Here is a 72,089-nt window from a genome sequence, read left to right as displayed (position 1 = left end):
TGGAGAAGGAAATGGCAACCCACTCCAGTGTTCTTGCCTGGAGAATCCCAGGGACGGGAGAGCCTGGTGGGCTGCCGTCTATGGGGTCGCATAGAGTCGGACACAACTGAAGCAACTTAGCAGCAGCAGCAGCAGATGATATGAAGGGAAGCTTTACTGCAGAAGCTGTGTTTAGTTGGGTCAGCAAACATGCAGATAGATGTGTGAAACTGGAGAAATAAAACTGCTTTTTACTAAATCTGGCCACTCTTCACGCCAGTTGAATTCTGGAAAAAGGTACCTACCAGGAATGAAGGGATATGAAAATGGAGGAATGTGAAGATGGAGGAATGTGAAGATGGGGAGATATGAAGAAGTTCTGCTGGTGCCAGTTCAAGGAGGGCTGTCACCTTTAGGCTAAGGAGAATGGGTTTATGCTATGTATAATGAGAAGGGAAGTGAAAGGAATTAATCTATACTTTTAACAAGATTAGTCTGGCAATAGAGTATAAATTAAATCATCTATAATCTCCCTTCTGGTCTCACATCTATGATGTTGATGAATTGGTTTCTTTATGGAACTTTATCTCTCCTAAACTTTGAGACTTACAGGGATTTCTTGGGCAGTGTTACTTTTCAAATAAATAGAGGGTTCTAGGATCCATGTCTGCCTTAGTGAAAAGACTTGTCTGGAGAGTTACAGAGCAGATTAAATAGGCAAACTTCCTGAAAGAAAGCCTATGACTCAGCTACATTTATATGTATACTTCATGACTCAACAGGTATATCATGCCTTCCAAAAAATTTTGAGACAAAAGGCAAGAGTGTCAGTACTCTGCAGAAACATGTTTTCAATAGCAGAGGTGATTTTCAGTAGCCTACTTGCTTCAGATTGCAGTCTAGACTGCCTGAGAGTGGAAGAAATTAAGTATGCTCTATGTAAATATTGACATCCTGCAGATAACCTTCGACTCTCCTATAGTGAAAGAGTCCAGCAAATAAATATTTTAGATATCTTATATCGTGAAGTTATTGGGTAAGATCAGGAGAGTTGCTGTTTTAGCTTTATATTAATGAATTTTGAAGGGTCAGGCTATGCATTCAAAGTGAGAGAAAAATATCTACTCCAAGAAAACATGATTTTTCTTTCACATTATTTTGTACCTAAACTAAGGTGAGAAATTAATTACAAAACCAGTACAGCTTCCATCGATGTATTGCCAGGTTGAGAAACTAAAAGTCAGCCTTATAGGATTATTTTGTTTTTAAAATTAATGTACATTTGTGGAAATTAGTTATTAAAAATTGTGTTGTTGTTTAGTCACTAAGTCATGTCCAACTCTTTTTGCAACCCAGTGGATTGTAGCCCACCAGGCTCCTCTCAGGAGAAGGCAATGGCACCCCACTCCAGTACTCTCGCCTGGAAAATCCCATGGACGGAGGAGCCTGGTAGGCTACAGTCCATCGGTCGCTAAGAGTCAGACACGACTGAGCGACTTCACTTTCACTTTTCACTTTCATGCTTTGGAGAAGGAAATGGCAACCCACTCCAGTGTTCTTGCCTGGAGAATCCCAGGGACAGGGGAGCCTGGTGGGCTGCCGTCTGTGGGGTCGCATAGAGTCGGACACGACTGAAGCGACTTAGCAGCAGCAGCAGGCACCTCCCTGCGTGGGATTTCCCAGGCAGGAATACTGGAGTGGGCTGCCATTTCCTTCTCCAGGGGATCTTTCCCACCCAGAGATCGAACCCACACCTCCTGCATTGGCAAGCTGATTCTTTACCACTGAACCACCAGGGAAACCTTTATTAAAATTTGCAGAAATAAATTTTTATTGACCCTACTCATACACACTGACGAAATTGAAAATTCACCTTGTTTGTTCTGTAAATCTTACACTTCAGAAGTTTTTGAGTTTTATATGTGAAGGTGTCATTTTCCCCCAATACTTCTAAAAGCTGTTTGGGGGCTGCTCTGTGTTACAGCTTTTAGATTTGTCAGGACCACTCTCTCCTCCTCCAGGTCCCCTCTTGCTCTGTGTGTTTCTTCTCTGCAGATGGCTTGATGGCTCTTTTCTCCGAAGGCATCATTAGGTGGGATATATTCGCAAAAGCAGAGCAATTGCGCCCTCAGCTGGTCAGAGAAATGGATACATTTTGAGATTCCCTGAGTTTAGGGGAGCAACCCAGGGAGTTTACATGAATCTATTTTGAGACAGGAAGCTGTGCTTTCTTGTGAATTCTAAAGTTTAGCGATTTCCCAAGGCACACTCATTATTGTCGGTATTATTACCCCTTCCATGGTATTTGTGGAATTACCAAGGAAGGGAGAAGAATGTACGCCGAGCTCCTCAAGGAGCACTACTTATCACTGGCATTTTCCAGACTGCCAGCTAAATGGAGTCAACAAAAGTTTAAGTTCGACGAGGCATGTCGCAGGCCTGTGATAAAAATCTCTAGAAAGGATAAGTGTGTGACTCATAACTATGTTTCATTTGTCTCTCTAATCCACCTGTCTGCTTTTTAGGAGGAAATCAGCATTAAACTGATTTAGTACTTTCTAAATCTAAAGATGGAAATAAGCATCTGATGTTCCCTCCTGAACTCCTCAGACTGAATGTGAAGCAAGGACATCCTTTTCCAGGGCCCGGGCGGGATGCTGAGCACACTGACGGTGGAGACGGAAACCCTGGGTCTGCAGCTCTGCCCACTGCTGGTGGCCTCGGAGGGTGCTTCAGCCACCCTGAGCCTGGGGCAGGCCTCTGACCCTAACCCTCATTCTTCAGCTCCCCTCGGCTGCAACCGTTTATCCCAGGCCTTTCTACTCAGTTTCTCTGCTGTGTGTCCCTGATGTCCCTGATGTTAGGAGAGGACAGGACCTCAACACCTTCTCAGACTTCTGAGGAGCAGCTCGAGGTCCCACCAGCATATACACGAGGGTTGTAGCAAGCCCCAGATTAAGATATCCCGCATCCTGACCCTCGGTTGGCAGAGGGTGACCAGGAGACAAGGGTGGTGGGAATGGCAAGACCACCAGTTGCTCTTGGTTGTGGATGGGTGAGGATGGCATCCATAGATGTCAGCTCAAAGACCACTGGAGCTACCCCTCAGGGACTCATAGGGAAACTGAGGCCTGGGGTGGACAGAGCATTTTCCAATGTGGGTTCCTCTCCCCACCCCCATACCCTTAGCAGATCTCAACTCCTCTCTGCCCTCTCTCAAAGGAATGGAGCCTAGCTATTGTCACAGGAAAAAAAAGCTGAGGGACCATAAGCTACCAAGTGGTTCCCTTCCAAAGAGGAAAAGAGCCACATTTTTCCAGGGGATTTGGAGTTACAACATCAGGGGCAGAAACCAGCTCTCTGCCTATGACATCAGGCTACTTTGGAATGGGCATCACGCACACTCTTCCTGAGCTAACTGGGTGTAACTGGGTTGTCATTAACAGCAGCCAGGCATTCAGAGTCTCAGTTATTTACACCAAAGTCACTTGTCAATTGCTGATTGTTTTTCTAAAAGCCATTCACAATGTTAACTTTCAGATGTTGCACTTATACCTTAACTCAAGCTGCTGAATCTCAATGCATTGATTTGGACGCACAGCGTTTCCAACTAACTGAGGCAAATTTCTGGTGACCAAGGGGAGAAATGTGGTAGTAGATGTATGGAGGGATAGGTCCCCAATTAGAGCTGATTTCCTAGCAAGACAGATTGATCCTAAGGCTGTGATAATAAGTACACTGTCAGGAATCTCTGAAGAAGCAGTATACCCAGCTCTGAACTCCCCTTTTCTGACCGAGACACAAATTCACAACCTCTAACGGGCTTTTTTTTTTTTTCTTCACCCTCTGTTACCCGAAAGTCAGGACTTTGTACTTTGAAAATGAACACTTAAAAATGAATGAAACAGCTTTATCAGCGTCCCAGTAAATCCGCTCTCCCTCCCAACTTGTCTTTTCTCTCTGTGACAGCATCGTTGTCTCAGTAATGGATTCATTTCTCACTACTCTTTCTTTCATGCATCTATTTTCCAGAGAAATCTCTGTGCTACCTTGATCCTTCTTAAATTTTCTCCCTTTTCTTGTTCTTCCATTCACATGCCACCCCTGTAGTTCCGTCCGGATATGTGGGTAGGTTATGCGACAGAGGTGTGAGATAGGGTCTCCGTCTGTGGTCCATTCTCACCAGATGTTCATCAAGCACTGAAGGAAAGTCCATATGCCTACCGTGGTTTCAGTGTGTTCTAGAGCCTGCCTCTGGTCTTTGCCGCAGAAGCTCCTACTCTCTGCTCTCACTTGTCATGAGCAGGTCCCTTGCATATGCTTCTTGTTAGCTGGATTCTAGACTTTTGCATGTAGTTCTCTCTGCCTTCCCCTCACCTTTCACATTTTCAACTATATCCACCTTGCAAGGCCACATTTATGTCCTACCTCTTTTATGATAGCTTCTCTGAATGCCCAGCCACGAAAGAGATCCTATAGTCCCCCCACGCAGCTCTGTATACAAAAAAAGGCAGTGTTTGCCATGCTGTGCATATGGTATATTTTCTATTTTGAGTATATTTCTCTTTTATTTTCCTAGATTATGTGGTGTTTGGAGCCTCAGTCACCATTACAACTCATTCATCCTGTGTTCTATCAAGCATCTAAACACTTAGCACTCTGTACATCCGAAATAGGGGATTCCCAGGTGGCTCAGTGGTAAATAATCTGCCTGCCAAGGCACGAGACATGGGTTTGATCTTTAGGTGGGGAAGATCCCCTGGAGAAGGAAATGACAACCTGTTCCAATATTGTTGCCTAGAAAATTCCATGGACAGATGAGCCTGGTGGCTGCAGTTCATGGGATTGCAAAGAGTCGGACACAACTGAGCGTGCCTGTATGCATGCACATCTGAAATAGCTATTTCTTTTGGTAATTGGAACATATGTCTATTTTGAACATTTATTTTTAGAGAAAATTGCACTTTTAAACAAAATACCTATACTTAAAATTTTGCTTTGTATAAATCAAGAGTTTCAATTAAACACCTTGCTAAAAGAAGAGTATACTAGCATCTTACACAGCCTAAGGAAATACTTTAGGGCGATTGCTCCAGTGAACAGGTTAGAATCAAAGTTAATATAGTGACCATTTGTAAGTAAATATGTACTTTAAAAAATAACACTTGGAATTTTTTTCCTTGATTGTTTTTAAACCTGCATTCTGAAACTTAAGAACAGCCAGGTAAGCTTAAGATTCTTTCTTTATAAACACTGCATTCAGCCTATATTCAGACACACATTTTACAATATTAGATATCAAATTAGTAAAATTCTTCTGTATTTCTTGCCTGAACTGTGGTCTTCTTGATACATTTTAATAGAAATGTGGTGAGACGCTTATCATTCAAGAAATATTTACTGAGTGATCAATCTGCATCTGGCACACGGGAAATGAAGGTTAGCAGATCAGACAAGATCTTTGTCTTCATTTCTAAGTTTTGTGCTGGGAATATGCCTTTTCTATTTTAAATACCACTTTAGGAATGTAAATAACTCTTTAAAAAAGAATTATGGAATGTAAACTGGTTATCTACATTTCTATCATCCGGTCATCTCCTTCTAACTTAAAATTGACAAAGAGTGCCATGAAAAAATATTTTTATCTTTGCTTTACAGTAGAAAAACATATCTGAAGAGAAAGCTTATCTCCAGTGTTACCAGAGGCCGTGGCTGGTGTCTTCTGGTTGAGTGCATGTGATTCAAACTTTTCTTCCTCCACCTCTCTTCAAATCATAAAATGTACCAATACGGTACATTTTGGGGTAGATGGAGAAACTAAACAGAAAGCTTTATAAAAATCGAAATTTGCATTTGAAAGGGACCTTTGAAAACAGCTATTCCAACCACCTCATTTTTCCATAAAGGAATAGAAAACTGAAAACTACTTTATCAAGGGTTTTCACTGAATTAGTGGTAGATCCCAGACTAGAAAATCTTCAGGCATCCCTTTCAGTTTTTCTTCCTTTAAACTACTTTGTTCCTGACAGCCACTGTTTTAACTTATCCATTCCACACAAACATTGTTTTTTATATATATATTTATATATATATATATATATATATACACACACACACACACACACATACATTTTTTTTTCTACTATGCCCAGCATTCCTTTGCAGTTACTGTGGGTAAAGTTAACAAAAACCCAGTCCATGCTGTTAAGAACCTCACAGCCTAGACAAGGAGACTGCCTGCTCTAGGGCAATTTGTTAAATGTTAAAATAGGAGATTGCATAAGTTATTATAAGAGCAAAATAGAAGAGCATCTGGCACTCAGTAGGAGGGCTAGAGGAGACTTCCTGAAAGAGGGGAAATCCACTCTGGATCTTCGAAAATTAAATAATAATTCTGTACATGAGAATAAAGCCATGGGTTATTATTTAAGCCATGAACAGCTGTGCAGAGGCTCAGTATGAGATTGCATGGTGAAGTGCATAGGACGTAGGGTCTGATGGGCATACTGAAAGATGAATCTCAAAATGTAGATTGGAACTAGATCAAGGGTCTTGGATGCTTTGCAAAGCCATGTTGTGGGTTTTTTGTTTTTTGTGGGTTTTTTTTTTCCTAATAGTGATAAAGACCTTTTTATTTTTTTCCCAGTGGGAAATGGTGGGTGTATGTGTATGTTAAATGATTAACTCTTCACTTTCAAGAACCTTACTGTAGCAATGTAGAGGACAGAGGTTGATGGAGCTGCCAGTAGAGAAACCAGATAGGAAATTGTGATAGTAATTCAAGCAAGTGATGACAAGCTATCTAAATCTCATCCTTATTAATCTTGTTGACTCAAGGAAATTGCAGGCATAAAACATATAATCCACAACAACATAAGCCCACAGAGTGGGCTTCAGGAGTATATAAGCCCTTGAAAGTGAAAACAAATTTGGTGCATGTGGGTATGTACACTTCACTGAAAAGATAGGGATAAAATATTCTCAAAAATGTAAGACATCCCTCTGCCCACCAAATACTTCACATCTACATTTCACATTTACTGCCCTAGAAGCCTGATTTGAGGCAGTTTCTCTAGTGTCTAACACCACACCTCAGGAAACCCAGTCTTCCTACATAATTAGATCGGGGCTTCACATAGAAGAGAAACGATTTTTTGAGATGTGTATCTTTTGACTAAAATCAATGTAGCAGATTTGTAACTCTGCAGAAGCAATTATAATTTTCATGACTCTCTCAGTAGAATTTAAGCAACAATCCATAAAATTTGAGAGATAGACTTTTGGTGGTAGAGGTGAAAAAACATTGAAAATAAAGATAACCACTAAGCTTACCCATTTTACCTATTATAAAAATACAATAAATTTGTATTTGTTATTGGTTTGCTTTTTGATAAAATAGCTATGTTTATATATACATATATATTTGAATACATGGGACTTCCCCGGTGGCTCAGTGGTAAAGAATCTGCCTGCAATGCAGGAGATCCCGGTTTGGTCCCTGGGTCAGGAAGATCCTCTAGAGGAGAGCGTGGCAACCCACTCTGGTATTCTTGCCTGGAGAATCCCCATGGACAGAGCAGTCTGGCAAGCTGCAGTCCATGGGGCTGCAAAGAGTTGTACATGACTGAAGCAAATGAGCAGGTAGGCATTTGAATATATATAAAAATACATTGAATATATACTGAATATATATATAATATACACATATGCTGAAATAATAAATTACTTTGTTTTACTTACTTTTAAGATTTATAAAATAATATTAAATGTAAATATAGTTTTCAGGGACCTTCTCTTTACTTAGCATTTTACTTATTTCTCATCAGTGTGTAATATTCCATTGTGCAAATATTCCACAATCTATTTACCTATTCTTTTATCAGTGGACACTAAAATTATAACGTTCCAGTATGAATGTTGTGAAAATGACTTAATTGCATTTTTATAGATAATTTATTATTCTCATTTTCATCATCTAAAGTGACAGAGTCTAGATTGAATCTATTTCTCTGTAGGTATAGACAGTGACGCTCTTTACTTCAGAACTGACTCTAACTTTTGACCTATTATCTTTCCTTCCTGGAAGTATTTCTCCTATCAGCTGACCTTCTGTCCAGTCATCACTTATTCCCATATTTGTGGACTAAAGAAAGACACTGTAGAACACCTTTCATGGTATATAGGGCAGCCTTCCTAGAGAATGATGCATTAAATCAAAGACCAAAGCATCTTTCTTTTAAGAGATGTTTTTTGATCTAGGGGAAAAAATACCTTTCTTCTTTATTGGTTGGGCCAGCAATAGTCCTTTTTCACCAGCATGAAAATATTTTTATTATCTATAAATCTACAGAGCACAGGGAGGGCCATCAGCTCCTTCCTCCATCTCCTTTGCTTGGGAATTATAGATAGTATGTGAAAGAAGAGTGTCTTCAGTCCATTGGGGCATTTTTATGAGAGTGTTTGGGGAAAATGTTTACCCTGGCTTGTACCATAGATCTAAGCATCTCTAGCTATACAAATCCAGCACCATCACCACCTTCATCAGAATAACCTGTAAACATGAGACCTAGTAGTTTTCCTGTCATTTAATGTTCAATTTTAAATAGAATTCTGGACATTAACCAACACTTGAAGATGAATCTTCAAAGATACTACAATGTTAGCATTATTAAATAGTACGTATAAAAATACTGGATATTTTGAATAATGCCTTAGTCCTCTGAAAAAGAGATGATATCATCAAACATGAAAATGTAAAAACATTAACAATGAAATAGCAGCTTCCTTATTGTATATAAGCAGTAATGTGACTTTGTTCTTTTTTAATAAATTACAAGTTTTTAAAAATTGAGCAAATCTGAAAAAATAGGCATTTGTTCATCTATGAATATACACTATAATCAGGAATTATTACATTATGATTATATTTTTCCAGGTACTGAAATTTTATTTGCTGAAACATCAGCACATGGTTAAAAAAAGGCATACACCCACATACTCACTGGGGGTTGTTATTTGCTTAAACCAAAAGGCAGTGTGGTTAAATGGCAATTACTAGCACAGCATTTGACAATACCTCCAAAAGAAACCCTGACATAGTGCTGGGAAACTGCACTGGGATAGATTGGACTCAAAAATAAATACTCTGAAAAACTCCAAACACTGTACTGCAGTGTAGCTGCTAAATATCTCTTAGTAGTGCTATACTTCCCCTTTTAGTGCTATGTCTTTTGATAACATACTCAAACTAAAATTCTGAAATTACTCATATTCCAACCACCAAAACTTTCTGGTACACTTATTTTGCTTATTTATGTGGCATTGTTACCTATATTGAAGGTGCTGGCATGTGCTTTTATGGGCAAATACATTGATATTCCAACAACTTTCTCAGTAGGGAAAATATTAGCTAGCAAATGGCACAGCTCTCCTTGTCTGCTTCCCATTACCTAATCTACAAATCTGCCTTTACTTACAATCTTGTTTCTCTTTCGTTACTATGGAGAAAGCTTCCTGCCTCATTCCAAAGGTGAGAGTGAAAAGTGAAGTCGCTCCGTTGTGTCCGACTCTTTGCGACCCCATGGACTGTAGCCTATCAGGCTCCTCAGTCCATGGAGTTTTCCAGACAAGAGTACTGGAGTGGGTTGCCATTTCCTTCTCCACAGGAGCTTCCTGACCCAGGGATCAAACCCCGGTCTCCCGCATTGAGGGCAGACGCTTTACCATTTGAGCCACCAGGGAAGCGCTTCCAAAGGTACAGCTCTTCAAATTTTCTGAATCTTAACTCCTTCCTCTTTCTGAGAGTACTATTCCATCTGTTATCACACACATGCACACATACACTCAGGCTTCCTTGGTGGCTCAGACGGTAGAAGAATCCACCTACAATGCAGGAGACCTGGATTTGATTCCTGAGTTAGGAAGGTCCCCTGGAAGAGGGCATGGCAATCCACTCCAGTATTCTTGCCTGGAGAATCCCCATGGACAAAGGAGCCTGGCAGGCTATAGTTCATGGGGTCACAAAGACTCAGACACAACTGAGCGACTAAGCACAGCACAGCACACAGCTTACATGCTGATCTGGGCAGATAAACACATAAACACACAGAATCTCTCAAATCTTCACTTATTCTCTTTTTACTATACCCTCATCATCAGCATTTAAATAAACTCTAACACACACAGCAAGCAAACACAATGAGACTTGAGACTACGATGCCCTGTCTTCAAGCTACAGTCTTACCTCTTTCTTGTCTTTGACAGAAAGTCCATGCTGTCCCCTGCTCTGTCATTCCCCATTCACTATCATCAATTTTCTTTCTTTATTTTAAAATTGAATTGTGAATGATTTTCTCCCTTTTTCCATTATTTGTCCCTCTCCAATTTGGCCAATATCCACCACAGTTCCATAGACGTTCAGTTCAGTTAAGTCTCTCAGTCATGTGCGACTCTTCATGACCCCATGGACCACAGCATGCCAGGCCTCCCTGTTCATCACCAACTCCCAGAGTTTACTCGAACACATCTCCACTGAGTTGATGATGCCATCCAACCATCTCATCTTCTGTCGTCCTCTTCTCCTCCTGCCATCAATCTTTCCCAGCATCAAGGTCTTTACAAATGAGCCAGCTCTTTGCATCAGGTGGCCAAAGTATTGGAGTTTCACCTTTAACATCAGTCCTTTCAATGAACACTCAGGACTGATATCCTTTAGGATGGACTGGTTGGATCTCCTTGCAGTCCAAGGGACTCTCAAGAGTCTTCTCCAACACCACAATTCAAAAGCATCAATTCTTCAGCGCTCAGCTTTCTTTATAGTCCAACTCTCACATCCATACATGACCACTGGAAAAACCAAAGCCTTGATGAGACAGATCTTTTTTGGCAAAGTAATGTCTCTGATTTTTAATATGCTGTCTAGGTTGATCCTAACTTTCCTTCCAAGGAGCAAGCATCTTTTAATTTCATGGCTGCAGTGAAGATATGCAGTGATTCTGGACCCCCAAAAATAAAGTCAGCCACTGTTTCCCCATCAATTTGCCATGAAGTGATGGGGCCAGATGCCATGATCTTAGTTTTCTGAATGTTGAACTTTAAGCCAACTTTTTCACTCTCTTCTTTCACTTTTATCAAGAGGCTCTTTAGTTCTTGTTCACTTTCTGCCACAAGGGTGGTATCATCTGCATATCTGAGGTTACTGATATTTCTCCCGGAAATCTTCATTCCCGCTTGTGCTTCATCCAGACCAGAATTTTTCATGATGTATCCTGCATATATGTTAAATAAACAAGGTGACAATATACAGCCTTGACATACTCCTTTTCCTATTTGGAACCAGTCTGTTGTTCCATGTCCCGTTCTAACTGTCACTTCCTGACCTGCATACAGATTTCTCAAGAGGCAGGTCAGGTGGTCTGATATTCCCATCTCTTTCAGAATTTTCCACAGTTTACTGTGATCCACATAGTCAAAGGCTTTGGCATAGTTAATAAAGCAGAAATAGATGTTTTTCTGGAACACTCTTGCTTTTTCAATGATCTAGTAGACATTTGCAATTTGATCTCTGGTTCCTCTGCCTTTTCTAAAACCAGCTTGAACATCTGGAAGTTAATGGTTCACATATTGCTTAAGCCTGGCTTGGAGAATTTTGAGCATTACTTTAATAGAGTGTGAAAGTGAAGTAGCTCAGTCATGTCCGACTCTTTGTGACCACATGGACTGTAGCTACCAGGCTCCTCCATCCAGATTTTTTGGGCAAGGGTACTGGAGTGGGTGTGAGATGAGTGCAATTGTGGGGTAGTTTGAGCATTCTTCGGCATTGCCTTTCTTTGGGATTGGAATGAAAACTGACCTTTCCCAGTCCTGTGGCCACTGTTGAGTTTTCCAAATTTGCTGGCATATTGAGTGCAACACTTTCACAGCATCATCTTTTAGGATTTGAAAGAGCTCCACTGGAATTCCATCACCTACACTAGCTTTGTTTGTAGTGATGCTTCCCAAGGTCCCCTTGACTTCACATTCCAGGATGTCTGGCTCTAGGTGAGTGATCACACCATTGTGATTATCTGGGTCACGAAGATCTTTTTTGTACGGTTCTTCTGTGTATTCTTGATGCCTCTTCTTAATATGTTCTGCTTCTGTTAGGTCTATACCATTTCTGTACTTTATTGAGCCCATCTTTGCATGAAGTGTTCCCTTGGTATCTCTAATTTTCTCGAACAGATCTCTAGTCTTTCCCATTCTATTGTTTCCCTCTATTTCTTTGCACTGATCACTGAGGAAGGGTTTCTTATCTCTCTTTGCTATTCTTTGGAACTCTGCATTCAGATGGGTATATATTTCCTTTTCTCCTTTGCTTTTTGTTTCTCTTCTTTTCACAGCTATTTGGAAGGCTTCCTCAGACAGCCATTTTGCTTTTTTGCATTTCTTTTCCATGGGGATGGTATTGATTCCTATCTCCTGTACAATGTCACAAACCTCTGTCCATAGCTCATCAGGCACTCTGTCTATCAGATCTAGTCCCTTGAATCTATTTCTCACTTCCACTGTATAATCGTAAGGTATTTGATTTAGGCCATACCTGAATGGTCTAGTGGTTTTCCCTACTTTCTTCAACTTAAGTCTGAATTTGGCAATAAGGAGTTCATGATCTGAGCCACAGTCAGCTCCCAGTCTTGTTTATGCTGACTATATAGAGCTTCTCCATCTTTGGCTGCAAAGAACATGTCAGTCTAATTTCAGTGTTGGTCATCTGGTGATATTCATGTGTAGAGTCTTCTCTTGTGTTTTGGAAGAGGCTGTTTGCTATGATGAGTGTGTTCTATTGGCAAAACTGTATTAGCCTTTGCCCTGCTTCATTCTGTACTCCAAGGCCAAATTTGCCTGTTACTCCAGGTGTTTCTTGGCTTCCTACTTTTGCATTCAAGTCCCCTATAATGAAAAGGACATCTTTTTTGGGTGTTAGTTCTAAAAGGTCTTGTAGGTCTTCATAGAACCATTCAACTTCAGCTTCTTCAGCATTACTGGTCAGGGCATAGACTTGGATTACCGTGATATTGAATGATTTTCCTTGGAAACAGAGATCATTCTGTCCTTTTTAAGACTGCATCCAAGTACTGCATTTCAGACTCTTTTGTCACCTGTGATGACTACTCCATTCTTTCTAAGGGATTCTTTCCCACAGTAGTAGATATAAGGGTCATCTGAGTTAAATTTACCCATTCCAGTCCATTTTAGTTCACTGATTCCTAAAATGTCGATGTTCACTCTTGCTATCTACTGTCTGAGCACTTCCAATTTGCCTTGATTCGTGGACCTAACATTCCAGGTTCCTTTCCCGGGATGTGTTTCTTGTCCATGGATTCATTTCTTGCTTAATTCACCAGTGACCCCCATGTTGCCAAATTCAAGAAACACTTTGCAACCCTCATCTTACTTTACATCTAAGTAGCTTTCAGCACAGTTGCTTTCTTCTTGCAACACTCTGTCCACTTGGCTTTCATTTCCTGGGTTCTCAGGGTAGTATTCCCATCTTTCTGTCTCAGTTTCCCTTGTAGGTTGCTTTGTATCCTCCCAGACTTCTTCTTTTTAATTGTATGTATTTGTTTATGGCTGTGCCGGGTCTTCATTGCTGAGTCAGCTTTCTCTGGCTGTGGAGAGTGGGGGCCTCTCTCTAGTTGTGGCGCACAGGTTTCTCATCGCAGTTGCTATGATGCAGAGTGTGGGCGCTAGGGCAGACAGGTTTCAGTAGTTGTATCACGTGGGCTCACTGGTTGCAGCTCTCAGGTTCTAGAGCACAGGCTCAATAGTTGTGGTGAACAGGCTCAGTTGCTCTGAGGCATGTGGAATCTTCCTGGATCAGGGATCAAACTCATGTCTCCTGCATTGGCAGGCTGAGCCACCAGGGAAGCCCCCTCCCAACTTCTAAATGTTGGAGTGCCTCAAAACTGAATTCAGAATCCTCTTTCCTTTCCTTATCGTATAGTCTTATCAGGCCATCTCACCCACCTCTCCGATTTGAGAGACCATGTGTAAGCCAAGGCACTGGGTTTTCTTCAGCTCCATTCTAAGCTCCAGATTCACACTTTCAGATGTTATGTGACCTGGCCACTGAGATCCAGGGGCTGAGCTGTAGATTATAGGCAAAATCCCTGTAATATTGCTTCCGTCAGCAACCATGTGAACTGCATGAGTTTTGATGCTCAGAACTCTTTGGATAATTGAAGATTTCCACTGCAGGTGGCTAGCTAGAAGCACCGTGTTATTCTGGGAGTAAATAACAGTGACTTATGATAGAGAATAAATGGAGAATGGTTTTCTCCTTCATGCAACTCTACTTTTTTTCTTCTTCCTTTTCATAATATTCGGCTATGATACTAATGGATTTTTTTCATAGTTAATGGACCAACTAATAACAGTGTATCTCTTGTAGTTCATACTCTATTTTTCCTAATTATCAGAGGTTGTATTATTTTGATCATTTTTTAAACTCATGGCTATTTTATCCATTTGAATGTTTCTTAAGGAAATACTGGGATGTGCCTCTAAGGATCCATCACCCTGAGGATGGTATTGGCATGGTATTTTTGACAATGATTACTGCAGAAGAGAGAATATATTGGGGAAACTGAGAACAAAGGCCTCTCCCACAACAGGCACACACAGACATAATCACACAAGAGACTTAGATGTGAGGGGAGTGGAGGGAATATGAGAGGGAGAAGGGAAAGGAAACAGCGAGAAAAAGGTAGAGGAGGGGAGAGGAGGAGAGAAAAGCGTCACATGGACTATAGAAATTACAAAACCTGGGGAGGCCAAAGCCTCCCAGAGAAGAAGTAACATACCAGTGGAAAGACCAACAGAATGTCGGTGTGAGTCAAAATGGATTGGAGATGCCACCCTCTTAATTCTGTTCTTGGTGTCCCAGCTTAGAATAGGTCTTTTCAGATTCCTTGCTATTTGGAGGGTACTGCATCCTGCCTTATTAGCACTAAGCATCTGTCTTGGCAAGGCTCTTAGATTAGCTTTGGGCTCATGGCTTTGCTATGTTAGCAGGGTCCCTCATCCTACCTAGATCTTTAATTCACAATTTCTCATGGCAGATATTCTTGTGGGGTGACTGGCCCCCACCCTGCTTTTCCTAGTCCCAAATCTCATCCTTGCTAAGGTGAGGAGAAAGTGAGGAAGATGCTTTGTGACTTCAGTGCAGTGATAAAATATCAGAAAATATAATGGTCTCCAGCCAAGCAAGGTTACTAGGTGGATACATCAGAACCGACACATAGTCAATCTACGGAAGTATAGCTAGGTGAAGACTTAGATGGATATTAAGAGTGACTGTGGGTTTAAAGTGTTTTCCTCTTCACCAGGATTCATATATAAAGCATGTCTGTGCTGAAATTCTAACTGTGGCAGAGAATGTCTGACTCAATTGTTCTCTTTTAGTTATTACCTATGGCTAAGAAAAACAAATATAAAAACTCAAAGAGCTGTAAGGGGAGAAAAAGACAGTAGAGAGGGAATGGCAGAAAATCATTACGGTAGTGAATCCCACCCCTCTACCCCAGTCTCCTCTGCCACCATTTTTAAGCCAAACCTTAGTAACTTTTATAGATTTAAATATTCTTAAAGCCCTACTTCTACTGATTCATTTCAGAATCTCGCTTTTAATAACAATCTCTCAGAGGTACCTGGATTTAAAAAAATATTTTATGGAAAAATGCTCAGTTTAGTTGAATGCAGCACACATGGTTAATGCTCCTACTGTGTATTAAGCATTGCAATAAGTACAAGGGATGCCTCCGAGATCAAGGCTAAGACCAGCCTTGCTTTCATGGAGCTTATGGTCCAGTCTGCAAGACAACATTTAAGATGCAATTTTTAGAGAGATTTATGTTTTCAAAGAAGAAAATTCAACTCAAGGGAGTGTGTGTTAATCACTCAGATGTGTCCAACTCTTTGCAACACCATGGACTATAGCCTACCATGCTCCTCTGTCCATGTAATTCTCCAAACAAGAATACTTGAGTGGGCTGCCATTTCCTAGATGAACTGTAAAATAAAAATGTTTCCAGGATTTATTAAATTAATAACTGTTATATATTTTTCCTTCTCCCAGAGAGTCATAATTCACATTGTCATGCTTAAAGCTCTAGGAAAAGAAACTTAGTCCATTCAGGCTGCTATAACAGAATATAACAGAATATATATATAACAGAATATAACAGAATAAAGCTAGGTGGCTTTAACACCATGTACTTATTGATCATAGTTCTGGAGGCTGGGAAGTCCAAGATCAAGGCGTTGGAAAATTCATTATCTGGTGAGAGCTCAGCTCCTGGTTCATACAGCAGTCTTCTTGCAATGTCCTTACATGTTGAAAGAGAACTCTCCCGGTCTCTTTTGTAAGGGCACTGATTGCATTCATGAGACTGCCACTCTGACCTAGTCACCTCCTGAAGACCCCACCTCCTAAGGCCATCACGTTGGGGGTTAGGATTTCAATAAAGTTGAAACTTCAACAATGCAGGGAATAGGGGCACTGACCCTCTGGCCCAGTTGAAAATCTGCATGTAACTTATAGTTAACCTTCTGTATCCTTAATTCTGCAATCGTGGAGTCAACCAACTGCAAACTGTTTATTACTGTAAGTTTACTATCAAAAAAAAAATCCACATAAAATTGAACCCACACAATTCAAGAGTCAATGGTACATGAGTTTTTTTGTTGTTGTTCAAGAGTCAACATTTCATGAATCTTGGAGGGGTAAAAGCATTCAGTCCATAGCAGAAACCTATTTGTTTTGTTAAAGGCTGTTATGGATGAAGAGATGTTCTGATGTGTGACAGAGTCTGCATTTTATTTAATTTTCATTGAATTTTTCTCAGTTTGTTTTGTTTTTACAGCACCTTGTTACATGTGCTTTTCTAAAGTGCAGTTTATGGTATAACTTAAAGCTACTAGGAATGGAATGTGTGTCAGACTTGCATATCATGCTTTTGATTGCTCCAGATTTTACAAACTCCGGGATTCCAGTAGCAACAGACTAATCCAGAGATTTCTTCTTTATTTCCTACAGATATAGTGTATTTGGTGCTCATTGTTCAAGGCAGATTAAGAGCATGAGCTGTGTTCTCTAGGTTCAAGTGAATCTGAATCTCACATATTTATTTCTCTGTATTAGGAGGTAGTAGTCTTTGCTGAGGAATAAGGTGCTCCAGAAGGGAGAAACATTAACAATAGAATATATGGATTAACAATAGAGGAGCTATTGAACTCCCAACGTGAAAGGTAGAGAACGAGAGAGCAGCACCATCACAGCATCTTCAAAGCACTGAGAGAAGGGAGTGGGGAAAAAAAGAGATGTGGAGGAGAAAAATAAGTATGTGCTGAATGGGAGGCTGTCCTGGATGGGAAGTATATTTTATACTCCACAAAGGGGAATGTAGAGGCCAAGACAGACAGCTGAAGATTAGTGCAATCGGCATCCATTGAGCAGTTACAATGAGCAGCACCCAGCGATGCCTCAAAGCAGGAACCAAGAGAGAGACAGGAACTAGAGCTTTCTCTCCTCCATGTTATCTGGGATAGGGGTGGTAAGCGGGGATGAGAGAAGGACCCTGTATTATTATTTCAGTCCTTTTCATAGCCTTTGCCTCTAATATACTGCCTGATCAGAAAAGATAGCAGATAGATTGTTCATTTCAGCATAATTTTTCAAAATTAAGAGAAACTCAATGTGTTTTAGTTACTACAAGTCACACGTTTCTAGTTAAATCCATTGGCCTGCCCATATGAGGAGGTTAGGGAATGAAAATGAAATTAACATGTATCAACTGCTTAGAGAATACTTTTCTACCATGTCAGCAAAAGTTATGTATATATCGACATGTATTTTCTTTAATTCTTAAAAGCCTAGGAAAGCCTGTTACTTTATTTCCCACAGTCAAGAAACCAAGGTTCTGAGAAGTTAATAGACTTGCACAAGCTAATATTTATAGTAAATAGGAAAACCGTGCTTCCAATTACATAAATGGAAATTTCATTTGACCTGAGGTCAGTTTGACGTGAAAACCCAATTCTTAAATGTGAAGTCGTTATAGAAATAAGAAGGGAAAAATCCTAGATAGTGACAGTGAACAAGTACAAAGAAATTAGAGAATAAATGCTAAATTATTCATAATATATTGTTGCATTCTAGTCTTTCAGAGACGAATAGTGTGTGTGCATGTTAATTAGATATTATCCTTGGTGCTCAGTACATTAGCTGTAATCAAACACTAGTCACAAGGCATGAGCAACTCAAAGCACATTTAAAATTTATGCCTGCAACTAACACTATGTCCAGTAGAGGGAGCCTCCATCTCACAATTGAGTCTCCTACCACAGAAGATACAAAATCCTGTTTTCTGCAGGGGTTCTGAGAGGTCTGGGAAAACAAATTATCTTCAAGTGTATTTGAGGGAAAAATTACTCCTGTTTTAAAGCCGGTCACTGCCTAGATACAAAGAGGAATGCATAAAATTATTTGCTCATTACCTAAATTAAAGTTACTGAAATCCAATGGAGTGTTAGATGTTGCCTCTGATTCAGCGTATTTTTCAAAGCCTAGAAATGGCCACCCTTGTGGTGGAAATTATTGAGGCATTTTGTTCCTCAGGCTGTGCTGTGGCATCTCCTGGCCTCATTAATATAGTGGCTAAAGGTACCAACTAACCTTCCATGGGTCTCCTCCTGCCCTATTCTCATTTCATCTGATTCTTAAAGGAGGGAATAAGATAGATCAGGAAAAGAACTAAAATAAATAATAAATGCACACAGTTACCTATTGGGTGGAAACCTGGCTATAAAGGGATATCCTAAGGTCAGGTAGAAAAAATAAATGTTGCCTTATTTAACTTTTTAGTTGCAATTTAGCTAGAAAATTCTCTGATAAACGAAATGAGGAAGTAGAAGAAAGAAAGAGATATAACACAGTCTCTGTCGGCTGCATTTTAAAGGGATGTTACTGTTGTTGTTATCTAGCAGTTTTCATAGAATTTATTTCCTTGTGACACAGTCCTAGTCCTATCTTTTCCTCTGAATTTCTGTTGTTGTTCCCTCTCCATTTCCCTATTCCATTTTCTTCTCTAAGGCATCTGTTATTTCTTATTTTCCTTATCTAACAGGTTCATGTTCTACCATTTCACAGACAAATTAACTGAGCCAGCTCTTTTACGGAAGCTGCCAGTCTTCTGGAAGCACCCTCATTGTGCTTCATGGGTTCTGTATGATTTAAAATAGTGTGAGGAAGGTCATATCCCAATGCCCTCTCCTGTCCCAGAGAAGACATCTCTAAGAGGGCTTAGTAGTTTCTGAACTCAGGTACTCCTCCCAGGCGATGGCTGGGTCACTTGCGTTGCCTCCGACTGAGCAAAGCAGGAAATGGACACAGGGTGCTAGAACTTGAGGTACTTAAACCAAGACAGAAAGAGAGGCTGAAACAGTTAATAGAGAAAGATGCAAAGAATGTAGGTATCTGGTATCTAGTGGGGGAAAAAAAAAACAACCCTGGTAGTAAGGTTAAAGCTACTCTAAGAGTGCTAACTCTTCTTCACTAACTCTGTTATTTGGCTGTTACATTATCTCAGCCTCCGTTTCCTTATTTATATAATGGGAATAAAACTCTTCACCCCCACAGGTGTGCTGTGAGACTAAAATGAGCAATACATATAAGAATGCTTATTAAGGAACTTGGATATTATTAAAAGTGTGGTTTTTTGATTGTTTTAATTTTTATTAGGGTGTAATTGATTTACAATATCGTGTTAGTTTCAGGTGTACACCAAAGTGAATCAATTATACATATGCATGTATCCACTCTCTTTCAGATTCTTTTCCCATATAGGCCCTTACAGAGTATTGAGTAGAGTCCCCTGCACTATTAAGAATGTGGTTTTGAAAGGTGGCGTGATGTCAAAAGGGCATAGGCGTGGCCATCAGAGATTCCGGTTCCTGCTACACTACTTTCCAGACACTTAGCCTCCTGCAGTCTTAGGGGCAGATGCAAAGGCTGCAAACCCAAAGTTCTGTTTCTGATCTGCTCTGGGATCTTGATTAAACCATATCAACTTTTGAGTTTCTATTTTTGTATCTGGAAAATGAGCACAAATAGTACCTGCTTTAAAGTTGACAAGGTTGAATATGATGATCTATGTGGAAAAAGTGCTGCAGTTGGAAAGAAAGGCTGCTTGTCACTTCTTTTATTCTCCAGCACCACAAAGCCTTGTCACCCCTCCTGAAGGGATCTCAATTACTTCAACCTGGCACACAGCCTGCTCCTTGTTGTACTAAGAGCTCTCCAAAATCTATTCTCCCTACTGTTCTAGGTTGAATGTTCCTTCATTAATCTTCTGCTGTACAAAGTGTATCATTGCGCAAGTTAGGAACACAATCGTCTGTCACAGGTACTCTCCTGGTTCTAAATCACAGTGTACCCTGGAAGGAGATGCAAACACCATTATACTCCTGGCTCAAATCATTCTGGCCCTGCTGTCAATGAGGCAGCATTACATTATCTCTAATAGAGGTCCTAATAGATAGCTCTAATAGATGTTCCATTAGTCATGTATGGATGTGAGAGGTGGACCATAGAGAAAGCTGAGCACCAAAGAATTGATGCTTTTGAACTGTCGTGTTGGAGAAGACTCTTGAGAGTCCCTTGGACTGCAAGGAGAGCACACCAATCAATCCTAAAGGAAAGCAGTCCTGAATTTTCACTGGAAGGACTGATGCTGAAGCTCCAGTACTCTGGCCACCTGATGTGAAGAACCGACTGGTTTGAAAAGACCCTGAGGCTGGGAAAGATTGAAGGCAGGAAAAGAAGGGCACAACACAGGATGAGATGGTTGGATGGCCTCACCAACTCAATGGACATGATGTTGAACAAGCTGTGGGAGCTGGTGATGGACAGGGAAGCCTGGCATGCTACAGCCCATGGGGTTACAAAGGGTCAGACATGATTGAACTGAACTGAATAGATGTCCTAGAATCTTCTTGTAAAGACTGCTGTGGAACTTCCATGTCAATGTTCCAATAAGCACCACTTTCAACATATTCATTTCCTCCTTCCTGAATTGATGGGGGGCATCTGGTGTGACATAATTTCTTTCTAATAATTCACCATCTTTGTTTTGTGTTTATGTGTGTGTTTATATATAAATACACGTGTGTCTGTGTGTGTATACATGTGTGTATATATACATGAACTTTTATCAACTTAATATCTGACCATTTCTTCTCTGTCTCCTTAATTTTGTCTCCTTTATTTTCTCATCACTAAATTGTGGCCAATTCTAAAGACTTAGGCATAAATGCTTCTACTCTCCCAGCTTTACTCAGATGTTTTAATAAGTGCATCCATTTTGGTAGAGTCAACAATTGCATTTGTCTAGATGACTTATGGTAGTACCTCCAGCTTTGTTTTCTCTTATGAGCTCCAGTTTTTTACATCCAGTTACCCTCTGGACATTTTAGGATTACTCTGTGTTACAGTATGGTTTAGAAAAATAAGAAACGCATTACCCTGCTCTTAGTGCATTATTTTTCCATAGCTACTATAACAAACCTAGCAGCTTAAAACTATGCAAATTTACTATCTCACAGTCCTATAGGTAAGAAATTCAGCACAGCATGGCAACATTCTCTGCTTCGAGTCCTACTCAGCTAGAATCAAGGTATTTGCTGTGCTGTGGTTCTCATCCGGGGCTCATGGACTTCTTCCAGCTTCACTGGCTGTGGAAGGATCCATTTCCTACTACACTCTCCAGGTGGCCCTCTTCGTCTTCAAGCCAACAATGCTACTGATCTCTCTGACCTCATTTCCTGCTCTTAAGGGTTCATGTGACTACCTTGGACCCAACACAGTAATCTAGGATAATCACCCTATTTCAAGGCCTATTCATTTGTAATGTTAATTACAGTTTTCAAGTCCCCCTTGCCATGTAAGGTAATATATTCACAATCCCAGGGATGAGAGTGGGGATTCTATAGGGAGCCAAAAATTTTCCTGTAAAAAACCATCACTGAAAACACATCTGCCACCTTTAACACAGAAGAATAGAGTTGAAAAGAACACTAGGTTCTTTCCCATTATGTTACAAAATACTGAATATAGTTCCCTGTGCTATACAGCAGACCCTTGTTTATTTTATATAGAGTAGTATCTGGAAAAAAACATGTATATATGTGTGTGTCTATATATTTGTATATATAGAACTGAATCACTTTGCTGTATACCTGAAATATTGTAAGTTAACTATGCTACCATAAAAAAAAATGAAAGAAAGAAAGACCAGGGGACTGTGGGAAGACTGCTAGGGACCACATGGTGCAATCTGTTTTCCAAGTAGAAAAAGTCAAAGTTCAGTAGTGAATAAACATGCCAAGCTTGCACACTGTTAAATGACAACACTAGTGCTCTTCCCACCACTTCCCAAATGCAGTACTTCCATCTGTTTACATAATTTCATCTTTTGAAAACCTCACCATTGTCTAATCCTGTTGAAATGGTATTCAATCATGAGTCTGCCATCTATTATGATAACTGTCCATCTCGGCTTTGAAACTGTATCTAGTGAAACTGTTAATAAAAACATTAACCAAATATTTTGTGAAGATTTGAAGAGATCTGAGTGAATCAGCTAGAGGGAAATCATAATACAACATGTGAATAATAGTATATGTGTGCATCTGTGTGTTTACATACACACACACACACACAGATGTGGATTGTAAGAGCTGACACAAAAAGAAGCAGGAAAGTCTCCCTGGAGATGGGTTTTGAAGGAAGATAAAAACATATTGGCAGAAAGTAGAGAAGGTGCTGTTATGAAGGAAGAAGACACAGATGTGTGAGTTAACAAGTGAAGAGCACCAAGCAGATTGGATTTCGTTTCATGAAAGGAAACGACTCTTTTGAGGAATGAGACAGTGGTGATTTTGGATCGATAAAAAGGAGACATTTAACCAGAAAGCTTTGGATCTGAGTCCATAGATTGGTTTTTGGAAAAACAAATTGAGCAATGTAATCCGGTTGGCTGTCTGCCGGCATGGGTGGGATGGAGAGCGACCCCAGGGAGAACCAGCTGGGGACTGTGTGCAGGACTCTAAACGTGAAATAAGAAACGTGGAAATGAAGAGAATGGGCAAGTCACTGAAATGTGGGAAAGACCAAGAAGGGTTAGTTTGCTGATTTAATATGGTGCTCATAGGAAAGAAAAGAATTCAAGTATAGAATTTTGAACTGGGGGAATCTGGAGGATAGATATGCCATCGACAACGATGGGGGATTTTGAAACTGTCTTGTTTTCCTTCAGTATGGGATTTCATTCCAAGCCTGTTATATGTAAAGTTGAAAGACATTAATAATTGCAGACAGTTACACAAAGCATTGCTTTTATTCTTTTTTCAACTTTGTTTTTTGCTATAAGACCAACCACTTGTCAAAAAAAAAAAAAAAAAGGTAAAAGATAAAATGATTATTTGGATTTTGTAGTAGGTGGGGAGGTTTCTGATACATAAAAAATTAGCATTGGAAACACTTTACAGAAAAATGGAACAAAAATTTTAAGTCAGAGGTTAAAGTTTGATATTCGAGATGCATTGTGTATTTGTATGTTGGTCGCTCAGTTGTGTCCACCTCTTTGCGACTCCATAGGCTGTAGCCCACCAGGCTCCTCTGTCCATGGGATTCTCCAGGCAAGAATACTGGAGTGGGTAGCCATTCCCTTCTCCAGGGGATCTTCCTAACCCAGGGATCTAACCTGGGTCTCCTGCATTGCAGGTGGATTCTTTACCATTTGAGCCACTAGGGAAGCCCCTCTAGATGTATTGCTAAATTCTAATTTATATAAGCTCTTTTCAATTCTTTGCTCATTGCTACCCTGTAGCTCTCACATTCCCATCCCAAGCAATGCCTGTACCTTCCTCATCAGTATCACATAAACTGTATTTTCATAGAGTTGGCAAGTGTGTCCTATCAGGGTTCTGCAGAGAAAGTGAACCAATACTTGTTTGTCTACATATCTATTTACTTAACATTTATTATGAGGGATCAACTCATATAATCATGGAAGCTGAAAGGTCTCATGATCTGTGGCCTAAAAGATGGAGACCCAGGAAAGCCAGTTCTATAGTTTAGTCCTAAAACCTGGTATCCAAAGGAACCCATCAATAGTTCAGATCCCCGTCTGAGAGTAGAAGAAGATTGGATGAGATGACCCAGCTCAAATTGTAAGGCAAAAACAAACTTCTGCCTTTTGTTCTATTCAGGCACTCAATGAATTGGATAGTGCCAACCCAAGTAGGATAACGGTAATCTGCCCTGCTGAATTCACTGATTCAAATGCTAACTCATCTGGAATTACCCTCACAGTCAACAAGAGATAATGTCTAATCCAGGTACCTAAAGGCCAGTCATGTTGACATATAAAATTAACTATCCCAGGACTTCCTTGATGAGCCAGTAGTTAAGAATCCACCTGCCAATGCAGGGGACACAGGTTCAGCCCCTGGTCTGGGAAGATTCCACTTGCCATGAGGCAACTATGCCTGTGCATCACAATGACTAAAGCTCCACAAGAAGAGAAGCCACCCAATGAGAAGCCTGAGCGCCACCAGTGGAGAGTAGTTCTGCTCTTAGCAACTAGAGGAAGCTCGTGTGCAGCAATGAAAACCCAGCACAGCCAAAAATAAATGAATAAAATTTTAAAAATAAAATCAACCATTGCAGGGAATGAATTAGCATAAACTGACTGTATTGATTATTTTTAATAATCTGACAAAAGCTTGCAAAAGTGTGAACAACTAGAGACAAAAATGCCTAGAATGTAGGAAAAGATTGGAAAATGCTGATTTATATTCTACCTGTTTATCATAATACAGTTATCTCCTCACCTCTAGTTTCTACCTCCTCCATTCCTTTAAGTGAATTTTCTCCAAATTTCACTTCAACATTGTTACTTTGTTCAAAACAAAGCAAAATAGAAACTTTTTAATTGTTCCTCATTGCCTAAAGTACCTAACTTCATTTATTAATGTGGCCAATTTTCTGAGATTTTTGTTCTTTCTCCCAGTTTGTTCTTATTACCCCATTTCTTCTTTCAAGCAAGTAGCCAGACTCTGTATTCCCTTGTCTCAGGGGAGGTTTGTGGCAGTGATGAGGTCAGAAGGTACCCTCAAGGTGTGTCTTTTCCTGACTTTTGCTTTCTAGAATTGGGGAAGTTTAGGATAAATACCCTGGAGGGAGAAAAGTCTAGAAGCACCAGGTATGGGTAACATGTAGAGATTTTAACTGCTGTTGAAATCAGTATGAAATTGGGCATATGATGGAATAAATGCATTTGTTTCTATATAGTCAAAAATAACTTCTACCCAGAGGAATACAAAGCAGTATCTCCAGCTTTGTTCTCTCATAAGCTCCTGTTCTTCAGATGCAGCTGCCCACTGGGCATTTTGGGTGGGAGTGAGAATAAAGGGGGTCGATGCTTTTGAAAAAAAGTTAATTGCCTTCTATTCCTCACTTGCTAAAATTTTTTATTTTGGAATGCTTAATTTTATCATCTACCATATTTTTTGAGATAATTATGTATTTGTTATCCTTTATCTGTGAGTGGATTAAATTAAGTTTATAGGTTCTCTAATAATGTATTACTTTCTGACACCTGAGATGAAATCAACTAGGTTGTAGTTTATTATTTTTTTCACACACTTTGAATTTTTTAATTAGTATTGCATTTAGGAGTTTTGCATCTAAGGTTATGATTGGAATCGGTTTATATAATTTCCTTGCAAATAAAGTCCAGGTTTGAATGATCTCTTTCTTGAAAGTTTGATAGAAATTTCTGTGAAACTAAATCTTTCCTTTGTGGAAAGATTTTTAACTGATCACTCTATATTTTAGTGATTGCCTATAGGACTCTTGAAACTCTCTAATTCTTCTTGAATCAGCTTTGATATGTTGTATGTGTGTAGGATGTGTTCAGCTTTCTTAAATTTAAGAGCATAAAGGTTTTCACATACTTCTGTTACTATCATTTTAATTCTTGTATGTCTATTTTCTCTATTTTTCTAAAGCAGTTTCTGACAAAGTTTTATCTATTTTTTTGTCTTTTCTTAGTAGTATTTTGCCTTTATTGGATGTCTTTATTTTACCATTATTTCTTGTTTTATTAATTTTCTACTAAATTTATTTTTTTTCTATTTCTTTGGGTTTATTCTGATGCTCTTTTTCTATACGTCAACCAGGACATTTAGCTCACATCTACAAAGGTAACCTTGTCATTTATCTGGAATGTAGTTGTATTGTAGTGGGGGTGGGGCATTTCTCTCACAGTGTCTGGTTTGCCGTACTGCCACAAGTAGAATTTCTTGAAGTAAAATTTATTGAATTATAGAGGCAAAAGCATATCTCTATTCCAGTTACTCTGACCACAGCTTAAGTATTAGACTCAGTTTTATGTATATGTTTCTCTTTGCATAATTAAATGATGTATTAACAAATGTAGAATGCATGTTGATAAAAGTAAAAAGGGAGGGATGTCTGAAGTTCATGACATATGAGGAAATGTTGAAATAATCACTGATTATTTCACCTAGAAATTAGAGGGGGGGGGATGAGAAAGTTTTCAAAATCTTGAATTGCTACAATATGAAAGAGAGATTGGATTTTTTAAAAATTATAAATGACAAAAATTAGTTTACCAGATAAAATTTAGAAGCTAGCTGTATTCAAGAACTAAACAATGCTTAATAAGCCCCCTGATGGTAGCAAATCTATTATGATAGGCATGATTCAGAGGCTGGGCCACTACTTAACCGAATACTGTTGTGAAATTTCACACATGATTTAAAGAGTGAAATTTTACTTGCGATTTGATGATTTTAAGCTCTATGAGCTTTGAAAAGAGATCCTTGAGCACCTACTCCTTTTGTTTCCATCACAGTATCTAAACCTCCCTAAATGAACTCTGTGAATTCTGAACATGAATGTATAAATGAATGATTGAATCCATCATAACAGCAGCACGTACAATGAGAAGTCTGTTGCCTTTCCCATCTCGTCTAGGCTACCGGTCTCCTCTGTCTATGGAATTCTCCAGGACAAATACTAGAGCGGGTAGCCATTTCCTTCTCCAGGGGATCCTCCCAACCCAGGGATCGAACCCACATTTCCTGCATTGCAGGCAGGTTCTTTACCATCTGAGTCCCAAGGAAAGCCCTATAGTTAATACAACCATACACTTAAAAAGGGGTATATGTGTGTGTGTTAGACAAGCAGCAGAAAAAGATAATCTGTTAAAATTCAATCCCTGAAAGTGATTTCTTATTCAGGGTGAGTAAAACCCTCCAATGTTTCAATTCAATGACACCCTGGGAATGTTTTATGGATCAGGTTTCAGCACCTGTTAGCAGTGAAACTGAGCGGCTGAGCCACTTTTGATGGATGGCCCTACAGAGTCTGTCTTTAAAACAGTACCCTTGGCTCGCCCCTTCGTAACTGCTCCCTTCACGCAGGATTCTGATAGTCTTCCTTCTGCAGGCTCCTGAGTCAGGATAGGATATCTGCTTTCTTCAGTGAACTCTGTCTGCCTTTCTACCTTCCCCATTAATTACTTCTTGGTGTAATTCTGCCTATTTCTCCTCCTGGGGAGAGAAGTGTATCACGGCTCTCTGATTTCAGTCATCATCCTCATCATGCACAGTCTCCTTGCTTCCAGTTTTACCCCGCTCACCTCCGATCCAGCTCCTGCTCTGCAGCCAGGGGATCTTTCAACAACAAAAATGTTGAGAATGCAACTTCCTTGTTCACCCTTGTCTATTGGTTCTGCATTACCAGATCAAGTCCCAAATCAGAGTGTAGCCTAAGAGAAGCTGTCAAATCTGTAACCTACCTACCACTCTCGAGTCTTTTCTCACTAAAATCCATCTGCACAGGCAGTGAAATGTTTCATTCTTCGACAAGAACCATTCTCTCCATCTTTTGTCTAGGTCATTATGGAAGTTATTCCCTTTGCCTGGAGCCCTCACTGATAAAATGAGTTTCATTTGGCAAAAAATAATTTGAAATGATGGAGACATATGTGACCAAATGTTAGTCAACAAAGCATACAAAAAATGATTCTTTTATTTTTTCTTCCATTAAATGAACTTAATCTCACCTCTAAGTCACAAGCTTGCCATCTTGGTCATATTTCCATCAGCACGTTATTCATTCTGCTGGCTGGTTTATCTGATTCCATTTTATGATATAGTACATTCTCTATATTTCTATAATACTTTATTGGGGTTTCAAATATAGTTAAGAAATCTCCATGCTTAGATTCACCAATAACTCTCTAAAGTCAGGATAAATATGTTATAGGCTGCCAGTTATGCTCTTAATAGCCATCTTTCCCTTGATCATGGAATACTGACTATTTAACTGTACCATCTCCCAGCATCTCTTTAAGCTACAGATGGCACAGGACAGTGGGATAATGAATGGAAGTGATGTGTGCAAGTCAAGATCATCTCCAAGTGCAGAGCTTTTACTCAGTAATCTGGCCCTACTTACCTCTCTAGTCTTATGTATTGCACTTGTTGAAATGTTACACTAATCATATCAGTTGTGGCTGAAGTTGTGTTGTGTTACTGCATGCTATTGAGCTTTTACTCCTTCTGCTCCCCTGGTAGGAAATAGACTTCCTTTCATTATCTTCGGCTTCCCTGGTGGCTCAGAGTTTAAAGCGTCTGCCTGCAATGCAGGAGACCTGGGTTCAATCCCTGGGTCAGGAAGATCCCCTGGAGAAGAAAATGGCAACCCACTCCAGTATCTTCAGCTTTAAGATCTCCATCTCTTTGGTCTTCCTATCTGTTTTCTGGTCTGGTTTAGATGCCACCCCTGTGAGCTTCCACCCTACTGGTTTATTGAAATTTCTTATTTATATAACTAGTTTGTCAATTGAGTGAAAAGTTCCTGAAGAAAGCTATGGTGTTGTATCCATGTCTGTAGCCATGACACAGGCCAGGTGCTTCTTTAATGACTGATATAGCAAATATTCAGGTGGCAGAGGCCACTAAAACAGCATGATGAGTTGAATGCATGTGGTAAGAAGCTAGGAAGAATAGCAATCTCTAAGAGACACTGGATGTCTCCCTAACTTGGCCATCTAGAACTTCTATTCTGCCGTAAGGGGAAAGTATCCCTGATTATACACCTCCGCTTCCTTCTGCATCAGACCTCCCCAGTAACATTTGCCATTCACATGCCCTGTTTCTCTCTCATGCTTGGCCCACAGAATATGCTGCCCTCACACTTCAAACCTGGCTACTTGAGGAATACATTCTTATCACTATTTCACAGTGTCACAATTCCACTGAATCAGAGAAAGCAATATAATTTTAATTTTTTATTTGCTTCAAGTACAGAGGAGTGACGGCATTAGTGAGGTAAAGTGCAGTTGAGGACAGGGGAGAAGAAATGCTTGGGGGTAAAGATTCCTTTTTATGGCACAATGTCATAATGTGTCACAGTTGTCACAGGACAATTGTCATTTGCTTTTATATCTTATTTATGAATCTAAGTCCCTAGCTGACTGAGTGGCTCAGATCGTTAGCAGCCCATCAGGATTTGTGCTCCCTGAGTTAAGATGAGCGTCTAAAGGTTGTCCTCCACGTTGCCTTTCAGAGGCCAGGGGAGTTTCATCCTTCATTTTTCATCTCCTCAAATACGGCTCATGGTTTTAGTGATTGTTATGGTACCCCTAATAGTTTTGGAATCTGAGGCATTTCTGCTTCATCTTCACACAATGGAGACTGCCCAAATCTAACTTTCCTATATGCAAATTTTAGCAAGAAAGCTATTCATTCATGCAAAATATATCTATGGAGTACCTTCTAAATGTGTGCTTTGATTGATGTCTTATATTTTTATTTTTTATTTTGTTATTATTTATGTTTGTTGTTTGTGTTTTTGGCATTCTTGTCTAGTAGTTCCCAGCCTTCCCTGGAGGCCCTGCTACACTCTCGAGAGCCTTCTTTTCTTTTCCTCGTAAGGGTGTCCCAGTTATCTGACTTGCCCTCTGTGACTCTGACCCACTGTGAAGGTTCCACCCAGCCAGGCTTCAGGGCACCCCCCTTTCCTTGATGGAGAACATAGATGCTTCTTCCTTCCACAAAATCTGAGTTAACTCTTAGGGTTTGAGGTTTGCCTTTCAAAGACATAAGGTCTAACACGGCCTCCACCGCCTCCAGGGCTCCAAGCCTGAGGAGAACGCTTCCCTCTTTCCTGCATGCCTTGAGATAAAACTCCGTCTGTCCTTTTATTCCACTGCCTTCCCTCTTGTGTGGATCTGTACTGATTGCTAGAGTGCTGGGAATTCATGCTAATAATGAGTTCTCAAGAGTGACTTTCCCCCCTTTTTTTTTCTTTTTACTTTCTTTTCTTTTTTTCCCTTGAGTGGTTAGCTCTGAAAAGAATAATATATCAAATCATTTTTATTCAACTTTGGAGGGAGAAGAAAGAGGAAAAGGGAGGGAGAAAAGCCCTTTTGCGGTTTTAATTGCTTTGCAGCGTCTGCAGGAGGCTCCGCTCAGCTTATCAAAGCTCACACAGCTGGGGCCCTGCGCCCCTGGCTCAGCGCGGCCTGGGTGGAGTGGCTGGGCTCTGCCGATGGACCAGACAGGGCCTCAGCTATCTGATGGCTTCTGTGCTTAGGAGGTTAATTCAAGTGATGAATTGGAAAATTGGGGAGGGTGGAGAAAAGAGATTGAAGCTGCTTCAGGATTTTTAAAATTAAGATTTAAAAAAAAAAAAAAGAAATTCTATTCCTCCCTTCCTGCTTTCCAGGATTTGATGGATTTGTATATGCAACAGGGAAAATAAAGTCTTCTTTAGTTCTAAGATCATAATATGATTTGACACTTGTGTAGTTTGCCATTATCTTTTTCTAATACTCAGGGACGTCTCTGTGGTATATGTCTCATTGTTGAAACTAAAAATCAAAGGGGACATTAAAAGCTACAGAAGAGAAGGCTGAGGCACAATATACTATTCCAGTGAAGACATGTAGTAGGTTGGTTTAAGATGTTGATAAGACAGTCACGGTCTCTAGGAAGGCAGAACAAGGGAATGTATAGTCAGGTTTGCTCATGTAAGAGAAACAGATGAGCTGTTGTTAGAGAATAAGTGTTTTAAAACAAGTGATTGCCAATGGGGAAAGGAAAGGGGCAGAGACAATATAGGTGGAGGGGTGTGAAAAGTGCAAATTGTGAGGTATAAAATAAGCTACACCAATATATTGTACTGTACAAGGAATATAGTCCATATTTTATAATAACTATAAATGGAGTATAACCTTTAAAAATTATAAATCACTACGTTGTAACTTGTAACATGTAATGTTATACAGCAACTATACTTCAATTTTTTTAAAAGTGTTCTTTAAATGGAGTTTGGGAATAGCTCATGGAATCACTTAAAACAGAAAGACTTAAAAGTAGATATTTTAGCTGGAGAAGGTATGGAGAAATGGGAACCTTCCTACACTACTGGTGGAAATGTAAAATAATGAAGCCTCTATGGAAAACAGTAGGAGATTCCTTAAAAAAAAAAAAAAAAGACTGAAAACAGAGCTACCATATGATCCAGCAATTCCCTTCCCGGATATATATCTGTAGAAAACTCTAAAAGAAAAGATACATGCACCCCAATGTTCATAGCAGCACTATTTATAATAGCCAAAACATGCAAAAAACCTAAGTGTCTATTGTCAGATGAATGGTTAAAGAAGATATGGTACATCTATACAATGGAATATTACCCAGCCATAAAAAAGAACAGACTAGTGCTATTTGTACCAACATGGATAGACATAGAGATTATCAAACTAAGTTAAGCAAGTCAGAGAAAGACATGTGTCCTATGATATCACTTTCATGTGGAATCTAAAATATGACACAAATCAGCTTATTTACAAAACAGATACAGATTCATAGATATAGAAAACAAATTTATTTATTTGTTTATTTAAATTTATGATTATCAAAGGAAAAAGGTGGAAGGGGAGGGATAAATTATGAATTTATATATACTACTATATATAAAATAGATAAACAGCAAGGTCCTACTGTATAGCACAAGCAGCTATATTCAATATTTTATGATAAACTATAGTAGAAAAGAATATGAAAATTTTATACACATTGTATAATTTACAAATATAAATATATATGAATCATTTTTCTGAATCCTAGAAACTAAGATAACATTGTAAATGCTTTAATTGTTTTTTAAGCACCTGATATTTTAAAAATTGACCTTTATAGGTAAGAATGAGGGTCAAAATTAGCTTGTAATGGCTTTTTTTAATTTTTTCAAGATCTTATGTCATCTTGAGATGGTACAATATTTCTCTGTGGGGTGGTGTAAAAGCCTGACCAAGCACCAACAGAGAAAAACACACACCTTTCTATGTGCAGCCCTCTCACTGTACTTCACAACACTCCTGTCTTTTTCCATAGTGGTTAAGAGCAAGCACAACTTTGAAATCAAGCAGCCTGGTTCATGTCCTGTTTCTACCACTTAATGGCTGTGTTAACTTAGGCATGTTACCTAACCTCTCGGTGCTTCAGAATTCTAATCTGTAAGATTGGGATTATTGTAATCATTGCCACATAGCATTGTCATGAGAATTCAATGAGTTAATGTTGTAAAGTGATTGGAATGGTGCCTGGCACGCAGTAAGCCCTCAGTGATTTAAGCTATATCCATCCATGCCAATCCGTTGTTGCAATACAAAACAGACCAGTGCTTTCCTCAGTCCAACTATACTGAGTCTGTGTACAAAGCCCCCACAGTTGCTACCTTCCTACATACAGAATCTGTGTCCAGTTCACTATTGTTGATTTTACTAAGGATTTTGCATATTATTTTGCTGATGATCATTGTTAGTGCTATTATTATCTGTCCTTAGGTGGGTACAGATACTTGAATTAGGTCAAGACAGGCCAGGAGCCACAGGGTATAATAGAAAGTGCACAGACTTGGGCATCCCTCAGACCTGACTCTATTCTTTCTCAGCTTTTTCTCTGATTATGAGTGATTTACTTAACCTTTTTAAGTCCCAATTGCCTCAATGTAGAAATACTGCCTTGAGAATAAAGAAGGCAATGGTGATGATTTGAAATGCAATCACTGCCACAGTAGATTCCCTTATACAGAGAAATCAGACAATGCTTACTTCTTACTCCAGCGTCTGGTGCTGTGGGTGGCCACAAGGGGAGAGGGATTTGTGTGAAATATTTTTTTTAATAATATGCTTAAATATTTTTGGAATAAGATAATTTATATGTGTTATGTCTGTCAACCCAGTTAATACATATTTACTATTTTAAAATTTTAAAGAACATTCTATTTCAATTAAATTGTTTAATTGGAAGCAGAATGCAGGCTTATTGCTTGTCACTTATATCTGATAAAGAACCTGTGTTTTCTGGTTAATTCAATTTAAAATAAATCTCATCACTTTAAATATATTAGGAGAAAGGGGGGAAGCTTTTCTCTCTTAAAAGTGACAATGGAGCAATCTGTTATTAAATGTAGAAAATGATGCTAATGCAACCTGATATCTGAGATTTCACAACACAAAAATCAGGAAATTCAGAGTTTCCCACAGCAACCATAACTCTTCTCCCCTTGACCATATGTAACAATTTATATTACTGAATATGCACTTAACTCTAAATGATTGTGTGCGCTCAAAGGGCCCCAATTACAGTCACCCTGAGCACCAGAAATGTGAAATTCTTGACATTTGTGTACCTGAGAATTCAAGATTCAGTGGTGCTTTTCTTTCTTCTTGCTATTTTTATGTTATATTCACCTTTTTAGAATTATCTTTTAAAATATTGAAAATATTACCATTGCCTTCAGCCTTGAGCTTGAGCTATGATGCAATAGATACATCAGGAAAGATACAGTGATTAGTTCCTTTTTGTGCGTGAGTTAGGTACATGCTACGTGTAAAGCCCAATTCTGTGCTCCCTAATTGTCCTGCAGTTTGCAGCTTCCTACCTGGCCCTAAGAACCATCAATCAACATTGATTAAGTTCAATATCAGAGTCTGTAGTTTTTCTGTTTGAAAGTGGTATTTGGAAGAAATCACCCTGAAGTTTGTGATTGTTAATATTCACAGCCCATGTCCTAATGTATTTACTTGATTAAGAAAGACAAACACAGCTAGCACTTTGGCTATTAAATTACTTTAGGATATACTTTTTAACTGCTCTAATATATCTTCATTCTATATAACCAAAATCTGAAACAAAAACAAAAAAGGAATATTAATAAACAGTATTAGTCACTATAAAAATCCATGTAATCCCTTGGACTGCAAGGAGATCCAACCAGTCCATCCTAAAGGAAATCAGTCCTGAATCTTGATCGGTAGGACTGATGCTGAAACTGAAACTCAATACTTTGGCTACCTGATGCAAAGAACTGACTCATTTGAAAGGACCCTGATGCTGGGTAAGATTGAAGGCGATAGGAGAAGGGGACTACAGAGGATGAGATAGTTGGATGGCATCACTGACTCAATGGACATGAGTCTGAGTAAACTCTGGGAGTTGATGATGAACAGGGACGCCTGGCGTGCTGCAGTCTATGGAGTCGCAAAGAGTTGGACACAACTGAACTGAACTGAACTCCGGTTTTTAATGGTATTATTCCATATCAGTTCATTGGTACTAGAAAGTGATCCATAGGGATACCTGACCATATTCTCTTGCCATCAGTGAACCGGAGGGAAAGGAAGTTATTAAATAATCTGGTGCTTAGAATCAAACAACCTTATGAATTATTGGATTAGAAGTCCTACTTCATGAAATTTGCTCAAATCATCTAATCAGACAAGTAAAGGCTGAGCACCGAAGAATTGATGCTTTTGAACTGTGGTGTTGGAGAAAACTCTTGAGAGTCCTTTGGACTGCAAGGAGATCCAATCAGTCCATTCTGAAGGAGATCAGCCCTGGGATTTCTTTGGAGGGAATGATGCTGAAGCTGAAACTCCAGTACTTTGGCCACCTCATGCGAAGAGTTGACTCATTGGAAAAGACTCTGCTGCTGGGAGGGATTGGGGGCAGGAGGAGAAGGGGACGCCAGAGGATGAGATGGCTGGATGGCATCACTGACTCGATGGACGTGAGTCTGGGTGAACTCCGGGAGTTGGTGATGGACAGGGAGGCCTGGCGTGCTGCGATTCATGGGGTCATGAAGAGTCAGACAAGACTGAGCGACTGAACTGAACTGAACAGTAGGTATATGTGCAGAAATGAACATCACAGCATACACTATAATGAAAAACAAAAAGAGAGAGAGAGAGAGATGAACTAAATACCATGTAATAAAGTTGTTGCTGTCATCATTCTTCAGTCTGAAAGTTGTATCTGACTCTTGGTGGCTCTGTGGACTGCAGAATGCCAGGCTTCACTATCCTTCACCATCTCCCGGAGTTTGTGCAAATTTATGTCCATTGAGTCAGTGAGTGATGCCATCCAACCATCTCATCCTCTGTCACCTGTTTCTCCTCCCACTCTCAATCTTTCCCAGCATCAGGGTTTTTTCCCATGAGTCGACTCTTCACATCAGGTGGCCAAAGTATTGGAACTTCAGCATCAGTCCTTCCAATAAATATTCAGAGTTTATTTCCTTTAGGATTGACTGGTTTGATCTCCTTGCTGTCCAAAAGACTTGCAAGAGCCTACTCTAGCACCACAGTTCAAAAGCATCAATTCTTTGACACTCAGCCTTCTTTATGGTCCAACTCTCACATCCATACATGACTATTGGAGAAACCATAGCTTTGATTATATGGACTTTTGTCTGCAAACTGATGTCTCTGCTTTTTAATATGCTATCTAGGAAAGACTGGTTAACTATTGACACAACACTTTAATAAGCAATATTTAACAATGTTAACTTAGATATATAGTTATAATTTGTCATGAGAAGAATTCCATAATACATTGTTAAATAAGAAAAATATAAATTTCAAAGTCTGAATACATAACATGATCTAATTTGGGAATATGGGCATGTGCATAATCATGTATATTGTTCTATTTATATAGAACTCGAAAAAATGTCTGGAATAATATATTTAATACATTGACAATGATTATCTCTGAGTAGTGGAATTTCAGATAATATTTATTTTTCTCTTTATCTGTACAGTTTTAATCTTTCCAGTAACTATATTATCAGAAAAATTAATTAACTTGCTTTAAAACAACTCTGTGTGTATGCATTATACATAAGTATGTATACATAGATATGTATGCCTGATCTGATGTCTGTCACTGTTTTAAAGCAAATACACAGCAGCCACAGACAAGGATGTGGTCAAAGCTCACACCATTCACCACCTGAGCCTTTGTTTTTGCACCAGATCACAGCAGTTAATCCACCACAAGGAAAAATAGAGTCCTACGTAAAGTCACTTGGGTGGGCATCCAAGGATCATGGATGTAAGGCCCACATTTTCAAGGAGTTACACTCTTAGATGTAACACTCTTAGGTGACACTGAGTAGAGAGGGACCAGGTAGAGTCTGGCTTGAGTCATGGCTTGAGTGAAAGAGCACTGGGGCCATGTGAGGGTAGAGTATGTGGTAATGGGTGCTGGTAGCAAAGAGGTACAACCAGATGGAGTAGAGATGAGCTGAGGGGGCATTTTAGTGGGACGTGGAGAAAGTGGATAAGAAGTATTAATTTTAAGGATACAATTTGGATTGATTTGTAGGAAGTCTAGGCTGTCAGAGCCTACACTTAGAATATAGTTCAGTCAAGATTTATTGAATGTTTATTTACCAAAAAAACAAAAACAAAAAAACAAAACTAGCCAGCACTTAAGTGGAGATTTAGCAATCAAGAGCAAGAAAAAAAGACATCCTCATGAGATGAAGAGGTAATGTGTAATGAATGAGCATTGCCTAGAACACCATGACTGGAACACCAGGAGGCAACAGCTCAGCAAAGATCTTCCTTTGAAACTCTGCACTTTGTCTTCCTTTCTTTCCTTCTCACTGTCATAACCCTCATCTGGTTGTTACTTTTCTTCCTCACTTACTCATGCAAAATGTTTGTGTTACCTGCTATTTGTAAGATATTGTGGCAAATATTTGCATCATGGTGACAAATAATGCACAGTCCTGACCTTGGAAGCTTGTAGTCTGATGGGAGAGTTGGAGAAGCAAACAGGTACTCTTCACCAATTTAGGTGTAATGACATGGAGAGATACAACTGTAGCAACTAATTCAGACAAATGAATAGGTTTTGAGTTTTTCTCCCCCTGTCTTATTGCTAGATTCCTTCAGTGACTTCCTAATTGCTAGACCTTGTCTTCATTCCACCTGAAGCACTTTAATGCTGGTAATTGACTCAAATTATCTAAAAAAGGAATTGCATTCTATCACTTTCTTATTTATGAACTTACAATGACTCTGTATTCTCTTTTATACTTAATTTAAACTGTTAAGTTCCTTCCATGCTCTATTTCACACTTCTATCCAAACGCATAGTTCTTTATTCATTCATTTATTTAGCTAATGTACTTGCTTCTACTACAAGGAACACTGAGGTTAGAAAGATGAGTAATATATAGTCCTTGTCTCTAAGAGCTTATGTTCCGGTAATACTGAGTAGAAATATGTAAAAGATGAGTACAATAAATGTATAATGCTATGGCGTGCTGCAGTCCATGGGGTCACAAAGAGTCAGACACGACTGACCAACTTAACAGCAACAACAGTGGTCAGAGTATATACAGGACACAGTATAAAGGAAGAAGTTATGAATTCTTTCTGAGCAAAAGAATAAAACTAATAGAAGAGGTTAAATCTGAAGAAAACAAGATGGAGCCTGCAGATTAAAGAGCAGCTTTCTTTGTTGAAGGCTGAACATGAGTAAAAACATAGATAAATGGAGCAACATACAAATTGGAAGAGACTGACATTGAGATTTACCTCAAAGTACATGGAAAAATTAGGCTGTGGAGATGAATAAAGGCTACATCAAAATAAGGTCTCCTTATGATACTAAGTGGGCTACCAGGTGGTCCTAGTGGTAAAGATCCTGCCTGCCAAGCAGGAGACATAAGAGACATGGGTTCTATCCCTGGGTCAGGAAGATCATGGTAGAAGAGCATGGCAGCCCACTCCAGTATTCTTTCCTGGAGACTCCCCATGGACAAAGGAGCCTGGGGAACTGCAGTCCATAGGGTCACACAAAGTCGGACACAACTGAAGCAACTTAGCAGGCACGCACATTATACTAGGTATTTTGTAGTCACTGACTTTTACTAAATGTTTGTAAGGAGAGTAACATGACCAGTTTGGATTTGGGGGAGGAGATGGGAATACCAGACCACCTAATCTGCCTCTTGAGAAATGTGTATGCAGGTCAGGAAGCAACAGTTAGAACTGGACATGGAACAACAGACTGGTTCCAAATAGGAAAAGGAGTACGTCAAGGCTGTGTATTGTCACACGGCTTATTTAACTTCTATGCAGAGTACATCATGAGAAACGCTGGGCTGGAAGAAGCACAAGCTGGAATCAAGATTGCCAGGAGAATTATCAATCACCTCAGATATGCAGATGACACCACCCTTATGGCAGAAAGTGAAGAGGAACTAAAAAGCCCCTCGATGAAAGTGAAAGAGGAGAGTGAAAAGTTGGCTTAAAGCTCAACATTCAGAAAACGAAGATCATGGCATCCGGTCCCATCACTTCATGGGAAATAGATGGGGAAACAGTGGAAACAGTGTCAGACTTTATTTTTTTGGGCTCCAAAATCACTGCAGATGGTGACTGCAGCCATGAAATTAAAAGACGCTTACTCCTTGGAAGGAAAGTTATGACTAACCTAGATAGCATATTCAAAAGCAGAGACATTACTTTGCCAACAAACGTTCATCTAGTCAAGGCTATGGTTTTTCCTGTGGTCATGTATGGATGTGAGAGTTGGACTGTGAAGAAGGCTGAGCGCCAAAGAATTGATGCTGTTGAACTGTGGTGTTGGAGAAGACTCTTGAGAGTCCCTTGGACTGCAAGGAGATCCAACCAGTCCATTCTGAAGGAGATCAGCCCTGGGATTTCTTTGGAAGGAATGATGCTAAAGCTGAAACTTCAGCACTTTGGCTACCTCATGCGAAGAGTTGACTCATTGGAAAAGACTCTGATGCTGGGAGGGATTGGGCGCAAGAGGAGAAGGGGACGACAGAGGATGAGATGGCTGGATGGCATCACTGACTCGATGAACGTGAGTCTGAGTGAACTCTGGGAGTTGGTGATGGACAGGGAGGCCTGGCGTGCTGTGATTCATGGGGTTGCAGAGTCGGACATGACTGAGCGACTGAACTGAACTGATGGAATAAAGATCATTTAGAGGTGGAGATGAAAAACAAGATCACTTAGGAGTCTACTATGTTTATTTGGACAAGGGTATTTTCCTGGTGTGTCAGACAGTAAAGAATCTGCCTGCAAATGCAGTAGACCAGGATCTGATCCCTGGGTTGGCAAGATCCCCTGGAGAAGGAATGGCAACCCAATCCAGTTTTCTTACCTGGAGAATTCCATGGACAGAGGAGCCTAGTGGGCTACAGTCCATAAAGCGACTAATACACTTCAACAAAGATACTAAGACAAGTTAATAAAGGAAGGAGACTGATATAAGAGCAGATGAGGATCTAGCAATAAGAACTTATGGCATAATTTCAAACTTTTTCACTTGGTAAATGGATGAATGGATGGGTGGTTGATACTCACTATAGGAGAGATTAAAAAAGAGTCATAGGAGACAGGGGAGGTGATGCAAAGATATAGGGAGGCAAGATACTGAGTTCAGTCTTAGGTATGATGACTTTGAGATGCTTTGGGTAATTCAAACACACTGTTGAATATATGGATTTTAAACCTAGGAAAGAGTCCTAGGCTAGGGAAACAAATTTCAAAACTATGTAAAAATTGCAATTGAAATCATGGGAGTAAATGCATTTATTCAACAAATATTCAGTGGAAGCCAATTATAGACCACAGAGTCTTCTAGAGGCTAAGGATTTAGAGTGAGCAAAATGCAAAAGAATTCCAACCACTTATAGAACTGGAATTTTTGCAGAGGGAGCCCAATAGTAGTAAGTAGGTAAAATGTGTAATGTATCAACTGATGATAAATAGAGCATGGAAGAGGGGACAGAGGACAGGGGTGGTAATCACAGGAAGTTCTGCAGTTTTTTAAGGGCAGTCAACGAGGACTTCACTGACAGGGTGATGTTTAAGCAAAGACAAAAAGAGAGGAAATAGCTGCTATAGTCGTGGGTAAAGAGAGTAACATTGAAACTAAAAGAGAGAAGGAAAACCTAAAAATGTGCATTTGCAAGTCTCTTTTGAAGTTAAAAAAAGTTCAAAAAAATTTTTATGGAGTTGCACTATATGTATGGTATTGCTTTTAAATTTAAAATAGAAATGTCATCTGAAAATATTTTTATGCCGTAAGTATAAAATGTAGACGACACACACACAAACACATATATTTTAGTCCTCTCTCAAATGTATAACCTCAGCCACTTCCTGCTTCTAATTCCCACAATCTTTAATATATTGTGAATCACCTTTTCATATCTTTTTAGACACAGAATAGAGAAGCCAATTTATAATTTTCTGTTATAAACATGCTTAGATTATATGTATAACAATAAAAAGTAAACATTTTTGTTGTTTAGTCGTTCTGTAAGACTTGAATATGTAATAGAATAGAACTCATTATAATAACTTGATAATTTATATTACCAATTAAAATGTACATGTGGTTAGAGGATGCCATGCACAAAAAAAAAAAACAAAAATAAAAAATAAAAAATAAAATGTAGACGAATTGGTAGAATAATGGAGATTACCACAAATTTGGGAGGTTTACTTAACTGTGAGAGAGGATATTTGAAATTGAGATGTTTTAGAAGATCATTCTAGCATGTTGTTTTTAATTTCTATATCTAAATATGTAATTTTTCCATCTACATACATGTTCAGATACCTTTGAATCATGTCTTTAAGTTCATATTCTGAGTCTCTACCAAGTCTGCAATGATCCCTTGCCATGATCAGCCTGTCATATTAGGGAGCTATCTACTCCCCAAGGACTGAAACAGAAAGATCATTGAAGACATGCCTAGAGATTTCTAAAGTATACTGTCTCCAACACCTTCATGTTTCTACGTGCCTTTTTATCAAAAACTTCACTTTTAGATATTTGTTTACTAAAAACTCTGCAGATGTAGTTTGATCTTTTCTTCTAGGTAACAAAAGCAAAATTCATGATCATTTGTAATTAATATCCATAGAGCTTGATTAGAGAGTCAACCTTTTCTATTTATTTACATATTTTTTGCATGTATCTAACTGAGATTATGAATGCCCAATGTGGCATTATTTTAATATGCCCAGATACTGTACCTCCTGTCCTAACCAGACAAATTCAATTTCTTGATGTAAGAGAAGATTTTCCAGATACCTTTATATTTCTTGCTTGAAAGCATTCATTATACATTATTCATTCTTGTTAACTGCATTCCTCTCCTACTAATATCTAGATATTTATTATTATTTTAATTGGAGGTCCTAATTTCCTCAAAGTATTTGAAATAACCGACTTTTGAGCATGATCACAGGTCTGAATCGCATATGTACTCACAATTAGAAGAGATTGATTGCCCATCACCTTTATCTTTCTCAGAGACAATACCAAATATCCCCAAGAGGACCCAGGCCACTTTTGCTCTCTAGAGCCCTGCATTCTTCTACCCACAGACACTTTCTTTGTCTACAGGGCTGTCATTATATGGAAATCGAGAAATCTGTAAATTTCCATTTACCATCAGATGTAGATCTCTTGCTTAGCTGTTATTTCTTTCTGTTAACTGGATTATTTGTATGCGGATCTGCTACTGTTATTCATTATTAGGGGAAAAAAATTCTCAAGTACTCTAAAGCTATCTTTCTGTTTAAACCCCCTTTTGCTATTTCTCTCTCCTCCCTCCCTCTCTTTCACATTACACTTATTTTTTGCTCTCTAATTAGTGGTAGTAGACAATTGGACGCAATTACCTAGTAGCCGGTTTCACAGGCATGAATAAATCTATTCATTGTACATATAGGGTATAGGAAAAAGTTAGATTAAAAAAAAAAAAACTTTTCATTCTTCCCTGTCAGCTTTTCATTTCAGTTCAACTCTGTACCATTATATGTATGAGGGGGCGGGGTATATAGGTATTTTCCAGTGTACACTGGGCATGGTTTCCTGCTACCAAGCCATTTTAGAGGTACACTTCTCAAGCCCACAGAATGAGTCCATGCAGACCATGACTTGAATTAAACTACCCATAGTGTCTGACCTGCCATATTAGCTACACCAATGCTACCCTTCAATGCGTAACAAACATTAACTGTATTTGCCTTTTGAATATTGTTATCATAAATCTCTTCATGTTCTCAACCTTCTCAAGTAGTTTAGAGTGCTTTATCTGCCAAGCTAACTGTGGCTTTACCCTTTACTAAAGAATTCCTAAGTTTAGGCATGAGAAAACCAAAGACAGCCGGTAGTCTGCAAGCTCAGGATAAACTACACCATAACTGTACAGCAAATATCTCTCAAAGATACAGTAATTATACAACAAATACCTCTTTGCTAAGCAGTGAATTATAGAGCCCAATATCCTGTAATTACAAACCATTTATATATCTGCTTAAATTACTGTGGGTGCCACTTAGTGTAATCACTTTGGTGATTAATCAAACATTATGTGCAGTATGGAATGCTTCAGAGTTCACAGGTGTGCATGTTTTTCCAATGCTTGCCCTAAAGTATCAAACTGCAAAGTTGCTAGCATTTTATTTTCCCCATGTCTTGCAAAAGCTTCTCTATTTCCCACATCTTCCCTGAACTACCGTGGCTTTATGTTTGCTTTAGAGACATTTGGTAATATACTATCTTAAGTTTCAGTGGTTAAAAAGCTTTGTTTTAATACCTACAGTTTTCAGAACTTCAATCTGTAGACACTTCAGGGGGTTAAACCAGAAATAAACTCATCTAGCCAAGGATTTGTTTTGGAGCGAGACTTTAGTGGTGCCTTGAGCTTCTGTTCTCCTGAGTGATAACCTTTCACAGCCTAGTCACGGAGCATTTAAGCAATGGGCCAAGTGCCTACCTAGGTGTTCCTTGGGTAGGGTACAGATCTGCCCTAAGGCAATGGATGACAGGGATTAGTCCAGGACTGTTGGTCTGAGCTCTTGCATTTTTGGCTGCCAAAGAATTTAATCTTCCTGGCAACAGTTAAGTAAGGGTCAAATCGGATTATTCTAAACCAATATGAGAATAATTTGAGAACAATAGCTGGCTAGGGAGAGAACGTCATGCAACTGAATTACAGTAAATTATACAGAGTCTTGCCTTGGATGGAATAATTTGATCACAAAACCTGCAAGTAACAATTATTATTTATTGCAGCAGACACCCTTCAGCAGCTCATATGGAAGCATCCTTAAGCAATGCTACCTGACCTCCTCCGTACATGACCCAAATACACAAATCGGTCAATATACTTGAATAACATTATTAACATTTACTCTGGGAGACACTATGCTAAGTGTTTTACTTATATTAATATTACCTCAACTGATCTTCACAATAACTTCATGAGATACATACTATCATTACCCCCATCTCATAGGTGAGGAAACTGAGAGTCAGTCTTGTCAGTAATGAATTCATGTCTATTAAGTGGCAGATCTGGCTTTTCAACCCAGGCAGCCTGGCTTCTAAACATTATACTATAGCAGCCTCTGTTCAAGTCTAAAATGAGCCCTGCTGATGCTCTATTATTGATTTTAATGGTGGTTGCATCTCAGCTTTGTTTAATCTCAGAAGTCACATTCTTCCCACCAAAGCTTTTGCACAGCTCATATTTGTATAACCATGCAGGAGTGTCTTGGAGGCTCTAAATTTTATTACACAGTAGTTTGGACCCAACACATACTGCTGTGTACTATGACAGAACAGATTGGGGATAAATAACTGGCAGTATAACTCATTGGTAATTTAATGTCTGGGTATCAGGTAATTTACTGGCCATTATGACTCTGTGCAGTGGACTCTATCAACTGCTTGCTTCCTTTTTTTTTTTTTCTCTCCCCTTCCCCCCTTTTTTAATTCAACAACAAAAATGTCATCCTTAGGCTATAAAAATTAGAAAGTTGAACTCCAGATACTAGGATTTTCCTTCTTCAGCATTAAAAAAGCAGGAATTTAACATTGAAAAGCAGTAAACTATTTGAAAAGACTTCCAAATAAGTAAACTCAATACAGAAATCTCACAGAAACCCTGGATCATAAAAATAAGGAAAAGGAAGATTATGGGAATGGAGGTGCTGGAAAGAAAAGTAAAAACAAACAAAAAGCACTTTCATCAGCACTGGGAAAATAAAAGCATTCATCTTTCAAATGAATTTGTTCTTGCAAGTCTGCTTTTGGTGAGTATAATAATAAAGCACATTTGATTTTAGGAACATAAAATATTTACTGGGTTATGGTGGACTAGCTGTATCTAAGGCCGAGGTGACAAATATAGAGGTATGCTCAGGGGGCAAAAGCAGAGATAAGGAATTTGAAAAGTAGTAGTTATTAGAAAAGCAGAAAGCTGGGAAATGTGAGCAATTTGGAAAGAGACATTGGAATTATTTTATTATTATTGAGATAGCAGGAGAGGAAGGAATTAACTACCAACAGGCAGATAGATTGAAAATGTCTTAAAAATGGAGAGAAACCTCCTAAGGGAATTTTTTTCAGGCCAGGCAGGTTCTATAAAATAGATTTGAAAAATTGATTAAAAGGTTTACTAGGAAACTTGACATCAATTTGAAGTTTGAGCTGTATGGATAAAACAATCCAACTCATTCATGCATTCATTTACTCAAACAAATTTATTGAGAATTGATACCACGTAAGATACTGTGCTAAGCATAGCCCCCACCCTCTAAAGATCAGAATTCAGTGAAAGCAAGAGAAATATCCTTAACTAGCTAAATATACTCAACTGTGATCTAAAAGTGCTCTATTCAAACACACACACACACACACACACACACACACACACACACACTCAAACTTTCCCTCTCTTCCTCTCTTTCTCTCTCTCTCCAAGGGGATATTCAAAGGGAATGGAAAGGATGGTTGGAAAAGAATTGATAGACATAATTTTGCAAGGAGAAAGAGAAGAGTCTAATATAACCTTCTGAGGACTAGATGTGACCTTGTGGGTTTGTTTAGGATCAACAGTGCCTAGTACTGCTTCTCTTCTATTAATAAGCATGGAGTCATTCAAGACATTTTTTGATGATGTATAATGAATTAGTCTCTATGTAGTCTACTCAGGACCCCAGGAAGATGCTGTCTCTGTTTAAATGGGTTCTGATCATAGTTGGGGTGAAATAATAGGCTAGTAAACAGATAAATTATGATACAACCATATATGACTAATAAAAGCATTCAGAGCATTAGGGAGTAAAATCCTGCCTCAAAATGGCATTTCAGTTAAGTTCAGTCACTCAGTCATGTCTGACTCTTTGCAACCCATGGACTGAAGCATGCCAGACTTCCCTGTCCATCACCAACTCCTGGAGCTTACTCAAACTCATGTCCATCAAGTTGGTGATGCCATCCAACCATCTCATCTTCTGTCATCCCTGTCTCCTCCCACCTTCAATCTTTCCCAGCATCAGGTCTTTTCCAATGAGTCAGTTCTTTGCATCAGGTGGCCAAAGTATTGGAGTTTCAGCTTCAGCATCAGTCTTTCCAATGAATATTCAGGTCTGATTTCCTTGGGATTGACTAGTTAGATCTCCTTGCAGTCCAAGAGACTCTCAAAAGTCTTCTCCAACACCACAGTTCAAAAGCATCAATTCTTTGGTGCTCAATTTCTTTATAGGTCAACTCTCACATCCATACATGACTACTAGAAAACAATAGCTTTGGCTGGATGGACCTTTGTTGGCAAAGTGATGTCTCTGCTTTTTAATACGCTGTCTAGGTTAGTCATAGCTTTTCTTCCAAGGAGTAAGTGTCTTTTAATTTCATGGTTGCAGTCACCATATACAGTGATTTTGGAGCCCCCAAAAATAAAGTCTCTCACTATTTCCATTGTTTTTCCATCTATTTGCCATGAAGTGATGGGACCATATGCCACGATCTTCATTTTCTGAATGCTGAGTTTTAAGCCAACTTTTTCATCTCCTCTTTCACTTTCATCAAGAGGCTCTTCAGTTCTTCTTTGCTTTCTGCCATAAGGGTGGTATCATCTGCATATCTGAGATTATTGATAGACTAGAGAGCTCTTCAAGAAAATTAGAGATACCAAGAGAACAATTTCATGCAAATATGGGCACAATAAAAGACAGAAATGGTATGAATCTAACAGAAGCAGAAGATATTAAAAAGAGGTGGCAAAAATACACAGAAGAACTATACAAAGTGGCATTTAAACAAGGCTTAAATTGGTGGGGAGGGTTGGAAGTTGAAGGAAAACATTCCAAGGTGTTAAAACAGCATGTGAAAAAGCCTGGATTTCTGCTTTGTAAACTATAATTAAAAATGGATCCCAGGTCTTACACCCAACTTCCGTTATTGGTTTTCCTTGCGTGGGCTGGATTCCAACACTGAAGCCCTCTAGGGGAAATTATGCTTATTTTTCCTGTCTTCTGTTAATTCCTTTGCCCAAAGTTAGAAAGTGTCACCCTATCTAGTAGGTCCATGACCAAATCTTCATTTTTCAGCAGAATTGCATTACATTGCACCTCTTGTTAAACTATAATTTTAGATAACTTGAGGCAATAATTTTGAAGTCAGCACAATACATTCTATGTCATATATCCCATCCATGTAGCTCTATCTCAAACTGTTTTTTTGCCTCCATTCTTTGAGCTGTCAACCTGCATTTTATTGTATGGATCTGTGGGCGTGCATGCATGTGTGTGTGAGAGAGAAAGAGAGGGAATCTGCATTATATATTTTTATACTTGAAATAAATATATTATTTTGGAAAAATGTAAAACATTTGAAAGTAGACAGAACATTTATATTCATCAAATTTCAGCAATTACCAATTTCTTAGTAATTTTGTTTCACCTGTATTTCCACCTCATCTCTCTTCTAATAATTTTGAAATGAGTATTCAGATCATTTCATCTGAAAATATTTCAGTATATTTCTCTGAAAGATAGGAATGTTTTAAAATATAACCTTAGTACCATTATCACTTTGTAAACTAACAATAATTCCTTAATATCAAACATGCAGTCAGTATTTGTATTTCTCTACTTCATAAAGAGGTACATAGGTAGATAGATAAATAGCTAGATAATCAAATCTTGTCTGAATTAAGTTCTGTCATTCCCATCTCTATTGTAATTGGTTGATAATATATCTTCAGATTCTTGATCAGTAGTAGGGATCAGCAGCAATAGCCTATGAGCCAACTAAAACTTTATTGAAACATTACTTTATGTGTTTCCTCTGGCTGCTTTCATGATGTAGTTTTGGTGTTTAGTAGTTATACCCAAGATTATATCACCTCCAAAGCTAAACATATTCACTGTTTCTCCTTGGGCAGTAAAAGCTTTCTGACTCCTAATCTGTGGTTCCCCCAAGTTATTTCCATCTCATTAGAAATGCAAAGTTATTCAGGATAAGGATCTTATATACTATGAGTTCCAAATCTGGATGTAGAAAAAGTTCACTCCCTCCCCTGTTTTTCTTTAAAAAAAGCAAACAAAAAACAAAATGGCATCCTATGAACTATGAACAATTTTGGAGTGATGCAGTAAGGAAACAGTTTGGTTCAGGCTTTACAAAGTGGAAGTAACTTGCAAAGGTTACTACTTCAGCTCCCCAGCACTCTATATCTTTGCTATTATACTCAAAGATGATCAAGTCTTGGAGACCAATTCCCATCTCTCTAAATCAGCTTCTTTTTTTTTTTTTTTTAATTTAAATTTATTTATTTTAATTGGAGGCTAATTACAATATTGTATTGGTTTTGCCATACATCAACATGAATCCACCACAGGTGTACACATGTTCCCCATCCTGAGCCCCCCTCCCGCCTCCCTCCCCGTACCATCCCTCTGGGTCATCCCAGTGCATCAGCCCCAAGCATCCTGTATCCTGCATCCAATCTCGACTGGCGAGTCATTTCTTATATGATATTATACATGTTTCAATGCCATTCTCCCAAATCATCCCACCCTCTCCCTCTCCCACAGAGTCCAAAAGACTGTTTTACACATCTGTGTCTCTTTTGCTGTCTCGCATACAGAGTTATCGTTACCATCTTTCTAAATTCCATATATATGCATTAGTATACTGTATAGGTGTTTTTCTTTCTGGCTTACTTCACTTTGTAGAATAGGCTCCAGTTTCATCCACTTCATTAGAACTGATTCAAATGTATTCTTTTTTAGTGGCTGAGTAATACTACATTGTGTATATGTACCACAGCTTTCTTATCCATTCATCCACTGATGGACATCTAGGTTGCTTCCATGTCCTGGCTATTATAAACAGTGCTGTGATGAACACTGGGGTACATGTGTCTCTTTTAATTCTGGTTTCCCTGGTGTGTATGCCCAGCAGTGGGATTGCTGGGTCATAAGGCAGTTCTATTTCCAGTTTTTTAAGGAATCTCCACACTGTTCTCCATAGTGGCTGTACTAGTTTGCATTCCCACCAACAGTGTAAGAGGGTTCCCTTTTCTCCACACCCTCTCCAGCATTTATTGCTTGTAGACTTTTGGATTGCAGCCATTCTGACTGGCGTGAAATGGTACCTCATTGTGGTTTTGATTTGCATTTCTCTAATAATGAGTGATGTTGAGCATCTTTTCATGTGTTTGTTAGCCATCTGTATGTCTTCTTTGGAGAAATATCTATTTAGTTCTTTGGCCCATTTTTTAATTGGGTTGTTTATTTTTCTAGAATTGAGCTGCAGGAGTTGCTTGTATATTTTTGAAGTTAGTTGTCAGTTGCTTCATTTGCTATTATTTTCTCCCATTCTGAAGGCTGTCTTTTCACCTTGCTTAGAGTTTCCTTTGTTGTGCAGAAGCTTTTAATTTTAATTAGGTCCCATTTGTTTATTTTTGCTTTTATTTCCAATATTCTGGGAGGTGGGTCATAGAGGATCCTGCTGTGATGTATGTCAGAGAGTGTTTTTGCCTATGTTCTCCTCTAGGAGTTTTATAGTTTCTGGTCTTACGTTTAGATCTTTAATCCATCTTGAGTTTATTTTTGTGTATGGTGTTAGAAAGTGTTCTAGTTTCATTCTTTTACAAGTGATTGACCAGTTTTCCCAGCACCACTTGTTAAAGAGATTGTCTTTAATCCATTGTATATTGTTGCCTCCTTTGTCAAAGATAAGGTGTCCATAGGTGTGTGGATTTATCTCTGGGCTTTCTATTTTGTTCCATTGATCTATATTTCTGTCTTTGTGCCAGTACCATACTGTCTTGATGCCCGTGGCTTTGTAGTAGAGCTTGAAGTCAGGCAGGTTGATTCCTCCAGTTCCATTCTTCTTTCTCAAGATTGCTTTGGCTATTCAAGGTTTTTTGTATTTCCATACAAATTGTGAAATTATTTGTTCTAGCTCTGTGAAAAATACCATTGGTAGCTTCATAGGGATTGTATTGAATCTATAGATTGCTTTGAGTAGTATACTCATTTTCACTATATTGATTCTTCCAAGCCATGAACATGGTATATTTCTCCATCTATTAGTGTCCTCTTTGATTTCTTTTGCCAGTGTTTTATAGTTTTCTGTATATAGGTCTTTAGTTTCTTTAGGTAGATATATTCCTAAGTATTTTATTCTTTTCATTGCAATGGTGAATGGAATTGTTTCCTTAATTTCTCTTTATATTTTCTCATTATTAGTGTATAGGAATGCAAGTGATTTCTGTGTGTTGATTTTATATTCTGCAGCTTTACTATATTCATTGATTAGCTCTAGTAATTTTCTGGTGGAGTCTTTAGGGTTTTCTATGTAGAGGATTGTGTCATCAGCAAACAGTGAGAGTTTTACTTCTTCTTTTCCAATTTGGATTCCTTTTATTTATTTTTCTGCTCTGATTGCTGTGGCCAAAACTTCCAAAACTATGTTGAATAGTAGTGGTGAAAGTGGGCACCTTTGTCTTGTTCCTGACTTTAGGGGAAATGCTTTCAATTTTTCACCATTGAGGATGTTTGCTGTGGGTTTGTCATATATAGCTTTTATTATGTTGAGGTATGTTCCTTCTATTCCTGCTTTCTGGAGAGTTTTTATCATAAATGGATGTTGAATTTTGTCAAAGGCTTTCTCTGCATCTATTGAGATAATCATATGGCTTTTATTTTTCAATTTGTTAATGTGGTGTATTACATTGATTGATTTGTGGATATTGAAGAATCCTTGCATCCCTGGGATAAAGCCCAGTTGGTCATGGTGTATGATCTTTTTAATGTGTTGTTGGATTCTGATTGCTAGACTTTTGTTAAGCATTTTTGCATCTATGTTCATCAGTGATATTGGCCTGTAGTTTTCTTTTTTTGTGAGATCTTTGTCAGGTTTTGGTATTAGGGTGATGGTGGCCTCATAGAATGAGTTTGGAAGTTTACCTTCCTCTGCAATTTTCTGGAAGAGTTTGAGTAGGATAGGTGTTAGCTCTTCTCTAAATTTTTGGTAGAACTCAGCTGTGAAGCCGTCTGGACCGGGGCTTTTGTTTGCTGGAAGATTTCTAATTACAGTTTCAATTTCCATGCTTGTGATGGGTCTGTTAAGATTTTCTATTTCTTCCTGGTTCAGTTTTGGAAAGTTGTACTTTTCTAAGAATTTGTCCATTTCTTCCACGTTGTCCTAAATCAGCTTCTTGTCAGCATAATAATATGTAACAATAATGATAAGGTTTACATTTAATTGGAATTCTAGTGTGTTTCTAGTACTACTCTAAATACTTTACATGTATTAATTTAATTCTCAGGCACATACACTGTCATTAACGCCACTTTTTAGAGGTGAAACCTAAATCACAGAGAAGTTAATGGAAGTCTCAGGCTGACCAAAAATTCATGTCAGCTTGCTACTGCATCTCCTCCTCTATTAGAACATCTACATGAGGAGCCAGTTATTTTAATCAGAAAGTTGCTAGGAGAGCATGGAACAAATGCAATGCAATTTAGGTAGATTTTATTGGTGGTAAAGAGCATCAAGATATAACAGTACAACCTTCACTCCATTCCATTAGACATAAATGCACCAACCAGCGACCCATGTTTGCTCACCAAGGAACCCTCTGACTTCTCTGATGCCAAAGATACACTGGCATGATGACCTTGCAACTTGGCTTCCTTTGTGGACCTATGCAAACCATTTTCTTCTTTTTCTTGGGTTGATTAAAGTCATGTGATTGGATTTTACCTTTCATTTTCTAGTCCTGTTTTGGTAAGCCATCTTACTTAAACTTGAGTACTTAAAAATCTGCTTAGCTTCACATTGTATAACTCTCATTAGCACTTCTATAGATGACTAATCTCTTCTAGTCTGTGTAGCTTCTTGCTAATTTCAGTCACAGCAGGTAAACCAATTTCCACATTCTTGGAGGCTGTTTACATTACCTCTATCTACTCACTAAACTCTTGAGAGGATCAAGTCTGTCAGATGGATTTTTGAAGACAATTTATTTAATCTCTGAGTCCATAATAGCATGTATCAGCCTAGTCAGAACTGTCTTCAAATGCTAAAAGTTTATATTAAGTGGAGTTGTTTTCTGTTGATTCTTACAGATACTTGCACTCTCCAATATTCTGCAAAATGTTGATTGTCTATATTACCTAACATCCGAGGAATACCTTGTTTTTCCTTACGTTTCCCTAAAGATACCTGGCAATCTTTGTCTTGCTTTTTTATCTATGTTTCTACCTTGACACCTAAAACCTTCATTTCTTAATTGGAGTACAACAGAAACACAAATCCTTATTTCTTCTGACTCACCCCCACTGAGCAGAAATGTGGATGCAATAATACTTTCTGTGTTAAATCTTGAAACATCATTCTTCCATCATGAATGACAGATTCATAAGTTTATGTTTAATTTTGAGTTTTTATTTTCACTTTGACTGCTGGTGCTTTTGAGAACTGCTTTGTATGGAGAAAAAAAGATGATCATAGCTTTTACTTTTGTCTAAAGTGTCCATACACATCTTGTATAGCTGTCAATATAAGGAGTTACAATAAAATCTCTATTTTTACAGTTGCAACAGAAATGACCACTTCTTTTTTTTTAACCACATAAGATGGGTGGAATTTGTGTCTTGTAATGGGTGGATTTGATCACACAATTTCTCTGAAGGCACAGCCAAAGAAAGCAAAATGCTTAGATTCTTTGTGTATCAAGATGAGGAGCCAGGCTATAAAGGCAAAGGAGGGCATGAAGCTCCATGGAGGTTTCTATGCTGTGCTTTCTTCCAGTAAAAAGCTGTAGGAAGATAAACTGTTGCCTGTTGCCGTAATGACTAGCGTTGCTTGTGACCTTCATTGGATATCTCTGCATTTTTTAGCAACTTTGCTGAGTAGGAGGAAGGCTTGCATTGGGGAAGCATATTCTTGGAGACTATTGTGAAAAGGCTCAATAACCTTCATAATGTATAAGTGTGAAAAAAACACAAAGCTGCCTAATTGTAAGACTTGAGCTGAAAGAGAAATCTGGTGGCATCAACTGGGCCTTTGGCTTTGGGGTTGCTGAAAAAGTTTTGTGTAGGAAGCACTGATTGGCATGATTATGGGTCCAGAAACCACAGCCAGCTGCGGCTGTGGAAGCAGTGCTTCCGCCATCTTACCTGGGCTCTCAGAGAGGAGACCAAATGTATGCTAGGGAAGAGGAAATGCATTCAGATAGATATTGAAGCAGAAAAGGAAAATTTCTAGATCAAAAACAACAAAAAACAGTGGCTGAGTCACTGCCTGATGGAAGCTTTTTCCAGTGCTGTTGTTTCACCTCTCTATATCACATAGCACTGAAATGGCTGATGAATAGATCCGGTGTCACTGTATATAAATGGGCTGGTCTGACTCTAGTCAATGGTATGTAGCAAGACAATTATCCTTGCATTCTCTGTCTCTGTCTCTTTCTCCCATTCATCAGTGCTTCCACCTCTGTCTGAATGACATACAAGGATGATTTCTAAGGTAAACCAGAGACTCCTGGACTAGAAGTAATGGAAGTGAATACATTAGGTAGCATTCTCATATGGTTCTCCTCACCCATGCAGTGGACACAATATATGTCTTGCAAAATTATGACAAAATTGTTATAAAAGAAACCCCATTTATGCTACTCACTCTAAGCTTAAGTGCTTGACTGTCTTAAAACACTTTAAAAAAAAGCAAAACACAATGTGCACGTTTTTGGTTTATTTTCTGCTTTGAAGGAAACTTATCCTCATAAAACATTATGGCTTATAAATGCACACAGAGATATTTTCATTCTCAGGAGTGCATTCATAAGCAAATGGGAATGTTCAGTTAAAAAAGGAATCTGAAATTAGTAGAAACAAGTATGTGGTAGAAATAGGACACAGGAACCAGCTTCACATATGAGGCACAGACTAAATCACAAGCTTCCTTATGACCAGACTGAATCTGGCTTTCCTCTGAGCACACTTTGGTCCTAGAACTCTTGATCAACTGTAGATCGTGATGGGTAAAAACTTGGCTTATAATATTATACTAACCACCATTTTGACTTCTTTTCATAACCACCAACTTTGGGAGCCCATGGATCCTAGTAAAGAAGCTAGGGGTTAACACTGCTTAATAAGGAGTCCTTCACATAGTTATTTATTGAACAGATAATTATTTGTGATGAAGTGAAGTGAAGTGAAGTCGCTCAGTCGTGTCTGACTCTTTGCGACCCCATGGCTTCTCCATCCATGGAATTTTCCAGGCATGAGTACTGGAGTGGGTTGCCATTTTCTTCTCCAGGGGATCTTCCCGACCCAGGGATTGAACCCAGGTCTCCTGCATTGCACGCAGATGCTTTACCATCTGAGCCACCAGTGGTTTAGTCACTAAGTCATATCTGAAACTTGCAACCCCATGGACTGTAGCCAGCCAGGCTCCTCTGTCCATGGGATTTCTCCAAGCAAGAGTACTGGAGTGCATTGCCATTTCCTTCTCCAGGGGGTCTTCCTGACCCAGGAATCAAACGTGGGTCTTCTGCATTGTGGGCAGAGTCTTTACCAACTGAGCTATGAGGGAATTACAAAACGGTTAACAAGATAGACATGATCCCCTACTCTTTTGGAATTTAGAATCTGGTGAAAGTGATAGACATTAAAACAACATATAAAATACTCACTGTATTACAGGCAGGCACTTTACCATCTGAGCCACCAGGGGAGCCCAGTGTGAATTGAAGATGAACAACAAATGATTTTTTAAATGTGTGGTTGTGGTGGTTTAGTCGCTAAGTCATATCTGACTCTTCATGACCCCATTGACTGTAGCCCACCAGGCTCCTCTATCCATGGGCTTCTCCAGGCAAGAATCTGGAGTGGGCTGCCATTTCCTTCTTCAGGGGATCTTCCCAACCCAGGGACTGAACCCAGGTCTCCTGCATTGCAGACAGATTCTTTACCATCTGAGCTACGAGGGAAGCCTAAAATACTCACATAATCATCAATTGTACTAACTGTACTAGCTATACATAGTTTTTGTAAGATACCTAGGATAAATCCAGCTATTTTTTTTTAGAATGAAATTTTGTGTATGTGGCATTAACTGTTAGTTGTTTTTCAATATCTGTTCTTTTCCCTTCTTTTGCAATAATAGAACTTTCCCCTGGGCCCACAGCTACCCAGATAAAGAATACATTCACAAGCTGCCCATGCAGAAAGGTATGATCTAGTAACTAAGTCCTAGTTAACAGAAAGTGAGCAGGAATGGTTATGTTCAAGTTTGGGGCTCTTTCCTTAGGAGCAAGAGCTATGTCCTTCCTCATTTCTTCTGGCAGAAATATATTCATAATGATGCAACCTAAAGCATCTTGGATCATGAAATGAAAGTGAAAGTGAAGTCGCTCAGTAGTGTCTGACTCTTTGCAACCCCGTGGACTGTAGCCTACCAGGCTTCTCCATCCATGGGATTCTCCAGGCAAGAATACTGGAGTGGGTTACCATTTCCTTCCCCAGGGGATCTTACCGACCCAGGGATCGAACCCGGGTCTCCTGCATTGGAGGCAGACACTTTAACCTCTGAGCCACCAGGGAAGCCCGGATCATGAAATGGAAGCCACATATTGAAAATGGCAGACTGAAAATACCCAGCACCCTCAAACCCAAATCATACAAAAATGTAACAAATCCAACTACCAGAACATACCTAAGACATCTACCTCGGCTTTTATATGAAAGAGAAGTTTCTCTGTCCTGTACATCACTGTATTTTTTTTATTTGTCACAACAGCCTAGCCTGTAGCCTAATGAATATAATATGCTTGTTGCCCTATCATACTGTTATCAGTTTTCTTTTTTTTTAATTTTATTTTATTTTTAAACTTTACATAATTGTATTAGTTTTGCCAAATATCAAAATGAATCCAAAATTTTTATTGAAAGAAATAAAAATGGGCATTTTTTTGGCATTTTTCCTTGTAAAATTTGGCTAGAATATTCTTACATTTCTAAATTTATATTTCTCAGCATAATTATAAATACTCAACAATGTACATGAAACCCATATGATTTCATTACACAATGTACAAAAACAAGCAAAACAAATTTATGGTATTGGGGCATATTAAAGGAAGCTAACCATTCAAAGACAGCTCAATCTTCTAAAGGTCTTGGAGAGCAGGATGTCATATGGCATTGAGAAAAGAACCATGGAATCAAGTTGATGTAGATTTAGATGCTAGAGAGCTAAATCTAGAGACCATTTAGTCTCTTTGTTTAGGACTGTGAGATGGTAAAAGAATTTTAAGTACTGACATTCAGGAAGATATCTCAGAAGCCAACTCTCTATTATATGTTTATCTGTTTTATCCCATCCTAGAGATAATTAACAGAGAAGGCAATGGCAACCCACTCCAGTGCTCTTGCCTGGAAAATCCCATGGATGGAGGAGCCTGGTGAGCTGTGGTCCATAGGGTCACTATGAGTCGGGCACGAATGAGCGACTTCACTTTCACTTTTCACTTTCATGCATTGGAGAAGGAAATGGCAACCCACTCCAATGTTCTTGCCTGGAGAATCCCAGGGACAGAGGAGCCTGGTGGGCTTCTGTCTCTGGGGTCGCACAGAGTCAAACATGACTGAAGCGACTTAGCAGCAGCAGCAGAGATAATTAACTCACTGGATATATTAGAAACATTAACTCAACTTAATCTTCAGAAAAATTACATTGCAGAACAAATTCTAAAAATTTTTTATTTTTCAGTTGAAAGTATATTTCATATTTTCCAAATCAACTGCACCCATAAATGCTCATTTGTATTTTTATACTGATTATTTAAAAGGAAATAATTGGAAATAGGAATGAGGATATCTTAGAATAACCATGTGAATTTAGTTAACCAGCTTGAATGATAGTCCAGATGACAAATAATGGATAGAGTAAAACACATCCTATGTATCTTTTCCATCTATAGTTCTCATGAATCTATTTTACTGCAGATATCATGTGAGACAACTTGTCCACTAAGAAAAATGAGCTAATAATGAAATCTACTACATTTATCTGCACCATGTGTTTCTTGCTTAAAATCTTTTGTAAAGTCCAACAAGAAAAATTTTGCAAAGTGATTTTCATTGATTAATTTTGAGCATCACAGTTGCAAAGCCATTGGAAAATTTTGTACCTACATCAGAGAAGACAATAACCTTGAAGTTCCATTTGTAAACTTTAAGTAAATTCAATCACTTTGTTTCATATCCTTGCCATCTTTAATCACTGATTAAAGTCTTATGTCAGGTCTTTAGTCATTTGCTGTCTCCCAAACACTTTCATTCCTATTTTAATGATCTAATTTCTCTCACCTAAGCTATCTTTCTATAACCCTCAGCTTTTCCTTCTATGTATTCTGGAATGTCTAACCAATGATAATTTAACTCTCAAAATTTTCAACTCCTTCCCTCCACCACTTAACTTAGTTGAACACTGACTCACTCCCAAGGGTACTGCTTCCCTGGGAAACCCTTCAAAAAGTGGAGAATGATGTTTTGCCAGTGAATTCATATTATCTGTGATCACCATAGATTATTATCAACCAATATTCTCTGATATAATAAAAAGCAATCTTCTTTTTAAAAATTGTTTCTCATACTATCTATTTTCTACCATTCATGGTCTGTACCCTTCCAATTTATTTCCTTTACATTGTTCCACCCAAAACGTGTCATCAATCTGTGTGATTTCAGGTTCTGAAATGGGACTCAGAGTTCTTGTTTGCAGAGCCAAAGACTGAGCTTCATGAACATGCAAATACTCACTGAAGCAAGCAAATAGTATTTATTAAAGGGAAGGAAACTACAATGCTCTCACCAGCAACACTGAGGGGGGTAGAGAGTCCCCAAAAAGGCAGGGATTACAGCAGTTTTATATTTTTACCAGTATTAATCTGTACATTTTTGGTTGGCTTCTGTCTTTCAGATATGTCATTTTTAACCAATCAGTTTAAAAGTCAAGGTGCATAACTTAACATCTTTATGGCTTCTCTTGATCTTTGGATTAAGTCACCATCCTTTTTCATGCCCCTGGCCATTTTACAATGGACCAGATGTATGGACTAAAGATTAATGATTACCAGTTTTTTTTCCTCAGGCATGTGGAACAGACATTAATTACTGCTCTTCCCTGGATCTGGATTGGGCTTCCCTGGTGGCTCAGACAGTAAAGCCTCTGTGTGCAATGCAGGAGACCAGGGCTTGATCCCTGGGTTGGGAAGATCTCCTGGAGAAGGAAATGGCAACCCACTCCAGTACTCTTGCTGGAAAAATTCCATGGACTGAGGAGACTGGTAGGCTACAGTCCATGGGGTCGCAAAGAGTCAGACAGGACTGAGTGACTTCACTTTAACTTTCCAAGTTTCTCCTTCAATCAGTCTCTCCCATCAGTAAGCTTCCATAATTCTCTTATCCTTTATCCACCAGAGGGCAGACAGAATGAAAACCACAGTCACAGAAACTAATCAAACTGATCACATGGACCACAGCCTGTCTAACTCAATGGAACTATGAGCCATGCCATATAGGGCCACCCAAGATGGATGGGTCATGGTGCAGAGTTCTGACAAAACATGGTCCACTGGAGAAGGGAATGGCAAACCACTTCAGTATTCTTGCTTTGAGAACCCCAAGAACAGTATGAAAATGCAAAAAGATAGGACACTGAAAGATGAATTCCCCAGATCAGTAGGTGCCCAACATATTACTGGAGAAGAGTGAAGAAACAACTCCAATCCAGAAAGAATGAAGAGACGGAGCCTAGATGAAAACAATGCTCAGTTATGGATGTGACTGGTGATGGAAGTAGAGTCTGATGTTGTAAAGAGTAATATGGCATAGGTCCAAGAATCAAGATAAATTGAAAGTGGTCAAACAGGAGATGGCAAGAGTGAACATTGACATTTTAGGAATCAGTGAACTAAAATGGACTGTAATAGGCTAATTTAATTCAGATAACCATTATATCTACTACTGTGGGCAAGAATTCCTTAGAAGAAATGGAGTAGCCCTCATAGTTACCAAAAGAGTCCAAAACGCAGTACTTGCGTGCAGTCTCAAAAATGGTAGAATGATCTCTGTTTATTTATAAGGCAAATCATTCACTATCACAGTAATCCAAGTCTATGCCTGAACCAGTAAAGCTGAAGAAGCTGAAATTGAATAGTTCTATGAAGGTCTACGAGACCTTCTAGAACTAACACCCCAAAAAGATGTCCTTTTCATTATAGGGGACTGGAATGCAAAAGTAGGAAGTCAAGAGATACCTAGAGTAACAGGCAAATTTGGCCTTGGAGTACAAAATGAAGCAGAAGAAAGGATTGCTTTGCAGGACAGAGTTTTGCCAAGAAAACTTACTGGTCATAGCAAACATCCTCTTCCAACAACACAAGAAAAGACTGTATACATGGACATAACCAGATGGTCAATACTGAAATCAGACTGATTATATTCTTTGCAGCCAAAGATGGAGAAGCTCTATACAGTCAGCAAAAACAAGACTGGGAGCTGACTGTAGCTAAGATCATAAACTCCTTATTGCCAAATTCAGACTTAAATTGAAGAAAGTAGGGATAACCACTAGACCATTCAGTCAGTCAGTCAGTTCAGTCACTCAGTCATGTCTGACTCTTTGTGATCCCATGAATCGCAGCATGCCAGGTCTCCCTGTCCCTCACCAACTCCCAGAGGTTACTCAAACTCATGTCCATCAAGTTGGTGATGCCATCCAGCCATCTCATCCTCTGTCGTCCCCTTCTCCTCCTGCCCCCAATCCCTCCCAGCATCAGGGTCTTTTCCAATAAGTCAACTCTTCGCATGAGGTACCCAAAGTATTGGAGTTTCAGCTTCAACATCAGTCCTTCCAATGAACACCCAGGACTGATCTCCTTCAGAATGGACTGGTTGGATCTCCTTGCAGTCCAAGGGACTCTCAAGAGTCTTCTCCAACACCAAAGTTCAAAAGCATGGATTCTTCGGCACTCAGCTTTCTTCACAGTCCAACTCTCACATCCATACATGACCACTGGAAAAACCATAGCCTTGACTAGATGGACCTTTGTTGGCAAAGTAATGTCTCTGCTTTTGAATATGCTATCTAGGTTGGTCATAACTTTCCTTCCAAGGAGTAAGCATCCTTTAATTTCATGGCTGCAATCACCTTCTGCAGTGATTTTGGAGCCCCCCAAAATAAAGTCTGACACTGTTTCACCATCTATTTCCCATGAAGTGATGGGACCAGATGCCATGATCTTCGTTTTCTGAATGTTGAGCTTTAAGCCAACTTTTTTACTCTCCTCTTTCACTTTCATCAAGAGGCTTTTTAGTTCCTCTTCACTTTCTGCCATAAGTGTGGTGTTTTCTGCATATCTGAGGTTATTGATATTTCTCCTGGCAAACTTGATTCCAGCTTGTGCTTCTCCCAGCCCAGCGTTTCTCATGATGTACTCTGCATATAAGTTAAATAAGCAGGGTGACAATATACAGCCTTGACGTACTCCTTTTCCTATTTGGAACCAGTCTGTTGTTCCATGTCCAGTTCTAACTGTTGCTTCCTGACCTGCATATAGGTTTCTCAAGAGACCATTCAAGTATGACCTAAATCAAATCCCTTATGATTATACAGTGAAAGTGACAAATAGATTCAAGGGTTTAGATCTGATAGACAGAGTGACTGAAGAACTATGGATGGAGGTTCATGACACTTTACAGGAGGCAGGGATCAAGACCATCCCCAAGAAAAAGAAATGAAAAAATGCAAAATGATTGTCTGAGGAACCCTTACAAATAGCTGAGAAAAGAAGCGACACTAAAGGCAAAGGAGAAAAGAAAAGATATACCCATTTGAATGCAAAATTCTAAAGAATAGCAAGGAGAGGTAAGAAAGCCTTCCTCAGTGATCAATTCAAAGAAATAGAGGAAAATAATAAAATAGGAAAGGCTAGAGATATCTTCAAGAAAATTAGAGATACCATGGGAATATTTCACATGAAGACAGGCACAATGAAGGACAGAAATAGTATGGACCTAACAGAAGCAGAAAATATTAAGAAGAGGTGGCAGGAGTACATACAACTACACAAAAAAGACCTTCATGACCCAGATAACCACAATGGTGTGACTCACCTAGAGCCAGACATCCTGGAGGTCAAGTGCACCTTAGGAAGTATCACTAGGAACAATGCTACTGGAGGTGATGGAATTCCAGTTGAACTATTTCAAATCCTAAAAGATGATGCTGTGAAAGTGCTGCACTCAAAATGCCAGCAAATTTGGAAAACTCAACAATGGCCACAGGACTGGAAAAGGTTAGTTTTCATTCCAATCCCAAAGAAAGGCAATGCCAAAGAATGCTCAAACTTCCACACAGTTTCACTCATCTCACACGCTAACAAAATAATGCTCAAAATTCTCCAAGCCAGGCTTCAACAGTATGTGAACCATGAACTTCCAGATGTTCAAACTGGATTTAAAAAAGGCAGAGGAACCAGAGATCAAATTGCCAATATCCACTGGATCATCAAAAAAGCAAAAGAGTTCTAGAAAAACATCTACTTTTGCTTTATTGACTACGCCAAAGCCTTTGACTATGTGGATCACAATAAACTGGAAAATTCTGAAAGAGATGGGAATACCAGACCACCTGACTTGCCTCTTGAGAAACCTATATGCAGGTCAGGAAGCAACAGTTAGAACTGGACATGGAACAACAGACTGGTTCCAAACAGAAAAGGAGTACATCAAGGCTGTATGTTGTCACCCTGTTTGTTCAACTTATATGCAGAATACATCATGCGAAATGCCAGGCTAGATGAACCACAAGCTGAAATTGAGATTGCTGGGAGAAATATCAATAACCTCAGATATTCAGATGACACCACCCTTATGGCAGAAAGCAAAGAAGAATTAAAAAGCCTCTTGATGAAAGTGCAAGAGGAGAGTGAAAAAGTTGGTTTAAAACTCAACATTCTGAAAACTAAGATCATGGCATCTGATCCCATCACTTCATGGCAAATAGATGGGGAAACAATGTAAACAGTGAGAGACTTTATTTTTTGAGGCTCCAGAATCACTGCATATGGTGACTGCAGCTATGAAAGTAAAAGATGCTTGCTCCTTGGAAGAAAAGCTATGACTGACCTAAACAGCATATTAAAAAGCAGAGACATCACTTTGCCAACAAAGGTCCATTCAGTCAAAGCTATGGTTTTTCCAGTAGTCATGTATGGATGTGAGAGCTGAACTATAAAGAAACTGAGAGCCAAAGAATTGATGCTTTTGAACTTTGGTGTTGGAGAAGACTCTTGAGAGTCCCTTGGACTACAAGGAGATCCAACCAGTCCATCCTAAAGGAGATCAGTCCTGGGTGTTCATTGGAAGGACTGATGCTGAAGCTGAAACTCCAGTGCTTTGGCCACCTGATGCAAAGAACTGACTCATTGGAAAAGACCTGATGCTGGGGAAGATTGAAGGCAGGAGGAGAAGGGGACGACAGAAGATGAGATGGTTGGATGGCATCACCAACTTGATGGACATGAATTTGAGTAAGCTCCAGGAGTTGATGATGGACAGGGAGACCTGGTGTGCTGCAGTCCAATGGGTCACAAAAATCTGGACAGGACTCAGAGACTGAACTGAACTGACCTTCCCTAAATCTGAATGCTGATAATTTTTCAGACCAATTATCCATCCCAGGAATCCAGGACAAAGAGTATAACTTTAGGCTAAAGGAATGAGATGTTTACTGAAAACAAAACCAAGGTCCCAGAGTCCTACACTGAATGCCTAGAAATTTCTACTTCCATGTGGCTGATTATCATGACATTCTGATTTCTGAATACTTTGGCTTCTTTGACTCTTGTAATTTTCCACTCAGCTTTCTTCAGTTCTCTATACTCACATTAATAATGGATTCAACTTTGTCATCACTTAAAAACGTTCATTTATTAGCTGTTAAACTTTAAAAATCCCATTTTCTAACTAGAACCACAATTAACCCTTCCAACTTTCTTTCCTCCCTTACTCCACTTATATTATTTTTCATTTGATTTTACTCTCTTTTCTTAATATATCCATTTCTTTCTAAAGCTTTTTAGAGATGAATAAGAAATCAGGAATCTCAATGTAAACATGTTAAAACTGAGAAAATCCTGTAAAAATCTAAAGATAGATATTCATAGACATTTCAGAGCTCACAGGATAAATCTGAAGAGATATATTGTGGGAATATTTAGCATAGACATGACATTTAAAGACATAGTCTGGATGAGATCAATGAGGAGAAGGTGTTGATAAAGAAAAATGGGCTTGGAAGGAATACCGAAATACTATCATATTTTTAAGTCTGATGGAGGAGAAGTCAGCAGGGGAGCCAGAGAAGAAGTGAATGATGGGCTGGAAATAAACCAGGAGGCAAGTAGTATCATGGGAGTTGAGCAAAGTGTTTGATGAAGAGAAAATGTGGTCTATGGCATGGAATTCTGCCTATGACAGAATAAGAACACATTCTTGGAATATGGAACATGTAAGTTAATTAGTGAAAAACCATTTTGTTGGAGTGTAAAGTTCAAAACCAGACTGAAAGTGAAAGTATGTGTCACTCAGTCGTGTCTGACTCTCTGCAACCCCATGGACTGCAGCCCGCCGGCTCCTCTGTCCACAGAATTCTCCAGGCAAGCGTACTGGGGTGGGTTGCCATTTCCTATTCCAGGGGATCTTCCCAACCCAGGGATTGAACCCAGGTCTCCCACATTGTGGTCAGATTCTTTACCATCTAAGTCACCAGGGAAGCCCTCAAAACCAGAGTAGAGTGGGCAAAATGGTGAAAAAAGGATGAGAAAGTGAGATTATGAAGGAAATTAGAAAAACAGTGAAGAAGCCCTGAAGGTGGTAGATTAGAACACCCTTCCTTTCTTCCTTTTTCCTTCCTCCTCTCCTTCCTTCCTTTTTTTCCTTTCCTTTCTTCTTTCATTCTTCCTTTCTTCTCTTTAAAGATGAGAGATCCTCAGAATGTTTGAATATGAGGGTAATCTTGTGGTGAAGGAAAGATTTATTAAGAAGTTGAGAAAAAATAAATAAAGGGGTAAAGGCCTTGAGAAATTATATGAGGGTGGAACTCAGTATCCAGATAGAGCAGTGTTCCCTCTTCTAGAGAAGGAATGTTTTTATGCTGAATTAACTGTGGTGCTGGAGAAGACTTTTGAAAGTCCCTTGGACTGCAAGGAGATCCAACCAGTCCATCCCAAAGGAGATCAGTCCTGGGTGTTCTTTGGAAGGAATGATGCTGAAGCTGAAACTCCAGTACTTTGGCCACCTCATGCGAAGAGTTGACTCATTGGAAAAGACTCTGATGCTGGGAGGTATTGGGGGCAGGAGGAGAAGGGGACGACAGAGGATGAGATGGCTGGAAGGATGGCTGGATGGCAGCACCGACTCGATGCACATGAGTTTGGGTGAACTCCGGGAGTTGGTGATGGACAGGGAGGCCTGGTGTGCTGCGATTCAGGGGGTCGCAAAGAGTTGGACACGACTGAGTGACTGAACTGAACTGAAGTGAACTGAGGAGGGACAAAGACAGAATCTTATTTTTCCAATCTGTTACTGAGAATTTAAAAGGATTTCCTCTTATAGTCTGTCTTATTAACAAAGTTTAAGGCAGGTCATCAACTTAGAGTGAGGAGGGAAAAGGAATGAGAGATTTGGGGACAGTGAAAAGATATGAAACAATATATTTGGGGGGGAAGTGCACTTATTTAAGAAAGTAATAGTATTTTGGCAGTGATCAGTGTCTACATAAGTTTATGGTAATGAATTCAAGTGAAACCAGTCAGGCTGCCTATATGTTTTTGTTCCCCTCTCCTTCCTGACACCATTTAACTGCACCTGCATAAACCAGGCAACAGGAGATGGATGGGTTCAGCAAGGGGTTGGGAGGTTATGTGAAGTAAAATCGAGGAGAAGGGAAGGAGTTAAAAGAGACTATAATGATGACCCATGGAATTCCAGACAGATTACAGTAGAGCCAAACATAAAAAACTTCTTCCCAACCTAATATTCTTTTTATGTGCATTTCTAGCCTACCACCGTCTCTTAGTGTTTTCAGAATATTTTCATGACTTTAAGACTGATTTATTCAAAACTCCAATCTTCTTTAAGGAAAGATACCACATCCTACTTTAATTTTGCTCCAGAATAAAAATAGGCATACTGTAGCTGCTCCATAAAGTATACCAAATCAGAGTAGTGAGGATGTAGATAGGGGCTAAATTCATTAAAACTTTTACATTAAAATTATCATGTCACTGCCAGAAACTGTATCCTAAGAAATATTTGTTTAGTGTGGGTATATACAGATACAGTACAGTGATTTTAGTGGGATTTTAATTTAGGTTTTTCATGTAGTATTCCCAATCCATCTGTTAATTGCACTGATTACATCCTCTGGCTGATTACACTGAAAATTGCTATCCATGCCTCAGGTCAGGCAGTGAGAAAGTTGTGGGTTGAGTTTTGAGGATAAATCGGTGTGAATTGAAGTAACAAGCAACCGAAAATAAAGGCAGGGGATGTTTGGAGAGAGTGTGCTGATTAGTTACCATGCTAAGCGTTTCGCCTTCAACAAAATCTAACTCTGTGGACAGATCAAAAACCTAAACTGCTGACTTACTGTGATACTGCATTGTCCCTTAAGTAATCAACTCTCTAAACTGTATTTTATGTTATTTTTATTAGGAACATACCTCAAAGTCCATCCATAAGGAATGTTTCTTACTGCCATAGCTGGTCTCAATTATTGTTTAAATTCTCAAAATGTGAGTCACTTGACTCTCTAATCTGATTTCCTTGAGTGTCCAGTGGAATTCTCTAGGTTCTGAGAAGTAGTACAGTGTAGTCTAAGACTTAGGGGGTTTAGAGCACATGCTACTTAGGCCTGAGTCTTACCTGAATATTATCTTGAGTTTGGGGTATGATCTCATCTCTAGGTGGAGGAAATTAGAAGAGTGAGAAACCATAGTTGAAGTGAGAATTCTTTCAGGTTCAGTTTGTTCCTCCAAACACAAGAGCCTTGCTTAAGGCCAGCAAATGGAAGACTGAAAATAAGAAATGATGGAGCATTTAAGAAAACCTGTTTGATTTATGAAATATGCTGAAGTCCCTACCCATCTGCATTTATATCTGCTTTGGGCCTCTTTCAACAGTCATTTGGGTAACAAAATAGAGGGCCTATTTGGTAATTTCAACAGTGACGTGGATAACAAAATAGAGGGCTTGCTTATCAGATTTTCAAAAGTTGGAATTTGTGAGGGCTATACAATACCCTGAATAATGAAATAAAAATTCAGAAGACTGTCAGCTTAAATAGTGAGCTAAAGTGAACAAGCTAAAATCAATGGAAATAAATGTGAAATCCCACACTTAGATTAATACTTCTATGGTAGATTGGGGAAATATGATTTAATATCATTTTATGTAAAAACAGACATCGATTATTGGCACAACTTATGATAAAAAGTAGAGCAATCTTACACGGAGTTAATAGAAATATAGCCTGAGAATGTGAGAGATAAAAATCCACAAACTCTGAACTGATTAGATGAAATCTGCTGTCTTATGTTTGGCTATAAAAAAGCCATTGGAAACAAGTGGTATTGGACAGTTACAAAAGAAAAAAAATCTGTATACCACCATATGAGATGATTAAACTGGGGAAATGGCTATGCCATGGGAGTATGAGGACCATCCTTTTATTTGAAGAGTTCCCACATGGAAGCAATATTGGACTTGTTCTCCAAAGGCCAAAACTTTCTTCATAAAGTAAACTTAAATTTTGGTCCCAACTTGAGGATATATTTTCAGCAAAATTGTTTTCTGAACCCAGGAATACTCCTGCTAGAACAGAACCTGGAAGACAGGCCAGTAGGTTGGATGCGATGGGCCAGTGGCTTTCAATGGGAGGTGGGTTGAAAAGTCTCTAACATCCCTATGATTCCATAAGAGGGAATTGAATTTGAAAAGTTCCATCTTGATAGTGAAAGTGTATTACTTGGTAATAGGCGTCCAGGCTGTTGAGTCGGGACAACCGCTCTGTTTACTGAGCTCATTCTGGTTTGATGGATAGGAGTTGTTCCCAGTGAAGCTGGCTCAGCTCTCTTTGTTTTGGTTACTTTGAAGCAGAGGGACTAATCCCCTCTGGAGATATTTGCTTGTTTTTGCTGTCAGAGCAGTCACACTTTTCTCTTTGTATCTCTTGGCTTGTTTTTTTGAAGTTCAGCTTCACAGAAAAATAGGCCTCAGGTTTCCTTGGTGATTCACTGGATCTGGGCGGCCCCTCCTCCACCCACAAAAGAGCCACTGATAGGTACATCATCCTGGTTTGTATTTTAGCCTTTAGGGAGAAGTACAGAAGACCACTTTTTGGACTGAAGCTTAAAAATTCCTTGCAAAAAGTCTCTCAGAGGTCAAGACAGGCCAGAGCCCCTTGTTTTTGTTTTTTGTTTTAATTTCTTTTTTTTATTTTTATTTTTTTAGATGCTTTCTATATGGCGAAAGGAGGAAAGCTAAATGTTGTCACTTTATGTTCTAGAAATTCTTTCATCAGAAACAAATAAACTGACTTGATGTTAATCCTGTTTGGTGAAAGCATCAGTGATCTCCATTTGAGGACTTTGCCAGGATGGACATGACAAATTGACTCTTCTGGCTATTTTTCTACAGGTCCATTTTCAAAAATAGTATTTTCATAAGGGCATGGATTTAGAAACACATTTATAAAAATTGAGCTTTGAATTAAAAGGAAAATGTTTCAACTATTGTGTGTAAATAAAACTACAAATACCTGTGCCTGCTTGATTACCTGAATGTGTTCCATTAACGCCCGGTGAGACGGAGAATGTAAATCGAAAGTAAATTTTCCCTGAGCTGTATATGACCAGTTTGTAGCCATTTTTCACTGCTATGTTGTACAGCCAGAATGAAAATGCCCTGTGGAATCTGGCAGTTCCAAATGTAGTACGTGGACCAGCAGCATCAATATCACCTGGGAACTTATTAGAAAATTGGAATACCAGGCCCTAGCCCTGAGTTATTATATCAAAACCCAAAAACTTGCAGTCATCTAACAGGCTGAGGTGGCTATACGGTAGATTTAACTATTTTAATGATAGTTTTTCAAAAGCACTGTCATGCCAAAACCATACCTGCTAACCTCTTCCTTATATTTGGGACAAATCTTAATGGATTTTAGAGTGAAGACCAGTGTTCCCCATTTCTGTATATTCTCTAAAAACAGGATTTTTTGTTCTATATCAAGGACACACATTTTGTGCAAAGGTCCACAAATTCCAGGGCAAAATTTCTAAAAACTCTTAATTCTACAAGACAACTCTCCTGATGTGGGGGAGATCTTTGGTTTTCATTGTATTATGTACTTTGAAATCAATTCTTTCACTTCTTCCCCATAGCTGTCAATAGTATAGGTACTTTGGAGTTTCATAATGGATAAGAAATATGTCCTTTTTTTTTTCACTAGCAAGAACTTAGAAAAGGCTAATAGGATATTACTGGATGGACCAGGAAAAAGGAGAATATAGGCCAGACTCTATACAGAAAGTGTCTTCATAGCTTGTACATATTCCAGAACAATTTGTCAGTGTTAGAAGCCATCAATGGATTTATAACCAACCTCTAGGTACGAACAGTAGTGTTCACATCGGGTTTATTCTCCATGGAGATCTCCATTGCAGACAGCATGTGGTAGGTGGTTGAAAGGATTCAGGAAGCTGAAACCTGGCAACAAAACACAAATGACATCTCTTAGCACATTAGAGCTCCATCTCATTAAGAATTTGATTCTGTTTATGCAATAAATATCCTTGCAAGGAGTGGGATATCATATTAAGTACATCTCAACACTTTGCATTAATGAGTGATTAAGGTCTTCAGTTAGCTGAGTTAGGATGTGAAGCCACAGTGAAATCCATCATCCAAGAGAAAGGCCCTGAAGCAGAGATCATTTTCACACTGGGTCATCTATAGCATTGAGAGATTACTGACCACAAAAATTTCCCCTGAGAGCACTTATAGCTAATCTCCTCCAGAAGAGGACAGCAAGAAAACAGGTAGAATGAAGACAAACCATTGTCTATATCATCACCTTAGATTCTTTATCTAAATTGTGTATGAGTACAGTCCAAACTGAACTTCCCAGGTGGCACTACTGGTAAAGAGCCTGCCTACCAATGCAGAAGACCTAAGAGGCACAGGTTTGAACCCTGAGTCGAGAAGATCCCCTGAAGAAGAACATGGCAACACAAAATGGACAGAGGGGCCTGGTGGGCTACAGTCCCTTGGGTCACAAAGAGTGAGACACTACTGAAGCAACTTAGCACCTATATTGAAATTCTGGAATATAAGAGTGCTGTGATAGCAAAGATATTACAAACTCAACGTTAGAGATGTTTTACTTATGTTTTTCCTATTTGCTTCAATGCTTATGCGTATGTAAATTTTAGCATGTCCTTATTTAAGATGAATTGACAGTGGCATAAGATCATTGTGATATTTTGATGAGGTAATGCATGCAAAAGCACTTGGTAAACTGAAAACAACAGCACACCCATTGTATGTACACATACAAACAAATAATACTAATCCCCTCCCTTGTTGGTTGCTCAGTTCAGTTCAGTAGCACAGTCGTGTCCAGCTCTTTGCGATTCCATGCACTGTAGCCTGCCAGGCTCCTCTGTTCATGAAATTCTCCAGGCAAGAACATTGGAGTGGGTTGCCATTCCCGTCTCCAGGGGATCTTCCCAACCCAGGGATCAAACCCAAGTCTCCTACATTGCAGGCAGATTCTTCACTGTCTGAGCCACCAGAAGAGCCCAATTCTCTCCCTTATCCTTTTCTCAGTGTAGGTCAACTCTGAAGATAACCTACAAACCTGAGATGCCAGTTTTTCTCTTTACATTTCACTTTGTAAATTTATCAGAAACTGCAATTGATGAGCGAACACCCTATCATAGTCCCCCCCATTCATTTATTCAGTTCTGTCCTCTTGCTTGGCTTATTCCCTAGACTATTCTGAAAAGTTTCCTCTCTTCTCTCAGTGTTTACATTCTTCAAACGCTCATAGACAGTTATCATACGCCAACTCAGTTGTTGCTTTGCCAAGCTATACAGATTTCATCCTTTCATCTTTCCTCATAAGTCAATGCCTCCATCTCTTTAATCATTTTTCTTGCTCTTCTCTGAATTCCAGCCAATTTGTTGATATCTTTCGGGTGTAGGAGTGCTAAGAATGGAGTGTACAGCCTGATTAAGGATCCGTGTCCATCACTTCTCAGCCAGAGGACATGTCGAATGTATATTGGGGCCGGAGATAAAGGGAAAGGAAACAGTAAATCTTGAGAAAGTGATTCTACAATTTGTTGTCCCTAGGGAAAATAAAATAAGCATTTAATTAAAAGATGTGTTTCTAGTTTTGTGGCTAGCAGATGCTATTTGGGTGAAAAAGGCAGAAAATGGCATCATTTAATAAGACAAGAAAACATAGTAGCATAATGCCATAAATTAGACTCTTTCTCACATTTGGTAAACAATGCTAATCTATGAACAATATTATCTTGAGAAATGTTTCAATCAAATATGAAAGCATATGGGATATTTGGGTTGAGTAATTTAAAACATTTAGCATATTCCTTGTACCATGCTAACGCAGATAATACCATATTCATTAAATATCCTACAAAAGAAAGAAATTCTGTAAATTTATATTTATATAGATTTTCTGTGAAAGATTTTTTGGTTGTCTTTCAAGATTTAGATTTAGGTTTACTTATAGCATGAATGAGAGATTAAAGCACAAATATTTGTTATGTGGAATGCCCATAGTTAATATTTTCTAGTGTATTAGACTGAAGCTGAGTATAGATATTTCAGACAGATGCTTTATCGAAGCTGCATTTCATTGCCGCCCTTATTTATCTTTTGTGCTTTGCTTTATGCTTATGTTTAAAGTTTTACTGTACTCATTGAACTGTGCTTGATCATTAATAATGGCAGCTATGTTTAATGAGATGCATGTCACCCTCTAGCAGGTGGTATGGTCTAATAGTCTGAGGACTGAATTATGAGTCAAAAAGGAAATACTTCTTATATAGGACTCTATTTTAAAATGAGAAAAATACAAACGTCTTAAACATAGAATAACATTTGAATCGGGAGAATTTTTTTGTAAAAAACAGGTTTTCCTGAATAATAATTATGTCCCCTTAGTCCCTGAAAGGAGAAATCATAATTCACAAATTGCTATTAAGAAATTTAGCAGAAGTTTGGTCAATAAAGTGCTGACATTTTTAGTTGAGATGGCCCATCTGTTACTTTTTGCTGTAAGGAGGAGGGAGGGAGAGATGGTTACTTTAGAGCATGTACGTTGTCTAGCATTATAGCTGCCAGGGAAAATAAAACATGATCTTAGTACTTAGTACCCTGAGAACATGTCTAAAGTTGTATTGGCCTGCCTACTACCCATTTACATTTTCACCAGTGGTAATCCTTAGATACAGGCCTAGTCAGAGTGTGATGTTTAATTATTCATTCATATCTTCTCTTTGATACCTTTATCTTAAAATGACGGTTTGATAGATGAGAATGTAAGGTCAAGATTTATTGACACAATTAACAATGCTCCATAATTGGTTTCATAGGAATCAAGGTTTAGGTTCAGTTCACCCAGGAATGTGACATTGGGCAATGCCTTTGAGCCTGTAAATGGAGTAATTATCCATGCTCTCTTTAACTCCCGGGGTAACTGGGAATATCCAAGGGGATTATTTCTTGGGATAATAGCAAAGAGAAGTGTAGTACAGAAAAGTAGAATACCTGATTATTGTTTTCCATTGTGTGGCGAAGGTAATCACATCTCCTTACATTTCTTTCATCTCCACTACTGGGTTCATTCCTAAAATATGTTAGTCTAAAAAAGGATTCAGTTCTGTAAACAGTGTTGCTAGTGAGCTTCAGAGTAAAGAATGGGGAAATAGCTTGCATTGTATGAAATGCAGTACTTACATTGAGAATCTTCTTTCATAAGAGATATTGTATTTGGAATTAAAAAAAAAAATTAGTTAGAGAATTGAGGGACAGAAAATTGCTCCATCCCCAGATGGGGCTCTGTTATTTCATTGTGTGGTTGTTAGCCATGGATGTGGTTACCATCACGCTTCTGATCCTGTATTTCCTTAATGTATT

The sequence above is a fragment of the Bos mutus genome, chromosome 1, assembly GCF_027580195.1.
Source record: "Bos mutus isolate GX-2022 chromosome 1, NWIPB_WYAK_1.1, whole genome shotgun sequence".
In the NCBI taxonomy this organism is placed as follows: domain Eukaryota; kingdom Metazoa; phylum Chordata; class Mammalia; order Artiodactyla; family Bovidae; genus Bos; species Bos mutus.
This window is presented reverse-complemented; position numbering follows the sequence as displayed.